Source organism: Hippocampus zosterae, chromosome 1, assembly GCF_025434085.1.
Source record: "Hippocampus zosterae strain Florida chromosome 1, ASM2543408v3, whole genome shotgun sequence".
In the NCBI taxonomy this organism is placed as follows: domain Eukaryota; kingdom Metazoa; phylum Chordata; class Actinopteri; order Syngnathiformes; family Syngnathidae; genus Hippocampus; species Hippocampus zosterae.
In genome coordinates, this window is record NC_067451.1 from 40,057,282 (window position 1) to 40,119,974 (window position 62,693).

The 62,693-nt window shown below is 44.2% G+C and overlaps 1 protein-coding gene across 2 annotated transcripts; it reads left to right on the forward strand.

Annotated features, from left to right (window-relative positions):
- Positions 1–2,782: 2,782 nt before the first annotated feature.
- On the forward strand, positions 2,783–30,354 carry LOC127608476 (protein Spindly-like). 2 transcript variants are annotated; one of them, XM_052077568.1, is made up of 13 exons: positions 2,783–3,319; positions 8,349–8,525; positions 16,936–17,130; positions 17,363–17,503; positions 19,743–19,841; positions 21,579–21,689; positions 21,853–21,993; positions 23,572–23,678; positions 24,183–24,303; positions 27,690–27,756; positions 27,858–28,040; positions 28,110–28,185; positions 29,816–30,354. In XM_052077568.1, the coding sequence occupies exons 1-13, from the start codon at positions 3,149–3,151 to the stop codon at positions 30,000–30,002; spliced, it is 1,776 nt and encodes a 591-aa protein (XP_051933528.1). In that variant the 5' UTR covers positions 2,783–3,148; the 3' UTR covers positions 30,003–30,354. The 2 variants fall into 2 exon arrangements, with proteins under 2 accessions (XP_051933528.1, XP_051933539.1); XM_052077579.1 differs by having other exon boundaries at positions 2,786–3,319; positions 27,858–28,016.
- The last annotated feature ends 32,339 nt before the right edge of the window (positions 30,355–62,693 follow it).

The following is a 62,693-nucleotide window of genomic DNA, read 5'->3' on the forward strand; positions in this document are numbered from 1 at the left end:
GTTACATCGGAGCAAATTAGAATGAATCGCTTTGGGATTGCAGTACCAGTGAAACAAACGACCTGAAAACAATAAATCTAACTAAGCAAGCACAGCTATTTACCTGCTTGTTTTACGTGTGCCATGTTGCAACGCAATGCCGGAAAATTGCGAAGGGGGTCTCATACTGTGCAGGTTGTAATGTTCAGTGCTCGTTTCTTTGTCACTCGAACAGACAGTCCTTCACCGAACTATGGATGTTTGAAAACAGAAAGGAAAGGCGAATCTTAAGTTCGTCTAATTTCACGAAATCTGCCTTGAAAATGAACATAGAATGTTGATTAGGACTTGAAAACACTACGGGATCAAAGCTTGAGGTCTCCCCAAGTTCCAGTTCAAATTTGACATTTGTAAAATGTTGGGCACCATTCAAATCTCCAGAAATTCATCTTTTAAAAGATGTATAACATGCTCACACACGACGACGTGCATCAGCGATTTGTTTTGACCGATTACGCAGGGCCTCTCGGTTGGCCGTCCCAACTTCAGAGGGTTAAGAAAAATTGAGAAGATCTCCAAATACAAGCTTCATGACCAGCATTAAACATGCCAAGAGAAAACCCCCATTTTCACATTTGTATTAAGATCACTTTTTTTCTCTTGATGTTACCTTATTAGAGGCAATTCAATCAAAATGTTCCCAATCAGCATTGCAACAATGGACAAGGTTAAAAAAAGATTGCAGTTGCCTACACATCTGTATAATAACAACCCAGCACTGGCGGGCCCTCAGGGCTAGCAAGGCCTTCTCTTCTGGACTAAACATTCATACAATAACATAAATTTAATTCATGTTATTTGATTTTCATAAATATGTAAACAAAATTATTCTCTGTATTCTTTACGTCATATTATTTCCACTTAGTAGAGTGGCTTTCAATGTTATTTAAAATAACATTGAAAGCCACTCGATCAATAACTTATTTATTATGGTAGAGTTTTTAACCAATCATATTTCAGCTAGCTTGTGTTGCCAGGTAAATTAAACTTGCTCGGGGCCTTCAGATTAAACAGAGCAGGCCGCTGTGCGCTGAAAATGAACGGGCACAGTTAGGTTGCAATAGCCAATCAGATCATGAGTCTGCGCACCGGGGCCAGCTTGAAGGGGTTCTGTCGAGACTAGACGTGCGCGTTTGGTGATTGGATTAGCGCCTGCTAGAGGGCGCTATCACTGCATTTTAACCCAAAATGGCCGAAGAAGAAGCCGTTGATCTGGTTGCAAAACTGCTTTCCACACAATTTTCAAGACAGACCTTCCACGAAAAGCTGGATATTGTGCGAAGAGGTTGCCCAACTCCTGCGCTAGCTAGCCTGTCCCAGCAAGGAAAAGGGTTTGTCCGTCATTTTCAGACGAGCAATTATGAAGGGTACCCGTGGCTCACAGCCTCTGAGAAACGCTGCAAATTGTACTGCTGGGAATGCCTATTGTTTGCAACGGACCAATTTGGTATTTCGAGCAACACTGGATTTACCCATTTAAGTTGTTTTACCAAGACAGCAAGGAAACATCAGAGCACAGCCGGGCACTTACAAACTGCATTGCGTTTAAAAACGTTTGGGGACACTCGCATAGATGTGAACAGGCACTACATTGATGAGTAAATGAATTTTATTTTACATTTTTCTTGTCATTTTATTTCGTTCATATTAAATTAATGGTAATGAAATAAAATGACAAAAATGTATCAAATAAATCAGCACACCTGCAATTTATAATGGCGCATTGTAGTCACCTTTGTGCACTAAAGTTCGTTCAATCTCAGCTGCTCAACATCGTCAGTTATTTGCTGTTCTCAAAATGCAAAGGATCTGTTTACGATACTTTATTTTCAAAGAATAGTTTGCTTTGTTATTGTTTGGTTGGTGTCTGACATGAAACTGCGACATCGCGCAATTTATTGGACGGACTTGTATATTAACACAGCGTTATTTGGGTGGCATTTTAATTAGTATTTTTAAAACCCTTGTGTGTTCATATTTAAAAAGGCCTTAAGTTACGCATTTTACAATTTTTTTTTAATGATGTATTTTGTGTTACAAAATTGGAATTACCTCAACCCAACAATGTGGCATGCTTACGTCTGTCCAAGCGAAAACAAAGCGATTGACGTAAAAATCGCGTGAAATGCATGTATACACATTAGGTTTACGATGCATTCAAAAATATGAATTATAATGGGTCTCTATGGGGCAAAATATGTAAATTGTGAGATTAAGTTATCAAAACGTTTTTTTAATATTTTTGAAATTCCTAAGAATTATCAGACGGTGGCGTCATGAAATTTAGGCCATTTTAGAACCCCGCCGCAAGTTTCAGCTCTCGTGTTTTTCTGAAGGCCTTTGCCTTTGATTCAAAGATATCATTTTATGTATATCACAATTGAAATCATCTTTTTATTTTGGACAATATCTATACATTTAGTTTCCTGCTCTTAATTGTGAATACATACTTGATGGTTTTAAATGCTCCTGAAATTAAGTGCTTCTTGACGAGCCTATACTCTATTGTGTTAATATATGTGACATCACTGAAGGCCTAAGGTTGAAATGCACGGGACGCCACTGCAACCCAGAATCCACAAAATGTGAGATGACCAGCGATCACCATTGTATTTTGTGCCCGCATTATACCATCGTCTGTACTGTATTTGCAATGTCCGCCAAAAACCATTAAACTACTTCCTGAAGCAGTCACATCGTCCAGCCGCCCAGCGAGGTATCATACGTCATCATTTCAGAGTTTTGCCCAAATGAAGCGACTTGACACGTGTTTCGTGGGAACGCCCCTCCCATTACTTGACACAAGCCCCGGAGCCTCGGCACATTTTGTCCCATCACGAGTATTAAGGGCTCTTGTTTACATGGCAATTTCAGCAAGTCACAAACCGGAAGTAGCTTGCAGCTCAAAATACATTCTGACACAAACAACAGCACAAATCTCAGCCAGGTCGTTGATTTAATCTCTCCATCATTTCTGCAATATTGGAGACAGTCAAATTTGGTGATTGATTTTTATAGGCAAAAAATATTGACTCTAAGCCTGGGTCTCCACCCGCAGCTCAGGGCCAATCACCTTTTCTGAGTACAATCCAAATCTTTGTCTCATCAGATGTCCGACCCAGCAACAGATGATGACATACACCGTCTCCGGGGCCAACTGAGGCAAAAGGAGGAGCAAGTCCAACAGGCTGCCCATGCTGGCTTGGATCTACTTAATCAGCTATCAGAAATGCAAACTCGGCTTGAGGAACAGAGAATAGAGATGACAAGTGCGCTGGAGGTATGACATTCTAAATGCACCCATTCGTTTTCAACTACCGAATTTTCCGCACGATTGGAAGCACCAAAAAGTCATCAATTTTCTTAAAAGCTCACCGAGCACCTTAAAATCCGGGGTGTCTTATGTATGGTCATTACGGTAAGACGTCGATTCCAAGATGGCTCCTTACTGGAGACAGCATGTCTCCAGTAAGGAGCCAATGTTATAACTTGCTGTTGGTTCAGTGAACTGTGTCGCTGCTTTATTAAATAAGTATGTGTGGCAGCTCCGAAAAAAGGAGAGCTGCGGTGTTCTTTTTTTAAAACGGTCTCAACAAATACAGGTACGTCTTTGTCTATCTCCGTGCTTTCTTCCGTTCTACTCGAGGCGTTCATGACCGCCACCGAAAAACGTATACTAATGATTACTTCAAAGAAATTTCAAAAATTGAAAATAATACATCAAAACTGAAAAGCTAGCGAGGATATAACAAAATACATTTTATTCCCCCCCCTACCCCCTACAGAATTTAGATTGTAATTTCATCATTTGTGAATACACAACAAAGGAATAAATAACTACGACTGACATCTTGTGTTATTTTGACTTCAAGATGGCGGCAGCTCCTATTTATTTTGTTCTTCTACTTCTTCCTCTCATAATGTTGCTGCTGTGAAGTGTGAATGTCTCCATTGTGAGACTATTAAAGGTTTTCTTATTTTATCTTGTCTGATTAGACTCTTGAAGCTACGATAAAGGAAATGCCAATGAGTTTTTCGGAGGCGGTCATGAACGCCTCTCAAGTTGACCGGAAGAAAAGAAGGGAAGGAAACGGACAAAGACACACCTGAGTTTGTTGAAAAAAGCAAACTGTGGTTGTGGTTTTATTCTTTTTTTTTTTTAAACGCAGACTTTATTAATGGTTTTCACAGTCTCGGCAAATACAGGTACTGTGAGTCTTTGTCCGTCTCCGTGCTTTCTTCCTTTCCACTCGAGAGGCATTCATGGCCGCCTACGAAAAACTTAAATTAATTCTTACTTCAATGAAACCACGAAAAAAATCAAGCGAGGAAATCCCAAAATAAATTATTTAGGGACGATATATAATTTATTTTGTGATTTCCTCGCTTGATTTTCTGTTTTGATGCATGATTCTCAATTTTTGTCATTTCATTTAAGTACAGTAATAGTTAATTTACAATTTTCAGAGGCGATCATGAGCGCCTCAAGTTGAACGGACGCCTCTCGAATTGAATGGAAGGAGCGTAGCACCATTCAGTAGACGCATTGGAGATTACGCCTTTTAGTCCGAGGCGTCTAATACTGTACATGAAAAAAAAAAACAAAATAGCCAGCCATTCATTGAAGGTGCGCCTCATAATCCAGTGCGTCTTTTTGTGCGGAAAATATGGTACTTAAGCTATACACAGTGTCGGGTAAGCTGGATCCTAGCCCTGTTTCCGACAGGTCAGTAGGGGAGACTGGGTTATGTCATGGACTGGAAACGAGTTCACCACACAATACTGTAAACAGGGGTGTCAAACTCATTTCACATTGTGGGCCACATACGGCCTCTTTAGCTGTCAAGTCGGCCGGACGATTAAAATTATACCATACCCCGCTAGAAATAACCGAAATAATTTGTATTTCCTTTGTTTTGGTCAAAAGAGGCACAATAACATGAGGAACATGTTGAAATTTAATGAAGATGTCTTTTACAAAACGTTTAATGAAGCACCTTAGATTTCCTTTGAAATGTCCTTTGAGTATATGCATTACAACTGATCCCACTGACTGTACAAAGGCACAAAACTTTAACAAGTACTGGAATTGGTATTGAAAAATACTGTATAGTAATGCATTTTAAGATGAAAGGAATTTTTCAGCCATTTACACATGTGCATATCAAATCAAAATGTAATCCCTGCCAACCTACACCTTACAAACTAACTCACAACTCGGATAAATTATGGAGCAATTTCGATTGAAGGCAATACTGTGGCTGTAAAATTGAAAATCAGCAATAAATGTTTATGCATTTTAAAATGGAACCAAAATAAGATAAGATATCCTTTATTCGTCCCACACTGGGGAAATTGACAGCCTCCAGCAGCAAGAATGTATGTAGAAAGAAGAAAGGAGAAAGAGAAAAAAAACAACAAACATCTTTCAATTAAATACAATATGAACACAATGGATAAATCACAGTACTATTTACAATTTTCCTTCATATCATTTAATTATTATTATTAATTTGATTGTTATTTTTTATTCATCAGCCTGACAGCAGTCGGTAGGAACGAATCGTTGCACTAATACAATACTTTCACCTGTTTGGTCCCTTACAAGCGTTCACGAGGGACACCAAATTTGTAAGTGACGATGAAGTCAAAAGGATTCTGAGCGACTGGCTGAGACATCAGTCCAAAGATTTTTTTCGCTGAGGGAAAATTGAAGTTTGTGCACAGAATGGGAAATGTGCGTGACAGTGCTGGAAGATTACGTTGGGGGAGAAAAAGTAAGCTTCTATCTGTGTTCAGTTAATTCAGTTTTTCACGGCCCGATGAATAGGGATCATCGGTCAGCATGGAAAGATTACTCTTTCTGTACTTTTTGGACACATTTATTGGAGCACTTTGCAGCAGAAGTAGTAGATGTAACAGAAGTAGTTGCAGAAGCAGTAGCAGTGGCTGTCAGTGGCAGCCCCGCCCCTCTTAAAGCGGCAAGTGAATCCAACAAATCTGTATTACAAGTCCGTACACCGAAAAATTCACCTTACCGTATTTTCACGACTATTCGACGCACCGTACCAATGGCCGCAGTCTCATTAATGGGTGACATTTCTGTATTTTACACATATACAGGACGCACCGTACGAATGGGCGCAGTTTTAAAGTGGTAAAACATACGCTTAAACATACGGCATGCATGCATGCTAACACGTTCGCTAACACGTTAGCTTGAAGCACACACTGAAGCTGGAAGCTAAAACACGTTTTTAAAAAGGCAACGAAAGCAGAACTGAGTTCGGGTGTATTTTATTTACAAGGTACTCACGTTTTTTGCTCAAGCATCACTCAGAAAGCCATCAAAGTCGTCATCTTCTGTGTCCGAATTAAACAATTGTGCAAGTATCTGTAATCCAGCCAAACCGCCGGGTTCCCCCTCGTTGTCAGAGTCACTCTCGTCATCATGTGGATCCACAGAAATGATGCCGGCTTTGCCAAAAGCTCGAACAACTGTACTAGCAGCAACGTTCGTCCAAGCAGCTACAATCCATTCACAGATCTTGGCGTAACTAGCCCGGCGCTGCCTCCCACTCTTCGTGAAGCTGTGTTCGCCATCGATCATCCATTTTTCCCATGCCGCTCGCAACTTCACCTTGAACGCCCGGTTGATGCCGATGTCCAGCGGTTGGAGTTCTTTCGTCAAGCCTCCGGGAATGACGGCAAGCTCGGAGTTCATTTGCTTGACTTTGTCTTTCACCGCTGGTGTGAGATGGGCACGCATGGAGTCGCAAATCAAGAGTGACGGCGAGGCATGGAAAAAGCCATCCAGTCTCTTAACATACACCTCACTTAGCCACTCTCTCATTTTCTCCTCGTCCATCCAGCCCTTTTGGTTTGCTTTCACGATGACGCCGGCTGGAAACTTTTCTTTCGGCAGCGTCTTTCGCTTGAAAATCACCATAGGTGGCAGTTTCTGTCCGTTAGCATGACAAGCAAGAACGACAGTGAAAGCTGACTTCTCGTGCCCCGTTGTGCGTATCGCAACCGTGCTGGTCCCCTTCTTCTCCACAGTGTGGTTCACCGGGATGTCGAAAGTCAGCGGGACCTCGTCCATGTTGGTAATGTGGTTAGGCTGGATGCGTTTGTCGACAATCTTTTTACTGCAGTAGGTGCGGAAAACGGCCAGCTTTTCTTTGTAGTCCGCTGGAAGTTGCTGAGCCACGGTCGTCTTCACTCTCATAGATAGATGGCGCCGTTTCATAAAGCGAAAGCACCTAGACGGACCTCCTTGAAAATGTTCAATTTTCAATTCTTCGGCTAACGTTTTCGCCCTTAGTCGAATGGTGACCGTGGAGACGCTTCTGCCGGCTGCTCTTTGATCAAGAATCCACCGCTCCAGTTGGTCTTCCAACTCTGGCCACCTCGCCTTATTTCCACGGAAACTGCGCTTGGTCTTTTTGACTTGGCGAAGCTCGTTCTCCTGCTTCCTCCATTTGCGAACCATGGATTCGTTGATATTAAATTCTCTGGCGGCTGCTCGATTCCCATGTTTCACTGCATAACCGATGGCTTGGAGTTTGAATTGCGCTTCGTAGGCGTGTCTCTTTGTGGAACTCATTTTCGGGGGTTCTTGAAAACCAAAACCGAAGTTGTTTTGCAATAATGCACATACTCACATTTTATACATGTGCTGGTACCTGCTAGAGGCGTGCCTTACACGCCCACCCTTCACTCATTGCCGGACCCAACCCCTGCGTGCCTGTCCTCCCTCACGTCCACCTCTCTTCATATATTTACATTTCTCTCTCTCCATAATTTACATATAAGTGCGCGGACGCACTTCACTGATTGGCCGACCGCTTCTCCGCATGCGTGCGTGTCGTCACTCACTACACATTTTCTCTCTCTCCAAATTTACATATAAGTGCGCGGACGCGCTTCACTGATTGGCCGACCTCTTCCCCGCACTTCACTGATTGGCCGACCTCACTTCCGCCTTTTCTCTATATAAACAGCGTGTCGGGTCTCAGACAGATTTTGGAACTCGGCTCATATAAAAGACGCATCGCATTATAAGGCGTCCTATCCATTTTGGAGAAAATTTGAGACTTTCAATAGCGCCTTGAAGTCGTGAAAATACGGTATTTATTGAATGACCCTTGTATATACATAAGAAAGTGGGAACGTGTCACATTCAGGTGTATTTCGGACTTTGGTCAGAAATTTGGCATTTATAGTGAAGGTTATCAATTATCTCTCTCGTACCTTGTGAAGGTTTTGCTGAGACGCAGTGTTCTTCTGTCTCTCTGATCTTGTCCAAGGATCTTAAGCAAGACAAATATACGCTGCAAAACGAAGTGGCGCTGAAGACCCGGCTAATGGAGTCATTGCAGTCAGAAGTTGACAGTCTGAAGAAACAGCATCGACAGAACATTGATGATGAAAAGGAAAAACTCGAGAGAAGTCACCGCACGACTCTTCATCAACTCAACAACAAGGTAAACTCTCAATTTTCCATCCATTCATCTTCTACCACTTATCCGGGGTTGGGTCGCAGGGGCAAAGGCTTTAGCAGGGAAGCCCAGACTTCCCTCTCCCTAGTGACTTTTTCTAGCTCTCCCCGGGGGATCCTGAGGCCTTCCCAGGCCAGCTGGGTGACATAGTCTCGCCAGCGTGTCCTGGGACATCCCCAGGGTCTCCTCCCGGTGGGACATGCCCGGAACACCACACCAGGGAGGCGTTCAGTAGGCATCCTAATCAGATGCCCGAGCCACCTCATCTGGCTCCTCTCGATGTGGAGGAGAAGCGGCTCGACTCCGAGCCCCTCCCGAGCTTCTCACTTTATCTCTAAGGGAGAGCCCGGGCACCCTGCGGAGAAGGCTCATTTCAGCCGCTTGTATCTGGGATCTCATTCTTTCGGTCACGACCCATAGCTCGTGAGCATAGATGAGGGTTGGCACGTAGATCGACCGGTAAATTGAGAGCTTCGCCCTTTGGCTCAGCTCCTTCTTTACCATGACAGTCCGATACAAAAGTCCGCATCACAGCAGACGCTGCACCGATCCGCCTGTCGATCTCTCACTGCCTCTTGCCCTCACTCATGAACAAGACCCTGTTGAGGAATGGGAGCTGTCAATTTGCTCTTGGCCCTCCTTGGTTACAGGTTCTTTTATCTCTCTATAAGGTGGAAGAAGACCCAACACCACATTGTCTTTTCTTCAGTTTATCACAACGCAACACAAATCGATTCGGGCTCCTGTGAGTCTCAGATTTCATCAGGAAGCCCCGAGCAACTTCAGTCACACGTACATATAGGCATAGTATGTTAATTATGTTAATTAGGGGCGGGCAGTCCTTCCTCTTATGTAAAAATCTGAAACAAAGAAAGTCAAGCAAAGTTCGATCTTGGCATTTTGACAAAGAATATCTGCTGGTCCACAAATCTTGATTAGGTTTCCTCTTCGAAGGCACTTGACTGCCTTCAGGGACTTTTACGATGTGGGGGACGCAAAAGAAGACGGCCACAAGACTGTTAATCACTCAAGGGGAAATAGGACCCCCAACTTCACCCTACACTCTTTGTTTTAAGTACAAGCAGATGTTCAGGACAGAGACAAGTGTCAATAGTTCTCATAGCAAGATGAAATGTTCTACAATACTTCTAGCGGAATAATTCCTTAACAACCCCAAGACACTTATACTCCTCCACTTGGGGCAAGATCTGCTCCCCCACCCGGAGAGGGCACTCCAACCTTTTCCGACGGAGGACCATTGTTTCAGACTTGGAGGTGCTGATCTTCATCCCAACTGCTTCACACTCGACTGTGAAAAGCTCCAGTGAGAGTTGGAGAGCCCCGCTTGAAGGAGCCAACAGTACAACATCATCTGCAAAAAGCAGAGATGCAACACTGATGCCACCAAAAAGGACCCCATCAGCACTTGGCTGCGCGTAGAAATTCTGTCCATAAAGGTGATGAACAGAATCGGCGACAAAGAGCAGCCGTGGCGGAGTCCAACCCTCACTGGAAACGATTCCGACTTACTGCCGGCAATGCGAACCAAACTCTGACATCGGCAGTATAGGGACCGAACAGCCCGTATCAGGGGGCTCAGTACCCCATACTCCCGAAGCACCCCCCGAGGGACACGGTCAAATGCCTTCTTCAAGTCCACAAAACACATGTAGACTGGTTGGGTAAGTGTCATCCCACGTCCCCTCGAGGACCGTGCTAAGGGTGTAGAGCTGGTCCACAGTTCCACGGCCAGGACGAAAACCACACTGCTCCTCCTCAATCTGAGTCTCAACTTCCCGACGGACCCTCCTATCCAGGACCCCTGAATAGACCTTACTCTCAATTTTAAAATAACAATTTAAAATCATTGAATTTAAAGAGAAGCAACAATACAGTTCCTCTGATTGGCTGGCGATCAGTCCAGGGTGAAGTCAGCAGGAATAGGATCAAGCACACCTGCGACCCAAATTACGGTGTAAAGACAGTAGATTGATGGACAATAATACAATTCAGAGGTAACAGAAAGTCTTGTGGAGAGGAGGGCACGGTGCTCAGGGGGGTTCTTCTAACAAAGTGGGCAACCATCCATCCATAATCCATTCTCCAAAATTCAAGGACCTCACTTTGATGGGTTACTACATGTAATTGCTTCTGATAAACTACTCAAAGGGTGTTCACATGGCAAGATTTGCTACGGTGCTATGCTGGCACTGCGCCAGTAGAGCGTTCACACATGCAAATTAGCTCCGGCGTAGCCCCGGATATCGGCTTATACCGAAGCAAATTTGATCCACCTCAGGGAGGTGGTTTAAAAAATTTGCTCCAGAACAAATGCTCGTTTGTGAAGCTGCACCGATGTAAATTTGCACATGTGAACGCAACTGGGTTAAATTTGCTCCAGAGCAAATGCTCGTGAAGAGTTGATTACGTACGGCGAGAATGCGTTGCTTTCGTGCTCTGTCAGACTTCCGTCATTTGTTTAATAAAGACACAAGACCTGGACTGGTAACATCTTTCCTTTTGTAGGAGACTGGACTGTCTCTCTGAGTTGTTTGTGTAGTTTGTTCCTTTGTTGTGTGTTCACGACCCCCCGCTCCCATATAATTTATTTAGTGATTTCCTCTCTTGATTTTCTGTTTGGCGCATTACATGTTTGCTTTACTGAGTGTCATTGAAGTCATTGTTGATTTACGTTTTTGGGGGCGGTCACTCTCGAGCAGAAGGCACGGAGACCGATAAGGAGAAGGACGTGCCTGTCCAGTAGTCGCTTGAGTTGTGTAAAAGTTTTAAAAAGAACCAACACGACAGCTTATTTGTTTTCTATCATTTTGCTCTGCTGCAGAAACTGCCGTGTGACCGCAAGTGGATCAGCACCGACGCTGTGCCGGTGCTGACACGCTCAGCGGCTTTGTACGTGTGACTGCTCCACAAAATTTGCTTCGGTGTAAAATATATCGCAACAAAATACATCGGTGTAGCGCCGGAGAAAATGTGTGCCGTGTGAACACCCCTATACAGTGTGAGGTTTAGGGGAGCAATCTTTATTTTTACACAGGACCATAATAATAATGCTCTTGCGACGCGGGGGCCCAGTCTCATTCGGTTGGGTCGTCGCAGTGCGTAGAGCCGATCAGCTTCACCAGGGTCCGCCAATGAGCACGGTCATGGGCCAGGTCCGCTGCATCCTCCAGGATAAGGCCCTGGTGTTTGAGATCCTCTCTGAAGACGTCAAGCCATCTGGTGTGGGGTCTGCCGCGTGGCCTTTTCCAGCCGGCTGTCGCTGGATCAAATGAGAGGATGGCACAGGTTGGGTGTTCCGGGGGTAATCGGAGGAGATGACCAAGCCAACGGATGCGCCTCTGAGCGGCCAGTCGGGATGCAGGGAGCTGATGGGTATGTTTTTGGAGGTCTGAGTTGGAAACATGGAGTTGCCAGCTGATGTTCAAGATGGTTCTTAGTGACCTGCTGTCAAAGCCGTCGATCCTCTTGGCCTGGGTCTTGTTTAATGGCCAGGATTCTGCACCATACAGGAGGATGGGAAGAACACAGGACCATGTATGCTGGAATTTTTTCTCCATCTTGTGTGAACAACAGCAGCAAAAACATTTAAAAACTGCAACTTGTGTTGACTTGTCTTTGACTCATGATTTTTTTAATGATAGGAAATATTTAATGTGACAAACATACAAAAGGAAAGAGAAGGAAATTAGGAAGGGGGCAATGATTGGGCATGTCTTTCCAAGCACATGTTTGTGAAGTACCGTATTTTCACGACTATAAGGCGCCATTAAAAGTCTTAAATTTTCTCCAAAATGGACATGACGCCTTATGGTGCGGAGCGTCCTTTATATGCGCTGAGTTCCAAAATCTGACTGACAGCCGACACGCTGTTTATATAGAGAAAAGGCGGAAGTGACTGTGGCCAGGCATGCGGGAAAAAAGTCGGCCAATCAGGGAAGGGTGGGCGTGTATATATACATATATGGAGAGGGAGAGAGAGAGAGAGAGAGAGAGAGAGAGAGAGAGAGAGAGGGAGGGAGGGAGAGAGAGGACAGGCAAGCTAGTCCGCCAATGGTGAAGGGTGGGCGTGTAAGTGGACGCCTCAAGCCAGTACCAACACTTGTATAGAGTGTGGCAATGTGCATTGTTGCAAAACAACTCCGGTTTTGGTTTCTAAGAACCCCTGAAAATAAATTCGACAAAAAGACAGGCCTACGAAGCTCAGTTCAAACTTAAAGCCACCGGTTATGCTTTTGGCATGCGTGCCCATCTCACAGCAGCGGTGAAAAAAACAAGTCAAGCAAATGAACTCTGAGCTTGCCGTTATTCCCGGAGGGTTGACTAAAGAACTCCAACCGCTGGACATTGGCATCAACCGGGCGTTCAAAGTAAAGTTGCCAACGGCATGGGAACAATGGATGATCGGTGGCAAACACAACTTTACAAAGAGTGAGAGGCAGCGCTTGGCGAGTTACGCCACAATACGCAACAACGAGAGGGAACGCGGCGTTTTTGATGGATTACGGGACTTGCACAATTGTTCAATTCTTTCTACACACTCACGCGCTGCCACCATGTTTCGCTCTGTTCTTTACTTTCAAATGTGGGAAAGCTTCACACGAGAGAAATGTTGACTTTGCTTTTGCTACTCCTTCTTTCCGCTCGGCAATGCGTAGCAACTCACACTAGCATGTGATGCATTCAATGACAACTGAGATGTGCAGTCCTCTGCTTCTGATACAGAGGATGAGGACTTTGATGGATTTCTGGGTGATGATTGATCGATAAACGTGAGAACATTGTACGATGGCTAAATAAAATACACCCGAACTCGGTTCTGCTTTCGTTGCCTTTTTAAAAACGTGTTTTTATCTTATCTGTATGTCTTGGCATGCTACTGTATGCTTCAAGCTAACGTGTTAGAGTGCACGCATGCATGCCGTATGTTTAAGCTGGCGTATGTTTTACCACTGTAAAACTGCGGCCATTAGTACGATGCGTCCTGTGTATGTGTAAAATACAGAAATGTCACCCATTAATGAGACTGCGGCCATTAGTACGATGCGTCGAATAGTCGTGAAAATACGGTACATGCTAAAGTGCTAAGTCCCAGCCTCACTGTCATGTTCAACTTACTCATGATGGCTGCAGCATGGCTACAACATGAGGCAAGGTTGGAAAGAAAAAAGATAGATAAATAAATTAATCTGAAATGTGACACAAACATAATTGAACAGTTAAATATTATTTGAGATTTTGTTGAGACAGTGGTGTTCATGTGTAGAATCTACATTTATGTGTCTTTTAACTTTAACCCGATGTGACAGTTATAGCTGCTAAATGAAATCATCATAGTATCAGCAGTTTTTGCAAGGCCAAAATACTGCTGGAATCCTAATTTAATCTGATAGTTCATAGACAAATTGAAACTTCAATGTACTTATCCTGCCATGCATCGACAGTGAGCTATCAGTATTAATTTAAAATTGCTGTTTTTGTTAACCAAAATTGCACTAAAACTAAAATACAATCAGGTGACTAAATTATGGTTAAAACTTTCATTGATTTTAGGCTTAAGACAACAACTAAAAGGACCCAAAAGGGTTCCCAAGTACCGTATTGGCCCGAATATAAGACGGTGGGTTTTGCATTGAAATAAGAAAAATGAGGTCGTCTTATATTCGGGGTCTTGACATTATACCCATTCACGACGCCAGATGGCGCCAGATTACTGAACTTGACTCCCCAGGCCAAAGCGAACCCGTCTCGAAGAATAAAAAATAAAAATAGTGGTAGCACGACGAAGAAAAATAAAAAATGATAGATATCACATACCCTGGACGGCAGTGAGGATGACGTGCTATGGGAGGAACCAGCGGAGCCAGAGGATGGGAGGGAGGACTGTGTAGTGACACTGAGCACAGCGAGGCAAAGGACGTTTGTGAGGAGTAATGTTCTGTTATGACAGATCTCAGCTACTCTCATGTTTAACCAGTTTGCATTATTTTTTGCAATGTTTTTCCTTATTCAGATTTGTTTCAGCTGCTCGGTGGCAAGGCCCAAGGGGTGGATGAGATCTGCCCGAGTTCCTCAAGGCACTGGACGTTGTGGGGCTGTCCTGGTTGACACGCCTCTGCAAGATCGCGTGGTCAGCGGGGAGAGTGACTCTGGATTGACAGACTGGGGTGGTGGTCCCTCTTTTTAAAAAGGGGGACCTGAGGGTGTGTTCCAACTACAGAGGGATCACACTCCTTAGCCTCCCGGGTAAGGTCTACTCAGGCGTGCTGGAGAGGAGAGGGTCCATCAGGAAGTCGAGCCTCAGTTTGAGGAGGAGCAGTGTGGTTTTCGTCCCGGCCGTGTAACAGTGGACCAGCTCTCAGGGTCCTCAAGGGTATGTGGGAATTCACCCAACCAGTCTACATGTGTTTTTTGGACTTGGAGAAGGCATTTGACCGTGTCCCTCGGGGAGTTCTGTGGGGGGTGCTTCGTGGGTATAGGGTACAAACCCCTGATACGGGCTGTTCGGTCACTGTACCAGCCATGTCAGAGTTTGGTTCACATTGCCGGCAGTAAGTCGGAATAGTTTCCAGTGAGGGTTGTACTCCGCCAAGGCTGCCCTTTGTCACAGATTCTGTAATAACCTTTATGGACAGAATTTCTAGGCGCAGCCCAAGTGTTGAAGGGGTCCGTTTTGGTGGCCTCAGTATTGCATCTCTGCTTTTGCAGCACATGTTTGTGGAAAATGAGGAAACTAGCAACTTACATGCAGTTACTCTCATGCCACATTTGCATTCTTTATTTATTTGACATATTTTGAATTGTAATACAATATTTGCAAAAAGAAGCCCGTGTTGATACCACCTTGTTCTCGTTCTTGTCCGTCAAAAAAGTCTTCCCCTGAACATCAGCCTTTTGCCCTAATTCTTCCAGAGGATATTATTCTTTCAGTTTCAGTCTGTACGTAAGGCAGTTCATGTCCAGTCATCTACAGTTGACAGGCATTGGTCAAACAGTGGTCCCCAACCTTTTTTTGTGTCACACACCAGTTGAGACAACTCTATGCAGTTCGCAGACCAGCAACCGTTTTTTTGTCATTGCTTTTTTTGTTTGTTTTAAAGCACGAGTCCTAACAACAACGATAATTGTAGAGTAATTTCAACATTGTATTCACATTTTTTTCATTCCTTTTAGTTTTATTCAACTGTACAGCAAATATAGATCAATATTAAACATAGTAAACTACGAAGAACTAAACCAATCAAGAATAATAAACTTGTCTTATCATGTAAATATAATATATTTTTTTCCATATATGGATCAAGTGGAATATATGCTTTCCACTTGATCACATGGCTGCTACGTGTTCAATAATTGAACAAGTTTCTTATAACAGCTCGGTTTTGTTGACATACCGTGCACAACAGCTCCCCCCCCCCCCCCCCCCTCCCACGTCGCTTAGGCGATACCGCCAGGGAGGAACTTCTGCCAAAACAGCTTCATCTTTGGAAGTCATGGATGCTCAACAGCTGTGCGTTTCACTGTACGTTTGGCCATGTTCTCGCTATTACGTTCTGTTTACTGCTTCCTCTTTTTATTCATTGGCAGATTCTGTTTACTTCAACTTGCAAATCAATGTTAGAATGGGCACTCCAATTAGCTATAGTCGCTCACATTTCCTCCATGTCTGATGGCGTAAATATGCTCACAGCTCGCCGATAGTCACGTAAATACCACGATTTGTGTTGATATATTCATATTTCCCTTTGGAAGGTAATCAAAGGGATGGTTGAGGTTGACTCATGCTCAGCAAAAACAAACAAAAAAAGATCTTGGTCTGTGTCTGTGAGACCCGGTATAAAATGGCCCCTGGCCTGGTACCGGTCCGCTGACCGCTGGTAGTGGACCATTGGTTTAAACATAGGTGGATCAGTAGAAAGCCAGTTATTTGTGATCACTTTTTTATCGGCCACCAGGAGAACGTTGACAAGATATTGGTCTTCTTTATGCACTGCATCGTCCAAGTGTGCCAAATATAAAATCAAACAACACTTTGTGTTCACATATCTCAGAACATCACAGAGAGCTGAGTGAATGCGCCCCCAGAAGGATTGTATATAAATGCATTCACAGAACAAGTGTGTACGTTTTGGATTCATATGTTCAATTTGTCTCTACCATGTTGCCGTTGAGTTTCAATCTGTTAAATTTAAAATGTAGCTGCAATAAAGTAACGTATAATTATTTTCCTGGCTGAAAAGTGAAAGAATCTGGCGGGACCAGTCCGGTGAACATCCCGTCCGCCAGATGAGAAGTTTTTGGCAGAAGCAGTGCGATGGGCGTCCTGGAGGCCAGACAAGTTTTTATTTTCACAAATTACTTTTTTTTTGTCTGTTAGATCATGCATTTGCAGTCTTCTTTGGATGAGTCACAGCTGATTGAGAAACAGCAGAAAGAAAAACTTGACTTACAGACCGAGTTGCTAAAAAATAAGATGGATGAGCTTCGGATTCTTAATGAAGACACGCAAAGATCATCAACCTCAGAGTTAATGGATCTGCAGAAAAAAGTTCTGGAGTTAGAGAACATCAAGGTAAAGGAGACATTTATGTATTCTTGTGTTGCACACCTTTTGGAAGTGTACTGAAGTTCACATATTGTCGCTGTCCTGTGAAAAGAAAGTTTGTCAGTTTTCGTTACATTGATACGATGTCCAAAATGCATGTAAACATGTTTGAAAATGACAAAAATGGATCTAGGTGTTTTTCACAGGACAACAATGTTATTTAAGATATGGTAGCGCCTTAATAGTTGTTGTCTTGCAGTTGGAGTTGGAACTGGCACTGAAGGAAACACAGTACAAAGAGCAGCAACTACAATTAACCAATAGCACCCTTCAGCACAATCTCAAGCAAACCACAGAAGATAGAAACAAAGAAGCTGCCACCTGGTGTGCAGTATTAGAGGTAAATATTATTTAGTTGCCCCTACCGTGTTGCGACCTACTGTGACGGCAGTAGTTGATCTGTAAGGACTTATGATTTGCAACTGGAATCCTGATCATCTCCACCTGCAGTCAAAAATAAATTGTCAAGAATTTTGTTGGAAAATAGAAAAAAAATATGCTGTCACACATTAAAAGCAGATATTTGCAACACCTGCATGATAGAAACTACAGTATACTGAAACTAGCAAAAAGATTCATTAATGGTCAGTAAGTTCCCAGCCTCACTGCTGTTATTAGTGGCATTGTATAAATAGCCCAGAAAATGTGATCTCTATTTTTGGTGTTGTTAATGTTTGATTTTACTCTCAAATTATGAGGAAGAGGAGGTATCTTGTGTAATTAATTGGGTGGTTTGTTATCAAACTTAACATGGTCTTTAATTGCAGCAAGTTAAACTGAAATATTTAACTTATGTTTGCCGTGCACAAGGTGTTGTCAGAGCTGCCATTTTGCCATGTCTGTACAGTACTTTGTTACGGAAATCACTGAGTTGTCAACTCATTACGGGCGGAATGCTGATTGTTGCGGATATTAAAAAAAAAAAAAGTCCAGCGTCTAATATTAGCACCAGTATTTGTGCTGCATGGGGCTACTGACACTGACTTGTACAGTTCTCATAAATAAATGCAATGACATTAACACCACATATTGATTAAAACGAAACAAAAAAAGTTTCACATTTGTTGACTTGTACATTACACAAATGACAAACCACAATTGTGCCTGTGCTTGAACTATCTAATCCAGTCTGTCAGTAATGTTATTTCTTTGTTTGCAAACCGACGTGCTGCCCAGTCGACCACCGTGCCGCCCTAATGTTTTTCCATTTTACACAAAGAAAAATAAAACAAGAAACAAACCAACAAGGGAGTGTGAGCACCTATCACACTGCTATATTTTTTACAAAAAAAAAAAAAGAAAACCTTGGATGACTTTATATTTAACAAATCACCCCAGGTTTAACATATTCCGTCCATTTAGACCATACTGAGCATAATACATCCAGTTGTAGTTTCAGTGTAAAAGAAATTGGTCCTATTGAAAATCTCTGTTCTTATATTCAGACAAATGCTCCTAATTCGGCACCCCAGACATAAGTATCGCTTCACCTCGCCTCAGAGTTATATGAAGAGCAAAATGCCCGTTTAAAACTTGAGTTGTTCAGCAAGAAGTGTTCCACATCAGTAAGGTACCGGTATGTTTCTTGTATAAAATAAATTTCTGCTTTATTTTTTTCTCAGTTGAGATAGTTTTCCACCTCTTAATTGGACCACACAAGCCATTTATGTTAACAGTAACAAGTTTTAAATATCTGTCAAACATTTTGTAGTACAAGGCATAATACTGAGAGGTTTCCAGCTTCTAAACTTCAACACTGAAATCAACAAACAAAAGGTGAACTTGGAGATGAATATGAAAAAACGAATAATGTGATAACTTCCAACGTAGGGGTCTATAAAGCGGACCTTCTTGTGCCTGTAAAGGTGACACCCTCATCATTGCGGTGAAGGAGACTTTCGTTAGCCAAGGACTATGCCAGAAATAACTTCACCAAACAGAAGAAATGTTTCTTAAATAATTTATTTTTGACATAGTCTAACAAAACTCCCCTGTACCCCACTCAATGCCAAATTGAAGAACTTTATAAAGCGTGTGTAAGGTTAAAGTGTCATGGTCGGGTTAGTGGCGACAACACTCATAGCTTTTTTATTTTTTTTTTTAATATCGGCAACAATCGGTATTATGGGCGTAGTGAGTTAGTTCAGTGATTTCCATTACATTTTGGAGCTCAATTACATAAACTCACGCTCTGTTTTTGTTTTCAATGTGTTAGATTGAGGCACAAAATGTGACTCATAAATTACAATACAAATCCGCTTATTTTGAGCCTTGATGCCGAATTCCATCCATGTCGCATCGAGCCAAACTCTTCAAACGTAACGGAAAACAGTTGGATGGTCTCTCCTTGTTTATAAATATATTTAGGTCCACAGCTATCCTCTTCTTTCAAAGAAGCCACATCGTGTTGTCTTTATTGTATGCTTTGGGTAATTGTCATCTATGTCAAAATTCTTCAAATAAACATTTCAAACAGACGACTGCAGGTATGTTGCAAACATTTAAATGCTGTCTCATCCACAGATTGTCTAAACAAAGTACTGTATATCTCATTTCTTCGCCTCTCTTCTGTGAAACAGAAATCTCGTGAGGTGAACCGCGAACTTCAGCTCCATTTGGAAACGGTTCTACAACAAGCCCAGGATCCAAAAAGCAAAGGCAATTCTCTCTTCGCTGAGGTAAAAGAAAAACGTTTTTGTTTTTGCAGAAATTCTCTGATGACTGGCTCTTCAAAGAATCAATCATTTGTACATCAATCCATTTTCTGATCTGCTTACCCTGATAAGGGGGGTGCTGGGGCCTGGGGGCAACACCCTGAACCGGTTGCCAGCCAATCGCAGGCCACACAGAGACAAGCAACCATTCGCGTTCAAAATCAAACCTCTGGACAATTTAGGGTGTTCAATTAACCTTCGGTGCATGCTTTTGGAATGTGGGTGGAAACCGGAGTGCCCGGAGAAAATCCACACAGGCACGGGGAGAGCATGCAAACTCCTGCACCTCTGCACTGTGAGGCAGACATGCTCACCAGTCGATTTACCCAAATGTCACAAATTCATTCATCTTCCGAACTGCTTGATCCTCACTAGGGTAGCGGGGGGTGCTGGAGCCTATCCCAGCTGTCTCCGGGCAGTAGGCGGGGGACACCCTGAATCTGTTGCCAGCCAATCACAGAGCACACAGAGACGAACAACCATCCACGCTCACACCTAGGGACAATTTTTAGAGCGTTCAATCAGCCTGCCATGCATGTTTTTGTAATGTGGGAGGACACCGGAGCACCCAGAGAAAACCCACGCAGGCCCGGGGAGAACATGCAAACTCCACACAGGGAGGCTGGAGGTGGAATCGAACCCAGTACCTCTGCACTGTGAAGCCGATGTGCTAACCACTGGACCGCATGTCACAAATTGTTAGAATTATTTTATATTAATTGTAAATAATAATTTAATGTAATGGAAAGAAGGGTCTGAAAAAACTGGAATTTTTAAATCCGAAATTTATTAAGATTAAGATATCCTTTATTTGTCCCACACTGGGGAAATTTACAGTCTACAGCAGCAAGATTGTGGTTAGAAAGAAGAAAGAAGAAAAAAAAAAACACCGTTCAATTAAGTGCAATATAAATACAAAATGGATAAGTCGCAGTGCTATTATATATATATATACTGTATATCATGTATACATTTAGTGAATTTTGGATTTTTTGCTGAACTCATGACATTTTGTGGATTTTTCTAATTTATGTACTGTATTGGCACTATTAAAATACAAAAGAGACCGAGACAGGTGGAGTGACCGAGAGGGGGAGGGGGGGGATTTCACATAAAAAAAAAAAAAAACTTTCCCAAAAAACCTTCGACCTTGCAGAACACAAAAGGCTCCTCACATACTTGGGAAACCTTGTGTGTCCTGCAGGTATGTAAAACAGACACAAATTGCGTTCTATTCAACTTTTTAGGGTTGCTGTGACAAGGGTGACATAACAATTGACACAAGAATAATAATAATAATAATAATACATTTTATTTATAAGCGCCTTTCAAGACACCCAAGGACACTTTACAATAACAAAAAACACAAAACAAGAATGTTGAAACTGCCTCTCCATACATCACATGATGGAAAATATTGGTTTCGAGCACAATTTGGACATTTTCACTTAGGGGTGTACTCCTTTTGTTTCCAACGGTTTTGACATTCATGGTAGTCTGTCAAGTTATTTTTAGGGTCTAGGAAATGTATGCTGTTGAACAAGCTCTACACTGATTGCATTGCCATTTTAACAAAGTGTGATTTCTTCAAAGTTGCCCCAGGAAAAGATGCAAGACAATATTTGAGATTCAAATCAATTTTGTGATGTACCGTATGTCTAAGTGTCTTAAGGTCGTTTGGCTTATTGTATGTTCCTTCAGTTGGAGGATAAACGTGCTGAAATGGAGAAAAAGCTTATCAGCATGAAGGTCCAGTATGACTCACTTCAAGCGCAATATGTCTTTAACAAACACCAGTCGCAGCGTATGAAGGTACAGTACCATGTTTAATGTGACCGATTGAGACCAATGATCGTGAAACTGTACCTCAAAGTGGATTAACACTCCCGAAACCGACATTTTTTCATTCAATCTTTTTCTGTGACTAAATATCATAATTAGTCCAAAGCACAATTTAGTTATCCATGTTTTTCAGGTCCACATTGCCACTCTTATGCAGCTCCAATGCTCAAGGACTGACCCATCTCAACTGGACAGACTGCACTCCATTTTGTTAGAGAAGAATGACGAGATACAACATTTGAATGCAAAACTAGAGAGACTGGAGAAGATTGAGGTGAGTGTCGATCAACTTGGAAATTGTGCATGACCTGGCAAGGCATTGTTTCATAGCTGTGTGAATTTCACCCCCCAAAAAACAGTAACACTGGGGGAAAAAAATCTCTTTATTCAGTGAAATACAAAATGTGTTTTTGCTGCAATGGTTTTGTCGCTATTGAATATTTCTTAGAGTAGATTTTTCGATCAACTTAATCAATTCATTCAATCATTGGATAAAAATTTATTGAGCATGACAATGTTTTGCAAAATCCTGTTTAGGCGATCGCTGCGAAGTCCCTATTGTTTTTGTGTACCCATACTGTACATCTGTAAACTTATATTTTATCATAGTGGTAGTGCCACCAGTCGTATAAAGAAAAAAAAAGATGTTTTAATCTTTGATGTTTTTTTCCTAGCGGGTGTACCAGATCCATCTCATATTTGCTTGGAATAGTGTTTAGGCTTTCATGAGTTTGCTGTTGCAACACTAATTTTGAGAACCTAACAATGCACGAAAACTCGTGAAACTTTGTAAATACAACAGGCATGGCAACAGCATCAATATTTTCTAATGTTAATGTGTGATTTAAAAAAATGGCTCAGCAAATTTTCAAGGAAGCAGCCTCAATTGTATGCTTCACAAAGATCCACGAAAACTAGATAGGTGGCATATGTAGTAGCTCAGGATCCAGAAATGACGCTGTATTTAATGGTCTACTCTCAACGTTCATAAAATTTTTTCCACATCATCCCTGGCAAAATCATATTTTATGAGTTTAAGATATCCTTTATTAGTCCCACACTGGGGAAATAAATGGCTCAGTAGCGCCCCCTAGAAAGTTAGGCAGTCATAACGGCCCTCCCATGGAAAGCCTAACTACAATGTGGCCAAAATGATTTTTGACACCCCTGCCCTAAAATAAACAGAAAATGATCCATAAGTATTTGAGTGGACAATTAAGGTTCACTTTTGCACATTTACAAGTTAACCTTCAAACTTGAGCTGTACCATCCCAACACCTGCGACAACAACAGGGAAAATAATTTAAAGTTTTTCAACATACTATATGACGGGGGCCGGGCATCATAATATGGCTTGAATGCTAAACTTAAATGAAAATCCGCCATGTATTAATTTTCTCTCAACTTCCTCCTAGAGATTTAAACCAATTATCTTCAAACAGTGAGTTTTTCATCTTAAAATGTTCAAGATGACAAGTAAAAAGCATCACACCCTGTTGCTCTGGCAATCCACTCTTTGCCAAGAAAAAGCAATCGGTCTTTACATAAGAGAAAACATATGAAACTTTGCCCATACATCATGTCTGGAAAAATTCTAAAATAATGACAATTTTATTTGCTTTTGTGTGTGTGGTTTTTTTTAATGGCTTAGTTGCACTCGTTACAATTGTTTACGGCAATGGAAAAATTGTAATTACACGATGGTTAATGTGTCAATTTGGAAGTCGTTTATTTTGGATGAGAATTTGGATAAAAGTGCAGAGACAGCTTCTTTATTCCTTATTGTCCATGAAATGCAGAGTTGCTTGTATACTATTAAGATGAAAAATTAAACATGTATGTTTGTATGCAGGTATTGCTTAAGACCAAGGGGAGCAATATCCCTCCATCAGAAATTGGTCATGGCCACGATGAAACGTTTTATACTGACCTGCTGAAAATGAAACTTGACAATGCAATGTGAGTTGATGTTTTATTTTTGGGGATGTAAATATGACATGTATGAAGCCGACCAGTTCCCAGTTTGGGATGGATCTAAAATGCACTGTCACCTCACATGTGAAGCTCATTTGGCCTGTTAATTCATAATGGCATCTTTGTCAAATGATGTCAAAATGTGAACAGCATGATGAAGAGGGATGTTGAAATACTAATTCAAATTGAACCAGAATTATGCCATTCATGGCTGAAACGGCCTTTATGAATTTTGCTGTTCAATTTCTTGTAAGAGTACAGCAAGTTGTGCAAAAAGTGCTGAAACCCTGAACAGCTGCAAATGTGCATTCCATTTTTTAGGGAATGTCACATTACATTCACCTTTATATTAAAGTGCATTTGAGGTTCATCCTGAAATTTTTCTCAAAGCCTATTTTCCCTGACTTTTTGTGAGTGCTGAGTTTATTTATATTTTTGCCGGGTTACTTTGGTGTGTGTGCGTGCGCGCGCATTCTTTTACATGTGCAGTAAGGATGTGGAACGTTTAGGAGAAGAACTTTCCCAGCAAAGAATGAAGTCTTTGTTAGAAAGCCAGAAAGCTCTGGAACTAGAGAGAAAACTCTTCACACAAGAACGTCTTCTCAAACAGGTATGAGGCTTCACTGTTGGTGGATGAATTACCCTTTGGTTTCTAAGACACCACAAGAGTTTCATCCTCTTTGCTTACATGTAAGGCATTGATTCAGACTCGGGGGGGGGGGGGGGGGGAGTGAACATTATTGAGAATGTTATTTTTCCTGTTAGATCAACTTAAATTTGCTTTCAACAGACAAAGAGCAGGTAATTGTTCTACACTTATTCGAGCTAGGTTGCATGAGTTGAGCTGGTCCAGCGTCGACCGTGAACATGTCCATTGCCAATGTTGCGACCCCTGAAAACAATTGTATCCCCTGCCCCAGGAGCACACATGCATTGAGTGAAAGTGGTACGATAATAATGTCGCTGGGATTTGGGACACTTCACGACCATGATGACGAAACCTGGGATGCCAGAATTTTTACTCATCTTGGCGCATAGTGTGACATTCCCTATATCGAGCTTTGATTGTTCCCCAGCATTGACCAGTAGTAAGATGGAGCGGAGGCACTCACAGGTTTCGTCATCATGGTCGTGAAGTGTCCCAGATCCCAGCGACATTATTATCATACCACTTTCACTCAATGCTTGTGTGCTCCTGCGGCAGGGGATACAATTCGTAACTCACTCCCAAATATCTCACAGGACACAAATGTGGGTCCATACAGCTGTTGTGCCCCCGATAAAAATGGTCTCCCCTCGTGCTGGGGCGCGCGAGTGAAAATGGTGCACTTGTTTTCATTTAAAGACAAACGGTAGATAATTGTTCTCCACTCATTCGAGATATCTCCATTTAAAGACTTGAACACATTTTTGTGCTTTGATTTTTAGTTTTACGGAAAAAGAGTGAAGAAAAAGAAAAAAATGTGTTTGCATTCAATGATAAATAGCAGTGTGGAGAAGCAAAACAAAAACATGTACATCATTCATATTAGCCAGGAGTATTGAGGTGCGTTCAATGACCTCTTACACAGTAGGAGGTCTCGGATAATAGAAATACTCATTCAATGCATCAAACAGCAATGACTAGCACATACAGGAGGTATTTGGAAAGATTTTATAATTTATTTGACAGATCAATAACTTCTGGCACAGACGAACAAACTCAGTTGACACAGTCATGTGTCAATTCAAGTGTTTCATTCAAGCATTTATCCATCCATCCATCCATCCATTTTTCTGATCCGCTTATCCCCACAAGTGGTCATGGGTCGTGCTGGAGCCTTTCCCAGCCGTCTTCGGGCACTAGGCGGGGTACACACCCTGAAGTAGTTGCCAGCCAATCACAGATTAAAGCACAGATGACAAATGAAAATAAAATAAAACTACTATAGTGAGTCTGAGTATTATTGTTTTCCAGTGTTTGCTTCCTGAAGTTTAAATATAGTGTTGTGTAAAAGTATTTGCCCCTTTCCTGATTTCTGTGTTCTTGCATATTTATCACACACAGGTTTTCTGCGGGTGCTCCGGTTTCCTCCCACATTCCAAAAACATGCATGGCAGGCTGATTGGACGGTGTAAATTGTCCCTAGGTGTGAGTGTGGCCGTGGATGGTTGTTCGTCTCTGTGTGCCCTGCGATTGGCTGGCAACTGATTCAGGGTGTCCCCCGCCTACTGCCTGAAGACTGCTGGGATAGGCTCCAGCACCCCCCGCAACCATAGTGAGGATCAAGCGGTTTGGAAAATGGATGGATGGATGGATGGATGGGTTTCAGTTTAACAAACCAATTTTAATATCACACAGACTATCCAAGAAAATTATAAATGCAGTTTTGAAATATAAATTTAATTTATTAAGGCACAAAAAAAAATCCAGAACTACCTGTCCTAAAGTGAAGAAGTAATTGCCCCCACGCTCATCCCATGTTTTACCCCCCTGACTTTGAAGATGACGTACTCTTTTAATTTTGTCCGATATGTGACCAGCCCAACACATGAACAAAGACATAGTTTAGACCAAATTCATGCGTATAGTCGACCGCTGTCAAACTTGGAAGTCTTGTACAATGTGATTTCTGATCACATAACAGTTTCATTTGATGTCATTTTATCGCGTGCTGCTGTAAAATCTGCCCATCTGCAGTGCAACCACCGAGTTTTTCACCATCTTACTGCTGGGCGGTTCTCTGATATCTTTCAATAACCTTTGCGTGCCCTCTTCAAACACAGAGGAACTCACCTCTTGGTCCCCCTCATCCTGTCATGCTAGACCAGATCCGATGGCTCCATTAATAACTGTGCTGTCAAAACCTAGACCTGAGCATAGGCTTAACGACAGAACTCGCACAGCTAAGTAGGAGTGCCATAATAAGTAGAAAAAAGACAAGCTATAAGACTTATCAAATCTGGAAGGACTGCTGTCGTATCGACCAGACCTCCCCAAATGACAGTGTTGAACGCCTTCTACAAGTCCACAAAATAGATTTAGCCATTTTGGGCCAACTCCCATGCACACCCAAGGACCCTGTTCAGCACAAGTGTCAAACGCAAGGCCCGGGGCCGGATCCGGCCCGCCAGGTCATTTTATGTGGCAAGCAAATCATGTGTGTCAACTTGCTAAAATCTGCACCGAAATGTCAAATTGTCATGTGTAATAAATAACATTGAGATTTTGCCATCATTTTGTTACCCTGTTTACCTTCACTTGAACAAACTCTTTTAATCGACTTAATTGATTTCAAAAATAGCAATCTATTATTTTGTTGTGTAAAAATAATAATTTTGTGATTTCACTATCATAACGGCCCTCCGAGGGAAGACGTAACTCCAAATTGACCTGCGACTAAAATGAGTTATACCCCTGCTGTAGAGGGTCGAGAGCTAGTTCAATGTTCCACGGCCAGCACAAAAACCACACTGCTCCGCCTGTATCTGAGAGTCGACCTACCGATGGACCCTCTTCTCCAGCACCCACCATAGACTTTACCAGGGAGCATGAGGAGTGTGATTCGTCTGTAGTGCGAACACACCATCCGGCCCCCCTTCTTAAAATGGGGGATCACCACCCCACTCTCAATCCAGAGGTCCTGATGTCCATGAAGTGTTGCAGGGGCATGTCAACCAAAACACCCAGAGCCCTTAGGAACTCTGGGCGGGTCTCATCCAACCCAGGTACCCTGTGGTATTTGTTGGAAACATTATTACATGCTAATATCTGACTGCTTGGAACACATGGGTACTACTGCATGTGAAGGCTATGTTCAAGATTGTGAAATGTACAGTATATTCCTGGACCAGCAACACAACCTGTAAGATGTTGTATTTTGATCAGACAATCGAACCTGGATTAGTTGGCCTTCATCAAATTACACGCACATATCAAAAATGATAACGAAGCATTTTTGTTTCTGCCATAAAAGTGCCTTTGCTTGATTCTATATTTCCATTTTCTTCTTGTAGACCCAGTGCGATAAAATGAGACTACAGCTTCAAGTGGAAAAGCTACAACACAAATATGAACCTAAAAGTAATTGGAGAGATTAAAAAAAATTGCAATCTGTATTTAAATGTAATCTTTGAATATATTATTATATTAAACATCGCTGCTTTATATAATTTGGTCTGTAGAGTCAACTGATTTATCCCAGCCGATCAAGAAAGAGAAATTACCTGTGGATACCGTACCATCATATGGAGGAACTACACTTGATAAGGACAAGCAAATTTCAAAGGAAACAGACATCACTCATGAGATGCTACAGCCTGAAACAGATAAAAGCCCTACTGGTGAGACAACACTCTCAAGACAAGGTATTTTTGCTCTGCTGCTGTTTAATGTCATTGCATCATACAATACGTTATTTTTTTAATTTGTTTTAGGATTTGACATGGAGCCTAAATCAGTCAAGCGAGTCAAGATCGATAAGGGTGATCCTCTTTTGATCACCAATCCCAGGTTAGCAATTGTCGTGTGAACGGTAGTATTCATAAAAGGAAAAGAAACATTCTAGTATTATGCACCAATCTACCCACTTCGGAATTTTAGAATAAAAATCATTTTTTGCTGTGATAGACAGTTACAGTTTACAGTATTTATTTCAGTCAACTCTGAATTCTGTAACATTGTGTTACAAAGGAATGCAATTACAGTGGTACCTCCTACTTATGAAATTAATATGTTCTGCAATAAATTTCTTAACTAGAACATTTTGTAAGTAGAGATGCGTTTTCCATATAACCCGTTCCAAGCCAGCCCCCAATTCAGACATAAATGTTTTCTGAAACATAAAACTCTCAGGAATGGTTTTTGTCTGGCGTTTTGTACAGAACTGATCCAAGGATGTTTGCTTTTTTTGGCTTTTAACAAACCTTCAAAAATGTCCAAGGCAAACCTCACCATAGTGAGCGATCGCCCAACTGGTGAACACCTTTTCTGGGTGATTCTCATTTACTATCAGAACATCTCATGGCCCGAGGGGGGAATGACAAGGATGCTTGCATAGACGCATATCTATCTACACACACAGACACATTCAGTCGAGGTCCCTCTTAGCTAATGGAATGCCAGTATGATGCTCACATCAGGACGTCTGCACAATTGCACACTTCTTGTACTACAAATACTGCTAATGGTCACTTTAAAATGGTTCAATGATTTTCTGCACCAACTGTACATCTGTTACAGTATTGTAGTCTACCACTGATCACTTTAGCTCTCCTTGATACTTTGCACATTGTCTCACAGTTGTCACTGGGTGGTACTGGTTCACTTACATTACGATATGTCCTTCCAAACTTATTTGTCATGTCCTTGTTTATGATACTAATGCAGTGTGTTATACCGTAGACAAATTCCTTGTGTCTTCTACATACTTGGCCATTAAAGATGTTTCTGATTCTGATTTGGTAATAGCCAATGGCAGTGCAGTTAAAAGTATGTTGCGTTCAGGAAACTCTGAGCTGCGACTAGCAGCCCATAATGTATTTTTACAGTTTGTGTTTTGAAATTTCTTTCATAACAAGGGGCAATAATTTCCTGTTGAGGCATTTCGTAATTTGAAAATTGTGTATGAAGACATGTTCGTAAATAAAGGTGCAGTAATCCCTCGTTTATCGCAGTTAATGGGGACCAAAACCACCAGCGATAAACAGAAATCTGTGAAGTAGCGACCAATTAATATATACAGGTAAAACTTTTTTTTTTAATTAAGTCCACAAAAAGTCCGTGAGAAGCTGCAAAACAACAGCGAGTCACATAGAGCAACATTTACAGTACTTCACTCCATGTATATGAATTTTTATTATTATTTTTTTTTTAGGAATATGTTTGAAAAAAAATCCGCAATGCAACGAATCCGCAATAAACGAACCGCGAAATGGCAACGAATCACTGTACCACTGTATACAGCTTTTTTTTCCCACACGCACAACACAGAACCAGCCCATACAAACAGACCTGCAAGGAGAGTTGTTGATGATGGAACAATGCAAGTGACATTGCGTCCCATGAGCAAGATTTAGTGATTCAAAGTCTTCCTCAAGAAGTCATAGATTCATTGGATATTTTTTTGTTTTTTCTTCCTCAGCTCTCATGTCACCCGCCCCAATGTGCTGATAAAGGAGGACCACCAAAAGCAGGATGAAACCGAGGAAAGTAAAGAGGGGGACCACCACAAGCCAGAAGAAACGGAAGAACGTGGCAAAAAGCAAAATTTTGAGATCATGCATGTCCGCGCTGAAAACAGTATGGCATCCCAGTGTTCTCAACAGTAGTGTCCTTGTAGAATACATCCACACATGATCAACACTGATATATAGATGCAATAGAATTAACATTTTTTGGGTCTCTGATTACAAAGATAGTTGTGCCCCCACAGTTGCAAAATGCAAATAAAAACAGGAAAGTCTCTCGATGTGAAGCAGGACAGCTACTGTAGATAATAAATGTGCTTTTAAATTATTACATCTCTGACACCATCAGTCAAATGTGCAATGTAATTTGTGATGCTCTGGCTGTTTATAGAGTGCATTCACCAAAAACATTTCAGTATACAGTGTACAATTTCTGCGAAAATTTGGATTTTGGTCATTGTTTGAAATTGAGATTTAAACCTCACATACTGTACTTGGTTGTGTCCTTTTTTGGGTTACAGCAACCACTGTATAATACACCTGCATTAACAGTCAACAGAAAAATATGGCCTTTTCTTTGCAGTCTACTGTTACCGTAATTGAAAAAAGTAAAAATGCCTTTTTGTTTTGCAGTTGGGTACATTTTTTTTAAAAGCTGTGTAAAAGCTGTGTATTCAGGAAGCCACTGCTCGTGGGCCCGCTAGCAATCCACAAGCCCACAAGCTGGCTCATTGACCGGGGCTGTCACCCTGATACCCCCTTGCTCTGTGCGCCAGGCGTGGGTACACACAACAGACACTGTAGCCCGAATAACACAAAATTCATCACACTTATAGGAAGATGTCATCTATTTATTTTCATATCTTACTAGCTAACTGCATGTTGCTGTGATAGAAATGGACCAAGTTATTTATACTGAGTGACTTGCAATTACAGCAGATAACTACTCATGAAATGAACATGCTAAAAAGCCCAAATTGGTTTTCACCATGCCCCCAAAAATCTGGACAACCATTAGAATTTAATCCTATAGCTACTGTACTAAATTGTTGGTAGACTTTCCACATCTTTTTAGGACTGACCTTCAAAAATATTTCATGTATTGGAAATCATTTTACACTGATCGTTAAAGATGACTATTTATATTACAGGTTGAAGATATGGGAGCTCATCTATACAACCGACATCATTTTAAACCCTTTTCACTGGCTAAATCATTAATCACACACACACACACAAACACACACACAAACAATTCCAACACATTTGGAACATTGTGTCAAACAAAAACTGAATATGATTTGCAAATCATTTTATTCTATCTATATTTAATTGAATATACTACAAAAACAGCATATTTAATGTTCAAACTGATAAACTTGTTTGTTTTCAGCAAATAATCATTAGTAGCTGCGACATGTTCCAAAAAAGCAGGGACAGGTGGCAAAAAAAGACTGATAGACAGTTGAGTGATGCTCATAAAACACCTGGGAACAGGTGGGTGCCATGATTGATTCTTAAAAAGAATGTCATTCACAAGCAAAGATGGACTGAGGTTGAGCTCTTTGTGACTAACTGCGTGAGAAACTTGTCAATCAGTTTTAAGCAGAATGTTCCTCAATGTACTCTTGCTAGGAATTTATGGATTTCATCATCTACGGTCCATAATACTGTATCAGCAAAAGATTTAGAGAATCAGGAGAAATTGAATGCCCATGACCTTTAATCTCCAAGGAGGCATTAATCAAAAACCAATGTCAATCTGCAAAGGATATCGCCACACGCACAGGAACACTTGAGAAAAGCAATGTCAGTCAATACAGTTGGGCGCTACATCCATAAGTGCAATTTAAAACTCTACTATGCAGATAAAGCCATTCATCAACAACACCCAGAAGCGCCACCGGCTTCTCTGGGCCTGACCTCATCTCACTGACAAGTCCACAGAATACTTATAAGACAAATGTTTTTGCTAGCTACACATATAGAATGCATAGTTCAAATACTGACACCTTTAGGGAATGGGTGGCAGGCCTGTTCTCGATGTAAGGTAAAAAAAATGTTTTTTTATGAGTGGGGATTTCTAAATTGATGTATTGAACTCCAGCATTCAAACCATTCAAATGTGAAGTTCAACAACTCATTGTGTATCTTAATTTTTTTTTATTACAATCAGTAAACTAACAAAGAAAAAATCTCATAGTGCCATGCTTGTTAACATTCACCAAGGCGTTCAGAAATGAAAATAAAAGTGGGATACTAATAAATAACACTCATGACCACTTAACAGTATTTACATTGCTTGAGAGCTGCCAAAGGAACAATATCATACCTGTCAACTTTTCGCAGCGCCAACCTGTATAAACTACCAAAAAAATCCTTATAAAGAACAAAAAAATCCTTATAACATACCAAAGCATTTTATATGTCAAAATAACGGCAGAAAAAAACCCTACGAAATTTTCAATGATATTTATTGTAGATCTTTATAATACAATGTATGGTTAATGTTTTTCAGGAAATTTTCAGAATCTGTATGATTTGTGCGATACGGCCGTATACACAAGATTCACCGCAAAATCCGTATGAACTATGGCTAAACCGTATGAGTTGACAGGTATGCAATATAGACCAGTGGTTCTTAACCTAGGTTCAATCGAACGCTAGGGGTTCAGTGAATCGGTCTCAGGGGTTCGATGGAGCCTTTGCCATGAAGGTTAATACACACCCAACTCAACATGTTTAGTTGAGTTATTAGACATTAGTTATGACGTATACTGCTTGGCCATCGCTGGGCTGCAGATGATCCCATGACATTGCTTGTCCAATCAGTGCTGCAGGACATTTTAGTTAACGTGCGACTGTCGTGATAGTACGTCGTAAAACTTAAAAAAAAATGTCTACTTATGTGTTGAAGTTTTATTTACTTTTCTTTCTGTTCTTTAAAAAAAATGTGCTTTTTTTAATATCTTGAAAAAATCGTATTTTTATTTTTCACAAATGAAGGGTTCGGTGAACGTGCATATGAACTGGTTGGGTTTGGTACCTCTAACAAGATTAAGAACCACTGATATAGACAGAGATAATGAGGACGGATCAAAGGATTGTGGCTTGGTCGGTGGTTCATAATTAATGTGATGAACAATGCTTATCATACCTTTTTGACCATGTTTACATTATGTAATAAGCATTGTCCGATTAGAGAATAAATATTTGGCAAACATCCGTTCCAATCAAGTTTATACGGCTGAAAACAAAAGATACAGAATGTAAATTAAAAAATATATAATGTTACTTGTTCTGTTGTATTAGTTTAATTTCATGTTAAATGGTAAGCAAAGTGCTTCATTATTGCTGCAGCTGTTGTGAAAGTACTGTATAAATAAAGATAAAAAGAAGGTCACTAATAGAAGTGTTTGTAAAACTGAATCCTGTAAGAAGAAATTAGATGATGATAAAGATCATTCCTGAAGGAATTGGGAGAATACTAAATTACATTATAACAGATGACAGTCAAGAATATAATAGCTTACCCAAATATATTTTTTTTGGGGGGGGGTAAATGACCTGTAAACTGGGCGGCCCAGTAGTTGAGTGGTTAGCACGTCGACTTCACAGTGCAGAGGTACCAGGATTAATTCCAGCTCCGTCCTTCCTGTGTGGAGTTTCTATATTCTTCCCGTGCTTCCGTGGTTTTTCTCCGGGTCCTCCGGTTTCCTCTCACATTCCAAAAACATGCGTGGCAGGCTGATTGAACACTGTAACTTGTCACTGGGTGTGAGTGTGAGCGTGGATGGTTATTCGTCTCTTCGTGCTCTGCGATTGGCTGGCAACCAGTTCATGGTGTCCCCCGCCTACTTGCCCGAAGCCAGCTGGGCTATGCCCCAGTGACCCTCGTGAGGATAAAGCGGTTCGGAAAATGAATGCATAACATGTAACCGACAATATGGAGGAGGAGGCGAGGAGCTTCAATAAATGAAAATATTCCAGATCCCAACTCGCACCAATACGTTCACTATATGAGTGGCTTGGTGGAGAGAAATCTTACAAGCAAATAGTCCTTAAGGTCAAGGATGTGAAGGAAATGGAGAGTAGCAAGTAGTTCAGAAATGTAAAAGCACAACTTCAACTGACTATAACAGTGGTGGCCAACCCGCGGCTGCCAGCCGCATGCGGCTCTTTGGCTGGTTAAATGCGGCTCCCGGGCTTTAACACGACAAGCGTTGAAAACGCCTCGGCAATGGCGATGCCATTCAAGCAAAGGCGCTAAATACACAGAACGTACTAGGTCAGCTTGTCATCAATCCCGTTACTTGATTGACACAGAGGGCAATCAATCATGACTACATCACCGCTCATGCGCAAACAACGGCGCTAAGCGCTAAACTATTCAGCAAATTACCTCTAATTTTAAGGCAGGGGTGCCCAATACGTCAATCGCAATCAACCGGGAACCAGCAAACTGATCCCAAGTCGACGGAATCCTAAAGTCATGTCATTTTTATGCCATTTGGGGAAATAAAACGCATGACTGTCAACTAAGAGTGCAAGAATCGATTGTTGTTGAATGAGATTTTCATCGTAATTAAACTTTATTAAAAAGTCCAATATGAAATTTTTATCAATAAATCTGAACTTTGTTTTTAAAAAAGCCTTATATACTAACTGCGTTAAAAAGAACACATTTTTCTAGTAACTCTTGACTTTAAATATATGAACATCGTTCGCTCTAGCTTTGGCAACAGGTACAGACAGTGGCCTTGAACGGTCAAAAAGATTTTTTCAAAAGAAATGTCAAAATATTTTTATTACATTATGACTTTCACTTTTAAAAAGTAAGGAAACCATCTATCTATTTTTGTGTTCCCTCTATACTACCACTCACCACGGATTAGAATATTCCATCCATGCATCCAACCATTTTCGAACCGCTTTAACCTCACATGGGTCACGGGGCGTGCTGCAGCCTATCCCAAAAACCGTCTTCGGGCAGTAGGCGGGGGACACTCTGAACCGCTTGCCAGACAATCACAGGGCACACAGACAAACAACCATTCACGCTCACACTCACACCTAGGGACTAGTTTGAGTGTTTCATTAATCTGCCGTGCATGTTTTTGGAATGTAGGTGGAAACCGGGGTACCTGGAGAAAACCCACACTGGAAGGCCAGAGCCGGGATCAAACTCTGCAACCTTGCCCTATGAGGTCAACGCGCTAACCACTCGAACACCGGGCCTGATTTCTGATTGAATAATGTAAAAAGAAATGAGCAATAAAATCAGTCACGTTGTTCTTGCTATTGGATTGAAAGCATGTCAAGTGGCATGACTTCACAGATATGACACATTTCACATTTGACAAGGAAGCGCCAGTTAAGATGAGCTGCGGTTTAAAGAACAACATGAAAGATGTGATAATCGCTGCCCAAACGAACCAATCGAGAGAAAAAAAAACCTTGTGTTAAATCTTATGTGGCACAATAGTGCTTGTTGAACTCGCTGCTAAAGTGTGTGTGTGTGTGTGTGTGTGTGTGTGTGTATGTGTGCGTCTGTTGTTTCAGAATGACTTAACTCTTGAGCTTTAACCTGATAAAACGTACACAATATGTACTGTATTTTCCACACTATAGGGCACACCAAAAAGTCTTCCATTTTCTTAAAAGCTCATCGAGTGCCTTGAAATCTGGTGCGTCTTTTGGATGGTCATTACGGTAATACGTCGACTCCAAGATGGCTCCTTCCTGGAGACATGCTTCCAATGTTATAACTTGCTGTTGGTTCAGTGAACTGTGTCGCTGCTTTATTAAATACGTCTTTGTTGCAGCTCCCAAAAAAGGAGAGCTGTGGTGTTCATTTCTTCAGTCTCAACAAATACAGGTACGTCTTTGTCCGTCTCTGTGCCTTCTTCCGTTCGACTCGAGAGGCATTCAAGCCTGGCTCCGAAAAACGTAAACTTATGATTATTGATGATACCGAAAATTGAAAATAATGCATGAAAACTGAAAAGCAAGCAAGTATATCATAAAAGAAATTCTATAGCTACCCCTACAGAATTTATATTGTGATTTTATCATTTGTGAATACACAACAAAGGAATAAATAACTACTACTGACATCTGATCGTAGTAGTCGTGGCGCTATGATCAAGGAAATGCCAAAGCGTTTTTTGGAGGTGGTCATGAACGCCTCTCGAGTTGAACGGATTAACAGAAGGGACGGAGACGGACAAAGACTCACCTGTATTTGTTGAAAAAAGGAGAGCTGTGGTTTTATTATTTTTTAAACGCAGACTTTATTCGTGGTTTTCACAGTCTCAACAAATATAGGTACTGTACGTCTTTGTCCGTCTTCGTGCCGTCTCTTCCCTTACACTCGAGAGCCGTTCATGGCCGCCTCAGAACAACGTAAATTTATTCTTACTTCAATGAAACCACGAAGAAAATCAAGCAAGGAACTCCAAAAAAAAATTCTGTAGGGGGGGATGTAGAATTTATCAGGAGCAGGAGCAGGCCCTGAGCACCAGAGCCATTGAGGCCCAGATATACCACACCAGACAAGACCCAAGGTGTAGGTTGTGCAAAGACGCACCTGAGACGATCCAACACGTGACTGCAGGGTGTAAAATGCTGGCAGGGAAAGCCTACATGGAACGCCATAACCCAGGTGGCTGGCATAGTCTAACGAAACATCTGTGCGGAGTATGGACTGGAAACCCCAAGGTCAAAATGGGAAACACCCGGAGGATGACAGAGCGAAGATCCTGTGGGACTTCCAGATCCAGACTGACAAGATGGTAGTGACGAACCAACCAGATATCATGATCATAGATAAAGAGCAGAGGAAAGCCGTTGTCGTGGATGTTGCGGTCCCAAGTAATGGAAACATCAGAAAGAAGGAACACGAGAACCCCGAGAAATACCAAGGGTTCAGAGAGGAGCTGGAGAGAACCTGGAAGGTAAAGGTGACAGTCGTGCCTGTAGTGGTCGGAGCACTCGGGGCAGTGACCCTCAAACTGGATTCTTGCTTTGCTCTCGACGAAGGCGGACGCTTTTTGCTTTTTGCTTTCTGCGCTGTCCTCCACCCCACCCCACCCTTCCCTGCTCGCGACTCAGTCCTTGTGCTGTCTTATGTCTGACTTTTCCTACCCTCCTGTCGTATTTTCATCCTAAAAACAAACATGGAATTGGTTGGCTGGTCTCTCGATGCCATCGACAACATTTTCTCGATGAGAAGAGCAGGCAGTGGGGAGCCTACTTGCCCCTCTGGGACTTTTGCTGCTGGGTACACCCTAGATCCTTGGAGGAAGCGGAGAATGGTGTGCCTGTCAACACTGTCCGTTGAGGATTTGGACGACATCTTCATTTTGGGCCTTCCGATAACATGTATGCTGCTGTTTGGTGTGAGCAGTTTCCTGATCTATCGAAAATTCAACCGACGGGAGCGGCTCTATTGGACGAGGCTGCCGGTCTAAGGATGGCATAACGCGGATGTCCAACACTCAGACTCAGACTGTGCTCAACCACAAACTGTTGCGGGTTTCACAGCATCATGGTCAACAACTTGGAGAAAACTGGAATCCGTGTTCAATTACTGACTGAAATCATGGATTTGGCTGATCGACGCCACTAAAGAGACACCCTCCAAACTCCTTGGCTTGCTCGCAGTTGGAGGGTTCCCCCCGAACGGGGGGACAAATCAAGGAACCAATCCCTGCACCCCGAACGGGGTGCCCTTACGGCCGTTTTTTTTTTTCGGCTAACCGCCCCCTGAACCTGGCAGGGTGGCGGGCGGACCTTTTGCTCCAGGCGGGGGACATAGAGACAAATCCGGGGCCCACACAGACACTCTCACGCACGCAACAAACACACACACAACAAACTACCTGGACATGCGACATTTGCACACAACAGATTACAAGAAGACAGACATCCTTCAGATGCAACCACCACACACCACACTGGGTACACAAACATTGCACAAACATAAACACTAGACAATACAACATAACATGGAAATGCAGACTACATCCCAAAACACCACCACGAACAACAACACCTCGTAGGACACCAACAGGCAGCAGAGCACAAACAGGCCAAAACAACACACTCGCCTCACCAACACTACCCTCAAACGCAACACGGACAGACAACTCCAACAGAGATACAACAAACACAAGACCACCCCCCCAAACCTGGACCTGCAATAGCTGCAATAGAATCATCACACGCAGACAAACCTCACTCAGATGCAACTCAACACACCCTCACTGGATACACAGACATTGCTCCGGCATCACCACCCGCCAATACACAAACACGTGGACATGCAGAACACACACGCAAACAACAAACACCCCAACACCACAACCCCCGAACAACCCACAAAGAACAACACCCACCAACAAAAACAACAAACACACACTGACCATACTACAAATAAACATCAACGGCATCCAAAACAAGAAAACAGTACTAGAAGAACTCGCCTTACAACAGCACGCAGACATCATCACCATACAAGAAACCAAACTAGAAAAACAACACAACACACCTCGTCTCACCAACTACACCAGCATTAGGAAAGACAGAGAACACAAGGGAGGAGGAGGACTGCTCACATACATTCACAATTCAGTCGCATTCACTCCCATGAACATCCCCAACAACATTAACACCAACACTACAGAAATTCAAACCGTAAAGATTCACATAACCAACCACAAAAGACTACACATATGCAACATGTATATACCCCCCAGAGATACCACTCGACCAGACCACGCCACAGAAGACACAGACATCACCAACACCTTCCAATACATAAACTCGCTGAACAACACCATTCTAACCGCAGACATCAACGCTCACTCAACACAATGGCACTCTCCCTACGACGACCACAGAGGCACCCTCATTGCAGACATACTACAGAACTCCCAACAAATCACTCTAAACGCAAACACACCTACCAGAAAACCTACAAACATCAACCAACAACCAACATCACCGGACATCACAACAGCCTGCAACAGCATCACAAACAGAACAACATGGACCACAATACACGCACTCAGTTCAGACCACCTTCCTATCAAAATCACACACAACACGCGTGCTCCTTTCCGCCTACAACAACACCTTCAAACTTACACAAATTACAGGAAAGCAGACTGGGAAGGATACACCTCTGAAATAGAATCAGCACTGGAGAACTTAACCATACCTGACAACATCCACACAGCCAACACCATGCTCACAAACCTCATACTTACAGCAGACAAACACCACATACCCCACGGAAAAATAAAAAGCAAATCACTTCTCCTACCACAACACATCAGAACACTCATCAGCCAAAGAAACAACATCAGACAACAAAACCACCAAGACCCACGCATCACAGACCTAAACAAAGAAATAGACACACAAATCCAAAAACACAAACAAGAGCTATGGAAAGAACACTTAACGGATGCATGGAACCACAGACACAAACAATACATACTCTGGAACACAGTAACAAGACTATCAAACAAAGAACAAAAAGCACCAGAAAACACCACAATACAGTTCGGACAACACACGGCAATATCCAACAAACAGAAAGCACGAGCATTCAACAAACAATTCACCAACATAATACAACACAAAACCAACAGAACATACAGACAACTACAACGCAAAATACGAAAACTCAACACCACGCCCATAACCATCACAGAACAACAAGTCAAACAAGCACTACAACGCTCCAAAAACAACAACTCCACAGGCCCAGACAACATAAACATCAGACATCTGAAACACCTAGGCCCCAAAGCAATAACACTACTCACACACACTTACAACACATCACTCAACACCAACACCATCCCCGCAATATGGAAGACTGCAAAAATAATCCCAATACCAAAACCCAACAAAAACCACGCACTCGGCCCATCCTACAGACCAATAGCACTACTCAGCCCAATAGCCAAAACAATGGAAAAGGTAATACTACCCTTCATTACCAACAACACTCAACTACCCTCTCACCAACACGGCTTCCGAAAACAACACTCCACAACCACAGCACTACACCACATACACAACATCATAGCCACAGGTTTCAATCAACAAAAACCACCACAACGAACAGTTGCCATAGCCCTAGACATGTCCAAAGCCTTTGACACGGTAAACCTACACACACTCACAAACAAACTCAACAACACTAACACCCCAAACATCATCATCAAATACATCTTCAACTACATAAGGGGACGCAGACAATACACTCAATACCGGGGGGAAACATCAGAACACAGAAACACGAAAACGGGGGTACCACAGGGGGGAGTACTTTCACCAACACTATTCAACATATACATGGCAGACTTACCACAACCACCTCCAAATGTACACACAGTTACATATGCAGACGACATCACCATTCTATCCACACATGTCAAACCACAACAGGCACAACAACAAGTACAAAAATATCTCCACGACATATACAACTGGACAAAACAGAACCAACTCACACTCAACGCAGACAAAACCACCACCACTCTGTTCACACCGGATCCGGCAGAATACAGCAACGGGCTCACTTTACAAATAGATAATACCACCCTACCCACAGTCCGCGAACCCAAAATACTGGGATTAACATGGGACCCCAAACTCACCTTCTCAAAACACACACAACACACTCTAACCCGCGCCAAGCAATCAAACAAAATACTTAAAGCCTTAACAACCACTCACTGGGGAAAATCCAAAGAAACTATACTCACCACATACAAAGCAACCACACTCACACGCCTCGAATACGCAAACACTATATGGTCACCAACACTATCGGACACAAACAAGACAAAACTCCAGACCACACAGAACACAGCACTCAGAATAGCAACAGGATGCACACAAGACACAAACATACAACACTTGCATGAGGAAACAAAAACTCTCCCACTGAACACCCATCTAAAACTACAAGCATCGCAAATCAGACAAAAAGCCCAACACCCAACCCACCCACTACACCCACTCACTCAACAACCACCACCACCCAGACAAAAGAAACAAACAATCTTCCACAACAACAACTACACACACAACAAAGACACAGCACCACAGGACACCAACAACGACACCATAAAACAGAACATGAAAGACATACACACCCACTTTGTACAAACACACTTGGACACCAGACAACACAACAAAGTAATACATGCACCAGCACCAGAAATAGACCCATCAGAGCAAGACCTACCACACAGAACCAGACAACTCTTAGCACAACTCCGAACCAACAAATCACCAGCCCTCCACTCCTACCTACACAACATTACACCGGACACACACCCAACACCACCCTGTGCGCTATGCGGCACGCAAGTGCACGACACACAACACCTGTTCACCTGCACAAACATACCCACCACACTGACTCCGGAGGACCTCTGGCGAAACCCAAGCGGAGTGGCGGCCCTGCTCGCCCGCTGGGCGGCGGAGGGGGGTCTGGGGATCCGGGAGACGGAGTGAGGGCCCGGTCCCCCAATGTCGGGGCACGGGTGGGGTCGACAACAACAACAACAACAGACATAAGCCACGGACTCGAGGCTTAAATTCTTGGGCAACCTGCTACCAAAACATCTGCTATCTCGACCTTCCTCTGATTAAAATATGCACGGAAGCTAGCCCCCCACCATTGCCCCCTCCCTCATACATTCCCTTGATTCACCGTCTTCATTGTTTATGTCTTGTGACCTGTTGTAATAATAATAATAATAATACATCACATTTGTAAGCGCCTTTCACAACACTCAAGGACACTGTACAGCCAAGACCAATAGTAAAACACAGATAAAATAATAAATAAAGATTTAAGGCGGGTAGGCAAGTCTGAATAGGTGGGTTTTGAACTGGGTTTTGAATAAGGAAAGAGAGTCAATATTACAAATGTTGGGAGGAAGTGAGTTCCAGAGTTTGGGGGCAGAGCGACTGAAGGCTCTGCACCCCATTGTACTGAGACGGGCAGAGGATAGAAAAAGGTGAAGGGAGGATGAGGACCTGAGTGAGCGAGAGGGAATGGAGATTTGAAGAAGATCTGACAGATAGGGGGGCGCAAGGTTATGGATGGCTTTGAATGTATAGAGAAGTATTTTGAAATTGATTCTAAGTTTGACAGGAAGCCAGTGGAGCTGTCAGAGGATGGGGGTGATATGATGGAAGGAGGGGGTTCTCGTGATGATCCGGACTGCTGAATTCTGAACAAGTTGAAGTTTATGTAGGAATTTTTGATGGACACCGAAGAGGAGTGAGTTGCAGTAGTCAATACGGGAAATGACGAGACTGTGAACAAGGATAGCGGTGGTGTGCGGAGTGAGTGAGGGACGGAGGCGGTTTATATTGCGAAGGTGGAAATGAGCGGACCGGGTAATGTTACTGATGTGGGAGTGAAAGGATAGTGAACTGTCAAAGATGACACCCAGACTCTTCACCTGGGGGGAAGGAGATATAGTGGCATTATCAATTGTGAGGGAGAAACTGTCGGCTTTGTTTAGAGTGGATTTGGTACCGACGAGTAGGAGTTCAGTTTTATTGCTGTTTAGCTTGAGGAAATTGTGGATGAACCAAGATTTGATTTCTGAGAGACGGTGAGAGAGGGACGAGGGTGGGAGAGAAGCGTCGGGTTTGCTAGAGAGATAGAGCTGGGTGTCATCCGCAAAGCAGTGAAAGTGTAAGCCAAATTTGTGGAAAATGTTTCCGAGTGGAAGGAGGTAGACAATGAAGAGGAGCGGACCGAAGACAGAACCCTGGGAAACACCAGAAGAAACGGGGAGGGATTGTGAAGTAAAAGAATCAAGTTGAATGAACTGAGAGCGGCCAGTGAGATATGAGTGGAACCAATGTAGAGGGGTGTTGGTGATGCCTATGGTAGAGAGTCTATTGAGGAGGACGGGGTGAGAGATTGTGTCGAAGGCTGCACTCAGGTCAAGGAGGATGAGGATGGAGATGAGGCCAGAGTCTGCTGCCATGAGAAGATCGTTTGTGATTTTTATGACGGCTGTTTCAGTACTGTGACGGGGACGAAAGCCGGACTGGAATTGTTCATAAAGACTATTGTCGGTGAGGTGGGAGTGGAGCTGAGAGGCGACAGTTTTCTCCAGAATTTTCGAGATGAAGGGAAGATGGGAAATGGGGCGTAGGTTATTGAAGTCATTGGGATCTGAACCAGTTTTTTTCAGGATTGGGGTGACAGCTGCAGTTTTGAAGAGCACAGGAACAATTCCAGTCGACAGAGAGGAATGGATAATGGCTTAGATGGAGGGAAGCAGAGAGGGTAGACAGGATTTGACCAGAACTGTGGGGAGGGGATCAAGCTGACAGGAGGAAGTCTTGGATTTAATGATGAGGTCTGAAATTAATGAGAGATGGGGGAGTTCAAAAGAAGAGAACAGTTTGCAAGGGGTGAGAGGGTCAGATAAGGGGAAAGGTACAGAGGAGCCCAGATGCTGGTGGATTCTGTTGATTTTTTCATTGAAGTGCGTTGCAGGTGTCACGAGAGTAAAAGTGAGGTGGTAGGGAGTCAGGAGGTTGAGTGATTCTGTTCCAAAGGGAAAAGAGAGTCTTAGTATTTCCAGCATTGGAGCAGATGAGTCCGGAGTAGTAATGTGATTTTGCTTGGGAGATGGAATCCTTGTAGAGGGATAGTTGAGCTGCATAGATGTCCTTGTGAGCAGTGAGGCCGGTTTTCCTATAAAGTCTCTCAAGCTGCCGGGTTTGGGATTTCAAGGAACGTAGATGAGGGGTGAACCAAGGGGCAGACCGAGTAAAAAGGACAGAGCGGGACTTGACAGGGGCGAGCGTATTGAGGATGCTGGTGAGACCAGAGTTGTATTGGAAAACCAAATCATCAGGAGTGGAGTCAATGTCCGGAGTCAGGGTGGTCAGCCATGCAGTGAGAGAGTCAATGTTAATGTCTTTAATATTACGGTAAACAATGGTCCGGGGTGATTTGGCAGTTGAGAGCTGGAGTGTAATGTTGAATGAGATAAGGAAGTGGTCCGTTATTGGAAGTTCATCAGCAGTACAGTTGGAGGGGGAAATACCAGAGCAGCAGATCAGATCCAGGGTGTGACCTTTGATGTGTGTGGGAAAATCTACAAATTTATCAAAACCAAAACTGTTAATTGAAGAAGTGAAGTCAATGGTGAGAGGAAGAGCAGTGTTGTCCATATGTATATTAAAATCTTCCAGGATTATTACATTTGGTGACAGAGAGGAGAGATGGGTGAGGACAGTAGACACTTCATTTAAAAAGTCGCGGTGGGGTTTGGGGGAGCGGTACACTGTGGCGAAAATCGTGGGGATGGGTCCGGATATTTGACAGGCAAGGCATTCAAAGGAGGAAAGTGGCGGGAGAGAAACCGGAAGTACTTTCCACTTCTCGCGGTATACTATTGCGAGACCTCCTCCGCGACCAGAATCGCGGGGCTTGGAAATGTAAACAAATCCCGGGGGAGAGGAATCGTTCAACTGTGAAAAGTCCCCGGGAGTTTGCCAGGTTTCATTTAAGCAAAGAATGTCAAGATTACGGTCCGTGAGGATATCTTGAATGAGATTACCCTTCCCAGTAAGCGAACGGATGTTAAGTAGCCCGAAGTTGACGGCGGCAGTCTCGCTGCTGCGGGGGCCGTTAGCCGACCTAGCCAAGCCAGCTAACGCACGATGGTCGATGGATCGGCCGGCGTTTCTGGATGGCTGACGGGAGGAAGACCAGAAGGAGATGATGGTGTTGGATCGGTTGAGGCAGAAGCCCCGACGAGACCCACGATGAATATATTTCAGGGAAGGAAAGCGAACGATGTCCGGGAGCCAGTGTAGAGCAGGAGGAGGGCCCAGCCATTGGAAGCGGAGCCGAAGGAGCTCGGCCAACGAGTACTGGAGCAGACCCTTGACAGGTCGATGGAGGAGCGACAGGTTGACAGGTAGGACACTGAGACGCCGGGACGAAACAGTCGAAGATAGTTGAGAGTGCGAGGCAGGCGTGAATGGGGGCTGGGTGGAATGACTGTGAGATGATGATCGTGATTCCATGCGAAACAGTAAAACAATCGAGCGTAAAAACACCGTAAAACACAAAAGTTTGTGGGAGAGCAGCGGCAGCCAAAACGCGCCAGCGTTCACTCTACCCAGAAGTCCCAGAATGCAACAGCACAGGTGTGTCAAGCATGCCTAGCAAGTCATAACTGTCATATGCTTATGCTGGAGTTTTTTTGCCTGGTTTGCTTGGTTTTTTTCTCCCTCTCTCCCTCCCCTGTGGTTTCTTTCTGACCTTTGGGTTGAATGAATGCTGGTGCGTTTTGGCTGCCGCTGCTCAACCCGTGTTGTTTTGTGTTTTTTGTTATTGTAAAGTGTCCTTGGGTGTCTTGAAAGGTGCTTATAACTAAAATTTATTATTATTATTATTATTATTATTGGTTTCAACAGAGCCCGGGAACAACATTGGACATCTCAGTCCGGAAAAGCGCAGTGCTGGGAACGGCAAGGATACTGCGCAGAACCCTCAAGCTTTCCGGCCTCTTGTAGATGACCCGAGCTAAATGGGGGATGGACACAACCCGAGGAGTGAGACAAGGAAGTATATACACACACACACACACACACACACACACACACACACACACACACACACACACACGCACACACACATTTATTTATATATATAATATATATACACCCGCATTCTCCACCAAGCGGCTGGATAGTTCAGTTGGTAAGGCATCGGTTTGGCATACGGGAGACGGTGGTTCGAATCCCGCTTGGGGCAAAAATGAGCACATAACACCATCCAGTGTGGGTCCTTGGGCAAGATCCTTCACGCTAATGCCTACCTCATACAATGATGAGGGACAATAAAACGAATGACATGCCGGCTCAGACGTCGCCCGGCCAAACAAGGTCTGCGTCAGGTGCTGGGGAACCAGAGCACCTTGATGAAAAATGGGCTACTGGAACAAAGCGGAGATGGGCGAGATGCGATAACATGGCTCTGTTGGAATGCTACTACTCAAGCAACCCTAGTCAGAGAAGGCAGAGAATGTGGGCTAAATGGTTACTTCGAAACCCACAGTCACGGTTGACCGCGAAACAACGAGTAGCTCAGTGTTCCAACATCCACAAACGGCAACTGCTGTCACAACTTGAGATTGATGAGGTACAACGCAGGTTCCATGGTGAAGGGCCCCAGGCTGCCAGATCAGAGGAGGAGGTCATACAAGAGATTGGGAGGCAAGCCCCAATGAATGCAGATGATGAGATTGGGTGGCCAGCCCCAATGACTGAAATGCTGAGCGAGGCAGCAACTGACCTGAAAGTTAAGATCATGGCGAGAATGAAAGCTGGGCAACCGAGAAACCGATTACAACGGCTATGTGAAGTACCATCTGAAAGTCTCATAGAAAGTGTGAATGCAGCACTGAGGGCGATCCCTACCGTAACAATCACAGAAAACAATGAGCTGATATACGCTTCAGCATCAGTGATCCTGGAGACTCTGGGCTATAAGAGCAACCATGGAAGCCATGAGATACGTTACCCACCATGGAAAAGACGTTTGGAGGCGAAGATCAAGGCGGCCCGGAAAGATGTGAGTCAATTGACGGAGGCCCAGAGAGGTGTGATGAAAAGGCCGATACCCGAGAGGTACATCCAGATGACCATACCTGAAGCACTCGAAACTGCCAAACAAAGGCTCCAAGCCTTGTCCAGTCGCCTAAAGCGGTACACGAAAGAGAATGAGGCCAGACGAATAAACAGGCTGTTCGCAACACAACCTGCGAAAGTGTACGCTCAGTGGCAGGGTCCTAACAACAGAGCTGACCCACCAAGACTGGAAACTGAAAGGTACTGGAAAGGCATATGGGAGAAGGAGGTTGCACATAACAGCAGTGCACAATGGCTGGTGACCCTGAGAGAGGAGCACAGCAACCTCCCTGAACAGAACCCAGTTACCATAACAGTGGCAGACATACAGGAAAGAGTCTCAGATATGAAGAACTGGACAGCACCAGGCCCGGACATGGTCCACACCTACTGGCTAAAGAAACTCACAGCACTCCATGAGCGCCTAGCAGTATAAATGAACCAGCTGCTGAGGGATGGGACTCACCCAGAATGGCTAACCGAAGGGCGAACGATCCTGATAATGAAGGATCCCTCGAAGGGTGCAGCCCCATCCAACTATCGGCCAATAACCTCTCTCTCCACAACATGGAAGCTCATGTCAGGCATCATTGCGGCTAAGATAAGTGGACACATGGATCAATACATGAACGAAGCACAGAAGGGCATTGGTAGAGATACCAGAGGAGCCAAACATCAGCTCCTGGTTGAAGAACAGTCGCACAAGACTGCAGGTCCCGACGTACCAACCTGTGCACAGCTTGGATTGATTACAAGAAAGCCTATGACTTGATGCCACATACATGGATCACTGAATGCTTGGAGTTGTATAAGGTGAACAGGACGCTAAGAGCATTCGTTGCGAACTCGATGAGGATGTGGAAAACCAAACTTGAAGCCAATGGCAAGTCACTTACCCAAGTGTCCATCAAATGTGGCATATACCAAGGTGATGCACTCTCCCCACTGCTGTTCTGCATAGGACTGAACCCCCTAAGCCAAGTAATCACCAAGACAGGCTATGGATACCGCCTCAGAAATGGAGCTACAATCAGTCACCTCCTCTACATGGATGACATAAAGCTGTATGCTAAGAGCGAAAGGGACTTAGATTCCCTGATCCACACAACCAGGATCTACAGTAGCGACATCGGGTTGTCATTCGGGCTTCAGAAATGTAGTCGAATGGTGACTAAGAGAGGAAAGGTAGTCCGCACTGAAGGGGTCTCACTCCCTGAAGGAACAATAGCAGACATTGAGGACAGCTACAAGTACCTTGGTATACCACAAGCCAATGGCAACCTCGAACTGGCAACAAGGAAAGCGGCTACGGCCAAATACCTCCAGCGAGTGAGGCAAGTCCTAAGAAGCCAGCTCAATGACAAGAATAAGACCCGGGCAATAAACAGCTATGCCCTGCCAGTGATCAGATACCCTGCAGGAATAATAAGGTGGCCAAAGGAAGAGATTCAGACCACGGACGTTAAGACCCGAAAGCTCCTAACCATGCATGGAGGGTTCCATCCCAAATCCAGCACCCTGAGACTGTACGCAAGCCGAAAGGAAGGAGGCCGGGGACTCGTGAGTGTGAGACCCACTGTCCAGGATGAAACATCCAAGCTCCATGAATACATCAAGGAGAAGGCTCCAACGTATGACGTACTCAGAGAATGTCTCAGACAATGGGGAACAGAAGATGAGGCGCTGGAAGATGGACCATCATGGGAGGACAAGCCACTACACGGGATGTACCACCGGACCATAACTGAAGTGGCCGATCTCAAGAAGTCCTATCAGTGGCTCGAGAGGGCTGGCCTGAAGGACAGCACAGAGGCACTCATCCTGGCTGCTCAGGAGCAGGCCTTGAGCACCAGAGCCATTGAGGCCCAGATATACCACACCAGACAAGACCCAAGGTGTAGGTTGTGCAAAGAGGCACATGAGACGATCCAACACATAACTTCAGGGTGTAAGATGCTGGCAGGGAAAGCCGACATGGAACACCATAACCAGGTGGCTGGCATAGTCTACCGAAACATCTGTGCGGAGTATGGACTGGAAACCCCAAGGTCAAAATGGGAAACACCTCCGAAGGTGGTGGAGAATGACAGAGCGAAGATCCTGTGGGACTTCCAGATCCAGACAAGATGGTAATGGCGAACCAACCAGATATCGTGATCATAGATAAAGGGCAGAGGAAAGCCGTTGTGGTGGATGTAGCGGTCCCAAGTGATGGAAACATCAGGAAGAAGGAACATGAGAAACTCGAGAAATACCAAGGGCTCAGAGAGGACCTGGAGAGAGCCTGGAAGGTAAAGGTGACAGTTGTTCCTGTGGTGGTTGGAGCACTCGGGGCAGTGACCCCCAAACTAGATGAGTGATTGCAACAGATCCCGGGAACAACATCGGACATCTCAGTCCAGAAATGTGCAGTGCTGGGAACAGCAAGGATACTGCGCAGAACCCTCAAGCTTCCTGGCCTCTGGTAGAGGACCCGAGCTGAATGAGGGACGGACACCACCCGAGGGGTGAGATGAGGAATTTTATATACTATATACTATATACTATATATAACTATATAATACTATATACTATATATAACTATTTTGTGTGGAAGGTTATAGTGTTCTGCGTCCATACAAATAGAGCGGGTGGAGCTTCTCTGTGTTTGTCTGACAGTGGTAGCGACCTAGCGAAAATAAAACGTCTCCAGTGTTGTCATCAAACCAAGTGTAGTCATTCGAAATGAGGTCTACACAAAAACTGTAGAGAGACTTCCGCACAAAAAGGACCAACACAATCAACATACCCCTCCGTGAGCCGTCACCTTACCGTGGTGGAGGGGTTTGCGTGTCCCAATGATCCTAGGAGCTAAGTTGTCTGGGGCTTTATGCCCCTGGCAGGGTCACCCATGGCAAACAGGTTCTAGGTGAGGGGCCAGACAAAGCATGGCTCATAGACCCTTATGATGACTACAATATATGGACCAAGGTTTCCCTTGCCCGGACGCAGGTCACCGGGGCCCCACTCTGGAGCCAGGCCTGGAGGTGGGGCTCGTTGCCAAGCGCCTGGTGGCCGGGCCTACACCCATGGGGCCCGGCCGGGCACAGCCCGAAGAGGCAACGTGGGTCCCCCTTCCCATGGGCTCACCACCCATGAGAGGGGCCAAAGGGGTCGGGTGCTATGTGAGCTGGGCGGCAGCAAAGACGGGGACCCTGGAGGTCCGATCCTCGGATGCAGAAGCTAGCTCTTGGGACATGGAATGTCACCTCTCTGGCAGGGAAGGAGCCCGAGCTGGTGTGTGAGGCAGATAATTTCCGACTGGATATAGTTGGACTTGCCTCCACACACAGCTTGGGTTCTGGTACCAGTTCTCTCGAGAGGGGTTGGACTCTCTTCCACTCTGGAGTTGCTCACGGTGAGAGGCGCAGAGCAGGTGTGGGCATACTCATTGCCCCCCGGCTCAGTGCCTGTACATTGGTGTTCACACCGGTAGACGAGAGGGTTGCCTCCCTCCGCCTTCGGGTGGGTGGACGGGTCCTGACTGTTGTTTGTGCATATGCACCAAACAGCAGCTCAGCATACCCACCCTTTTTGGAGTCCTTGGAGGGTGTGCTGGAGGGTACTCCTGCTGGGGACTCCCTTGTTCTACTGGGGGACTTCAATGCTCACGTGGGCAATGACAGTGAGACCTGGAGGGGCGTGATTGGGAGGAACGGCCCCCCCTGATCAGAACTCGAGTGGTGTTTTGTTACTGGACTTCTGTGCTCGTCACGGATTGTCCATAACGAACACCTTGTTCAAACATAAGGGTGTCCATATGTGCACTTGGCACCAGGACACCCTAGGCCGCAGTTCGATGATCGACTTTGTAGTTGTATCATCGGATTTGCGGCCGCATGTTCTGGACACTCGGGTGAAGAGAGGGGCGGAGCTGTCAACTGATCACCACCTGGTGGTGAGTAGGCTCCGATGGTGGGGGAAGATGCCAGTCCGTCCTGGTAGACCCAAACGTATCGTGAGGGTTTGTTGGGAGCGGCTGGCGGAATCCCCTGTCAGAAGGAGTTTCAACTCCCACCTTCGACAGAGCTTTTCCCATGTTCCGGGGGAGGCGGGGGACATTGAGCCCGAGTGGACCATGTTCCGTGCCTCTATTGTTGAGGCGGCCAATCTGAGTTGTGGCCGTAAGGTGGTTGGTGCCTGTCGTGGCGGCAACCCCCGTACTCGCTGGTGGACACCAGCAGTAAGGGATGCCGTCAAGCTGAAGAAGGAGTCCTATCGAGCCTTTATGGCCTGTGGGACCCCAGAGGCAGCTGACGGGTATCGACTGGCCAAGCGGACCGCGGCTTCGGTGGTCGCCGAGGCAAAAACCCGAGCGTGGGAAGAGTTCGGTGAGGCCATGGTAGCCGACTTCCGGACGGCTTCGAGGAAATTCTGGTCCACCATCCGACGTCTCAGGAGGGGGAAGCAGTGCACCACTAACACTGTGTACAGTGGGGATGGGGCGCTGCTGACTTCGACTCGGGACGTTGTGAACCGGTGGGCAGAGTACTTCGAAGACCTCCTCAACTCCACCAACACGCCTTCCTTGGAGGAAGCAGAGCCCGGGGACTCTGAGGTGGGCTCTCCTATCTCTGTGGTTGAAGTCACCGATGTGGTTAAAAAGCTCCTCGGTGGCAAGGCCCCAGGGGTGGATGAGATCCGCCCGGAGTTCCTCAAGGCTCTGGATGTTGTGGGGCTGTCCTGGTTGACACGCCTCTGCAACATCGCGTGGTCAACAGGGAGAGTGCCTCTGGATTGGCAGATCGGGGTGGTAGTCCCTCTTTTTAAAAAGGGCCGTGGAACAGTGGACCAGCTCTACACCCTTAGCAGGGTCCTTGAGGGTATGTGGGAATTCGCCCAACCAGTCTACATGTGTTTTGTGGACTTGGAGAAGGCGTTTGACCGTGTCCCTCGGGGAGTTCTGTGGGGGGTGCTTCGTGGGTATAGGGTACCGAACCCCCTGATACGGGCTGTTCGGTCACTATACCACCGATGTCAGAGTTTGGTTCGCATTGCCGGCAGTAAGTCGGAATCGTTTCCAGTGGGACTCCGCCAAGGCTGCCCTTTGTCGCTGATTCTGTTCATAACTTTTATGGACAGAATTTCTAGGCGCAGCCGAAGCGTTGAAGGGGTCCGTTTTGGGGGCCTCAGTATTGCATCCCTGCTTTTTGCAGATGATGTGGTGCTGTTGGCTCCTTCAAACGGGGCTCTCCAACTCTCACTGGAGCGTTTCGAGTGTGAAGCGGTTGGGATGAAAATCAGCACCTCCAAATCTGAAACCATGGTCCTCAGTCGGAAAAGGGTGGAGTGCCCCCTCCGGGTCGGGGAGGAGATCTTGCCCCAAGTGGAGGAGTTCAAGTATCTTGGGGTCTTGTTCACGAGTGGGGGCAGGAGGGAGCGGGAGATCGACAGGCGGATCGGTGCAGCGTCTGCTGTGATGCGGACGTTGTATCGGTCTGTCGTGGTGAAGAAGGAGCTGAGCCAAAGGGCGAAGCTCTCAATTTACCGGTCGATCTACGTCCCAACCCTCATCTATGGTCACGAGCTATGGGTCGTGACCGAAAGAACGAGATCCCGGATACAAGCGGCCGAAATGAGTTTTCTCCGCAGGGTGTCCGGGCTCTCCCTTAGAGATAAGGTGAGGAGCTCGGTCATCCGGGAGGGGCTCAGAGTCGAGCCGCTTCTCCTCCACATCGAGAGGAGCCAGATGAGGTGGCTTGGGCATCTGATTCGGATGCCTCCTGAGCGCCTCCCTGGTGAGGTGTTCCGGGCAAGTCCCACCGGGAGGAGACCCCGAGGAAGACCCAGGACACGCTGGAGAGACTACGTCACCCAGCTGGCCTGGGAACGCCTAGGGATCCCCCGGGGAGAGCTGGAAGAAGTAGCTAGGGAGAGGGAAGTCTGGGCTTCCCTGCTAAAGCTGTTGCCCCCACGACCCGGCCCCGGATAAGCGGTAGAAGATGGATGGATGGATGGACAATCAACATAGCCTGACTGTGTTAGGCGGAGTGACCCCCCCCCCACACCTTTCAGAATGGTTTGCCCCAGCAGCACGGGGGAAGTGCGTGCACTTTTTTGTACGGCGGGCAGTTTTGAATACAGCGACACATAATGAACGCTGGTGTCCGGTGTCTCGTTATTCTTCAACAAACATACAGAAACAGACTGCTGTGTTCAAAGTAAACTTGAGAAAAACGAAGTATGCAACCATGGTTTAAATCTGCTATAGGCTGAGTACTAGTTTACCTTGGATGTGCACTTTATAATGTTATATTGCTCTGTTTTGATTTGATAAAAAAAAAGCTGTTAAAGCAGCTGTTGTGTGACAAAATATTGTTTTCACTGTTGTTGATGTATAGTAATATTGTGAGAGAGAGTGTGATTAACTGCTCCAAGTGAAAAATGTAAAATTGAAAATCGAAATAGTTATTTCAGTAAATATTTGCATTTGGCACATGAAAAATTGTTTCATGATTCCATGTTGATGAGAACATTAAAATGGGGGAAAAATAGGACAAAAAATGTAAAAGGAAGTTCAGAAACAATAAAAAATGTGTGAGTAATCACGATTAATTTTTTAGTCCATTTGAGTTAAACAGTTGCATTTTCAATTAGATTAAATATTTTAATCGTTTGACAGCTCTAATATATATATATATATATATATATATATATATATATATATATATATATATACCGCTTGATCCTGACTTGGGTCCCCGGGGGTGCTGCAGCCTATCCCAGCTGTCTTCGGCCAGTAGGTGGGGGACAGACACAGAGACGAACAACCATCCACGCTCACACTCACACCCAGTGACAAGTTACAGTGTTCAATCAGCCTGCCACGCATGTTTTTGGAATGTGGGAAGAAACCGGAGCACCCGGAGAAAACCCACGCAGGCCCGGGGAGAACATGCAAACTCCACACAGGGAGGCCGGTGCTGGAATTGAACCCGGTATCTCTGCACTGTGAAGCCGACGTGCTAACCACTGGGCTACCGGGCCGCCCCAGATATAATATATATATATATATATATATATATATATATATATATATATATATATATATATATATATATATATATATATATATATAAAATAATAATAATAATACATCACATTTGTAAGCGCCTTTCACAACACTCAAGGACACTGTACAGCCAAGACCAATAGTAAAACACAGATAAAATAATAAATAAAGAGAGAAAGATTTAAGGCGGGTAGGCAAGTCTGAATAGGTGGGTTTTGAGCTGGGTTTTGAATAAGGAAAGAGAGTCAATATTACGAATGTTGGGAGGAAGTGAGTTCCAGAGTTTCCACGTTTATATATGAGATTTTATTTAAATAACATTTTGGATTACGTGCAATCCAAAATGTTTGCAAGAAGATAGTGGCACTATACATCTTAGATTAAAATCTTTGATCAAAAACAGTTTTACGCAATCGGTTAAAAGAAACTCATGCAACATAAAATGAAAAACGATGCAATTGTGTCAAAGTGATGTACTTACATTAACAAAGGGAATCGAAAAGACGGTTATTTTTTTCCTGACAATCTTCATTTGATAATTCTGCAAAAGTATTTTCCACTGTTGTTGTTTTGAGTCATGACACAAAGTCTACCATCTGCCTCAAACTTCAGGTACATAAAGGCCCGGCATTTGATTGACATGGTTGTCGTTTTGCATCTTTACTTTGATTGCCTCAAAAGAGTAATGAGGATACCCGATGTTACATTATCACTTGTTGAGACAGTGCATGCTCACTTACTAATGTCATGCTAACTTTTTTCAATACATTATCTCCCTTTGAGGGACACTATCACGTGGAGTACAGAGAGTGCCAATCGGAGAACTAAATGTGCTCCTACTAGCCCCGAATCTGCATTGTACGCTTGAGCAAGAAACCAAGTGAACAAGACTGACCTGCTAACCTGTTCTGGTGTTCATGGACCATCTATTGTCACTAGTGATGTGTCATTTGCGAACGAGCTGTCTTTGAAGTGAACGATGGGAGCCGGCTCCCACCTCATTGGGAGCTGGCTCCCACACACACACACACACACACACACACACACACACACACACACACACACACACACACACACACATGCGCTGCAGTCTAGAGAAGGGGGAGGGGTTAGAGAAGAGACACACACAGCAGCACACTGAGCAGCACGCGAACAAGACAGACGAGGAGACGAGAGAGCTAGTTAGTGAAAAAAAACAACACGGTGGAAAGTGGAAAGGTGAGAAAATGGTTAGGAAACGCAGTGAAATATGGACTCATTTCAATTTAATTGATAGTTCAAAGGCAGCGTGTAGACTGTGCGAGGTTAAAATATCCCATAGATCAGGCTCCACAAATAACCTGCACAGGCACATCAGAAATATCCACCCATCAGTACAATTTGAAGAGAAAAGAGAAGCAAGGGAACCAGTTATTAATGAAGGTGCTAGTGTGTCTGCAACTGTTGCTGCTACTGCAATGTCACAACTGCCTAGATGTACAACCCAGAGCTCTATGGGCCACTTTATGCAAAAAGCTATAAAACCAGCAAAACAGAACACAATTGATGAGGAACTCGGTAAAATGATTGCAAGGGATTTTCACCCATTTTGTGTTGGCTGTGTGTTGTCGCAACATCTGTCCCCTCAGAGAGAATCTTCTCCAAAACAGGGCAAATATTAACAGAGAGGAGAAAGAGTATCAACCCCTCAAAGCTGAGGCACTTGGTTTTTCTTCATGCCAATCTTCGCTAAAGATAAGCTAAAACCTTTACCTGGATGCTGCTTTTTTTCTATTTTGTTTTACAAATTTTAATTTATTTGTTGTGTGGTATTCAAAGTTTACTTATGTTGTTTTACTGTAAATAGTTTAAGAAAACCTTTATTAGTCTCGCAATGGAGAAATTCCAGATTCACAGCAGCAAAGTTATGAAAGGAAGAAGTAGAACAACAAAAAAGTAGGAGCTGCTGGAAAGGCAGCCACTCTCGCGGCGCCATTTTGAAGTCAAAATAACAAAAATAACAAGACAACTCATAGGACAGAGACAGTCGTGCAATCTTCACCACTTTTCTGCATACACTTTGTTGTCTGAAGCAGTTATAGTTAAAAGCTTATAAATATACACATTCAGAGATTGGAGCTTTTTGACGACCTTGTTTTGAGATGGGTCTTTGTACTGTGTTTTTATTTTGTTGCACTCCATGTTGAGTATGTTCAGAAGAATATAAATAAAGCCATATAAATAATAAATATTTGATATGTCTATTTTTTGCATTAGTACTTCATTTTACACATAATATTACGTTATTTTTGGTATTAAATTAATTTAAGCAACAAAAAAACTGAGGAGCCATTTGGGAGCCGAAAGAGCCGGCTCTTTTTAGGGAGCCGATCCAAAATAGCCGCTCTCTAAAAGGAGCCGGAATTCCCATCACTAATTGTCACCCTGATCTTAACAATCAGCATCATAGGTGATGCTGCATACACCATCTAGCGGTCATTACATAACATTACACCCATTGCAGAAAAAAACATGGTGTTTCAATCTGCAAAGAACAAGAGAAATTGATGGAGGGAAATCGGGAAAGATATTATGAATAAAACATTTGTGAATGAAATCAGTGTATTTATTTACAATAACATCTGTAGCTTTACAAAGCATCACAATTCGACACATAATACCAATAGCAGCCAAATAAAACATCAGTACATTTTATGTACAATTATAAAAACAGAATATTGTCAAAAATATCGGAGAACGGAGCCTCTTATATACTGTATGCCTTGCTTTTGGAGGCCTAAGTATGTACTGCCACGATGGTATTGAAGGTAATAAATATTTGTGAAAAACAGAAAATATATTTTCATCATATAAATTAGAATTGTAGTACTACAACATCAGTGGCGGATGCTGGTTTGTCAAGGAGGGGAAGCTCAATTTCAGCCTACATCATAAAATGTGTCCATTTATTTTTAACGAGGTGTCTTTTCCAGGTTCTTAACTGTGGTGATAGAAGTCAGTCTGTGAACACAAGCAACGACAATAAAACCCACCAGAAATAAAAGATTAACTTGTCGCGAGTCGTTTTCAACAAAGACTGTCGCGAAGATGATTGGAAGAAGTCTCCAGTTCAACTCAGAACAGAATGAGAACTGAAAAATGCTCCCATGGATGCCGACACCAAAAGATCGGTGATTGGCTCATTTCACTGTCAATCAAAAGAGCAATCTTAGAGCAACGTACCACATCGTCCTCCTCCATGTGTGATGTGGTTTTGAAGGCCGAATTATGTACTAATAATCACAACAAATTAAAAAAAAGTCTCAAATACAGGAAATGACATTTTCATGAAATAAGAGTTGTACTATAAACAGGGGGGTTGTAATGTAACCAGGTCGTGATCTTCTTTGTGTGTTAGTGAAGAAACACCACAATGATAATGATATTTTTTAATACAGTGTTTCGTTTTTTTGTTGTTAGGTTCTATTTGTTGACGGTCCCTGGGCACTGTCTTTGCGTTAGCTCTTCGTCAGAAACGTCATATTTGTCGCTGCAATTACGAGTAGGTATGTTAAAAATCATCTCAAATCAGATTGGACAGAAGCATTGTTTGTGTTTTAATGATGCTTAGTTATTACGTTATTGGACCGACAACTCCGAATGTGACAATCTGTTGCTAACTTTCAACTGGAAGTCAGATGAACCATCAAGGAGGGACACTTTATCCTATTTTGCCGATCCGTCCTCCGTACACGACCTGGGTACCCTTCCGTCATCCTCTGTCGCTGTCCGTCCTTGTCCTTTTAATGAGGGCACATGAAATGCAACCGCAAGCAAGTATCATCATAAACAGCATTTACATTTCATATTCAAAGACACCTTCTTGAGTACGTCAACACTGCAGTCGTATTGGATGTGGCAAAGTGAAGCAAATTGTGAAGATGCTTCCTGCTTGGAGATTTATCATCACACCAAAACACACTGGATTAATGCGAAATTATTGCTTTTGTTTTATGACGTTGTCCTCGCTTAGTTTTACAATATTATTTGCCAAATGTATGGCTAATATTTAAGCCACCTACAATATGTGGCTTAAATATGGCGGATGAGCTGACATATCACTTCAATCCGGTTCAACAATTGTCTGCTACACAATTGAGAAGAAAAAGGAAAATAATAAGAATCTTGGTGGGCAGTCGCCGACAGACATACAACACTTTCAGCTCTCTTAACCGGCTGGATAGATCGTTATTAAAATCTGTACTTTGTTATATTCTGGTGGCAGTGTGGCAATAAAAGTACTGTTATGAGGAAAAAGAGGAATTCTGTATAATGGCGATTAAATGAGTTGTACAAACTAGTGTTATGCTGTTAATAAATGGCCTGTTAGGAAAACAAGAGTGTTGGGCGACACTCTGGCGTTTTTATTTTGCCTCCCGACACCACATACTTAACCCAGTTCAGGACGATTAATGGGACAGATGAAATCCCACTTCCATCCCTGCTTAGTCCATCCTTTTTAAAAAGTTTCTCGTCCTCCGTTCCCAAAATGGGCGTCCGTCCGTCCATCTCTGTGAACCGTAACACTTGCTGTCATTAATGCTGCATGGCTCTTATTACTGTGACAATACACTGCTGTAGCACACTGATAAATGAGTAAAAGAGTTGCATATGCCTATAAACCGAACCGTTTCCATAGCCATTACGGCCGCTGTCCTGCCTGTTTTCAAATAATCAGGAATGTTCTAATGCTGCCTCAGCGCTGGCTGATGAGCTGATCATCAGAATCAGGTGCGTTGCAGCCGAGAGAGATGGAAAACAGGCAGGACAGTGGCCCTCCAGTCCCGGAGATGGACATGCCTGCATTACGCCCTTTTCAACCCATATCGAGAAGCAGGGTGACTGACAGATGAGGCAACACGAGGCAGCATAAGTGAATGTTGACGACGTATTTCAACACAAACGTATATAAACGACTATGCAAGTTCAAGTCAACTTTATTGCTACATGTGTTACATGTGTAACAAAAGAACAGTTTGTGGTGTAATCGTGCACAGCATGACGATAGAGTCGAGGGGCGACTACGTCATTGTGTGCGTCGAGCGGGAGACGAGAGAGTGACTGACTAGAGAGAGGATACACGCTTCGGGAAAGCTAAATAAAAGTTATCCACGTTAACACGACAGCTGGACTCACGTGTGCCTCACTTGATAACACGACATGGTGTCAGAAGTCCTGTGGTTGGCGTGGAGTGCGTGAGGTGGATCTTTGTACACGACGGTGAAGAGGAAAAGGCGAAGTGAGCGACGGAGGGGAAGGAACCTCGGCGCGGGTGGATGGAGCGCTAGGTGCACAGCGGGCTTCGGGACCGGTCTTCACCGCGGGGCCGTGCGCCACGTTCAACATCCAGCCGCCGGAGCCCTTTGACTTATCAAAGCCGCAGGAGTGGGACAAATGGATCCGGAGATTCGAAATATTTCGCCTGGCAAGTAACCTGAATGCTAGTTCCAAAGAAAATCCAGTGAACGCATTGATTTACTGCATGGTTAACGAGGCTGATGATATCCCACGCGGGTTGCATCTGACCGAGGTTCAACGGCGCACATACCAAGAAGTGCGCAGGGGACTCCAAAATTTCTTCGTTGTCGAGCAGGCTGTATTCAACATGCGCTGTCAGAAAGAAGGGGAGAGTGTGGACTCGTTCCTCACTGCACTATATACGTTGGTTGAGCATTGTAACTACGGGGCGCTACGCAATGAACTGATCAGAGACAGAATTGTCGTCGGACTACGAGACAGTGGATTGTCTGAACGCATGCAGTTGGACGCGGATTTAACCCTTGAAAAGGCCATAAGAATTGCACGGCAAAGCGAGGAGGTGAAGAAGCAGCAGTCTCATCTCCGAGGGGACACCAACTCAAAGGCAAGTGGAGCTGAATCTGTTGACAGGGTGTTCAAGAGCAATTTAAGGAATGCTAAAAACACACCTACCTATACTAATAGGCAGACAAACAAGTCCCAAAGTACTCGTTACAATAAGGAATGGGGTGCACAGTCAGTGTGTCAGAAATGCGGCAGCTCTCCATCCCATCCAAAATGTGATTGTCCCGCTCATGAGGCAAAATGTCATGCTTGCGGAAAGAAAGGACATTTTAAGTGTGTGTTCAAGTCTAAATCTGCGCACAAAGTTACAGGGGACAAAGAAGATGGGGACGTGTAGGAGTTCCTCCTTGACAGTGTTACGACAGACCGTGACCCGTGGATGGTCAAAATTGACATCAATCAGCGCGGCGTGATGTTCAAAATTGACATGGGCGCTGATGTCACTGTTCTGCCACACACAGTTTTCAGGGGCACGTACGAAAACAATCTCCCTAAACTCAGAAAGGCAAGAAAACGACTCCTGGGACCAGGGAGGAGCCCGCTTGAGGTCGTGGGCGTCGCCAGGCTGCTGCTGAGGAAAGGTGATAGGGAAGTGATGGAGGATGTGGACATCGCTCGTCAAGTGCATACTGCCTTGCTGGGGAGATCTGTGAGCTGCAGGTTGGGGTTCGTCGCACACCTAGGCAGCGTCTCTATGGAGACACTAAAAGAGAATTATCCAAAAATATGCATTGGGCTCGGAGAGATGCGGCGACCGTACAACATCAAGCTGAAACCTGGGGCTAAACCTTTCTCGTTAAAAACACCAAGGAGGATTCCATTGCTGTTACTGGACAAAGTCAAGCAAGAACTATCCCGCATGGAACGACTCGGGGTGATAAGCAGAAGTGAGGAGCCAACGCATCGCGCTCAGTGTCAAAAAAGTGTGTACTGTCAAAGTCAGAGGTGACATTTTTAGGCCATATGATCTCAGACAGAGGCATCAGGCCAGACCCAGGCAAGACTGAGGCAGTAAGGATGATGCCGGAGCCAACGAATACAACAGAGTTGAAAAGTTTTCTCGGAATGCTGACCCAACTCGGGAGATTTGTGCCACAGCTGGCAGAGAGGGATAAGCCTCTCCGTGATCTCTTTTCCAAAAAGAACTGCTGGGTGTGGGGCGTCGACCAAGAGCGAGCCTTCCAAGATTTAAAAGATGCGCTGACGTCCACATGTTCCATGTTCGATCCCAACAGGGAGAGCAAAGTTTCTGCAGACGCGTCGTCATACGGGTTGGGAGGCGTTCTTCTCCAGAAGTGGGAGGAAGAATGGAGGCCAATCGCCTACATGTCGCGGTCGCTCACACCTACGGAGCAGAGATATGCACAAGTGGAGAAGGAGGCTCTGGCGCTGACCTGGACCTGCGAGAGGTTTCACAACTTTCTCATTGGGAAGCATTTCCTGATGGAGATGGACCACAAGCCTCTCATGAGTCTCCTGGTGTCCCAAGGCCTTACCTCCGTGGATCCAACGCTTCAGAATGCGACTCATGCGCTATTCTTACTACATCTCTCATGTCCCAGGAAAGTGCTTGTGGACAGCCGACACTCTGTCTCGAGCTCCCATTGAGAGGGTGGAGACACCAGCCGACAAGTTGTTCAAAGAGACGACAATCTACGCGGACATGGTGATGCAGAACCTACCGGCAACCACCGAATACCTAGGAAAGCTGAGGGAGCAGCTGCGGAGGGACAGTGTGTGTGCACGTGTGATGCAGCTGTGCACAGAAGGCTGGCCCGAAAACGGTCCAAATGAACCGGCACTCAGGCTGAGCAGAGCAGACGTTCCTTACAGTCCACGACGGAATCTTACTGAAGGGAGAGAGAATCGTCATACCCCCAACCATGAGAAACGATGTCCTCGCCAAACTGCATGAAGGTCACCAAGGCATGGTAAAGTGTAGACAGCAAGCGCTGCAGTCGGTATGGTGGCCCGGGCTGAGCCAACAGCTGAAATAGTTGGTTCTCAACTGCCGAACATGCTGCAAGAAGACGGAACCGGAGGGAGCCGATGATTCCATCACCGTTCCCAGGCTGACCATGGGAGAAGTTGGGTGCAGATCTGTTCGTGCTCGGAAGCAAGACCTACTTGCTTGTTAGGGACTACATATCAAGGTACGTGGAGATAGCTCTGTTGGCCTCCTCAAAATCGGATGAGGTAATTCGCCACCTTAAGTTGATCTATGCACGCCATGCAATCCCCGACCTTCTAGTTTCGGATGGAGGGCCCCAGTTCTCCGGAACGGGTTCAGGGCTTTCGCGGAGTCCTACGGGTTCCTTCACATTACAAGTAGCCCACAATATCCACAAGGAAATGCCGAGGCAGAACGTGCCATTCAGACGAGGCCTCTTGAAAAAGGCAGTTGACCCTTACCTGGCCTTACTCGCATACAGGGCTACCCCTCTCGAAAACGGTACAGTCCGGCTCAGCTTCTCATGGGGAGGAGACTCTGCACAACGGTGCCTGTCCTTCCTGCCCTGCTCAACCCAGCCATCCCTGACTGAGATGCCATTGTACGGAGTGAACGGGAGAAGAGGACAAAAGATGCTCAACGTTACAACATGCGGCATCGAGCACAGAACCTCGTCAGACTCGACCCAGGACAGGATGTGTGGATCAAGGACCAAGGAGCGGAAGGAGCCATCATCGAAAGACATGCTTCCCCACGATCATATGTGGTGGAGGGACCCCATGGGACCATCAGACGAAACCGTCGTCATCTCACCCCAAGGAGGTCCTTGCCTGAGCAGAGTGACCGTGGTGCAGCGGAACAGTTCTCGGGAAGCATTCCAGGAAAACCATCGGCTGAACCACCGCAGCAGAACCTTCCAGACCCGCCAGCTCCTCCAAATACCAAGACCAGGTTTGGGAGAGTCGTGGTGAAACCAACCAGGTTGGACTTATAAGCCCCCCCTCTTCCTCCTACGGTTTCGGTACAGTCGATGAGGCTCTGCTTGTAAGGTTTTTGAAAAAAAAAAAAACGGGAGGGGTGGGGGGTGAATGGTGTGATGTGCTTGAACGTGCCGTTTTGTTCACTCTACAATGTCTAGCCGGTTGCAGAACATATGTGTGTTGAAGCTTATTGTTGAAAATAAGAATAACATTTGTTTTTGTGCATGTGATCCTTTGACACAGGCTGAGATAGGAGCAGACCTCTCAACTACGAGGCAGAA

Bases quoted from the DNA above. Each gene is read 5' to 3' on its own strand.
- LOC127608476 (XM_052077568.1), top strand. From the start codon at position 3,149: ATGTCCGACCCAGCAACAGATGATGACATACACCGTCTCCGGGGCCAA. The intron at 8,526-16,935 runs GTAAACTCTCAA...TTTGTCTGTTAG, and splicing joins TTCATCAACTCAACAACAAG to ATCATGCATTTGCAGTCTTC. The intron at 27,757-27,857 runs GTAATTGGAGAG...TTTGGTCTGTAG, and splicing joins ACACAAATATGAACCTAAAA to AGTCAACTGATTTATCCCAG.